Raw genomic sequence first — 72089 nt, forward strand, 5'->3', positions numbered from 1 at the left:
CTTTATCTTTATTTTATAAAAATATAAGTTTTATTTAATTTATATAAATATATTTTTAAAACAGAAAAATAAACACAGCAAAACAAAAAAAAAATATAATAAAAACTCTCGGCTTGCTACTGTAGCAGCCCGTATCCTGGCCCAAATCCTCAACTCATGCGATCGCATGTGCCCGAAGGCAATATCTCATGCGATCGCATGAGATCACCTGACACGCCACTGTTGCCCTAAAACAGCATTAAATACGGAGTAATTATTATAATTATTATTTAATTTAAAACCCTAATTACGTTTTCTTATTTAATTAGTTATTAGTTTTTATTATTATTTTGTATTTTTAGTTTAATTAGTTTAATTAATTTATAAAATTAATAGTTTTATTAAATAAATAATATAAAAATAATATTTTTATAAAAATTGTACTTTTTACAACTTTTAGTATATTTTTATATTTTATCCCTTTTTATTTGTTTTAGCGTAATATTTGTATATTTTTTTTTCGCTCGTTTTTAGTTTTAAGACATAGTTTTTGCCATAGTTTTTTTTTTATTTCTAGAATTTTAGGCTTTGCCGTAAAATCCCTTAAGTGCTTTTTCTTTAGACTAAGATTTAAGTGTTTTAGAATTTTGCGACGCCTTTTTAAGTTTTAGTACCTTTTTAAGTTATTGCCATTTGGGATATAGTTTTTCTTGTAAGCTTTAATATTTTTAGACGAAACTTTTAATTCTTAGTTTTTAGTTTTTTTTTTTAGTTTCAACGCGCTACTTTCTTATTTTTATTTTTCTACGCCTTTTACCTATGTATCAATTATCACTCCAATTAGTAATCTCAATTTTTAATTTTAATTTTAAGTTAGTGATAGTAATAAGGTTGGGTTAGTCGAGTGTTTTTAAAGTTTTATAAGTCACTCTTTTTCTTTCTTATTTTTTGACGCCTTTTATTTTTCAACCCTTTTCTTTTTCGACATTTTCCGTCGCGCTCTTTTTCTTTCTTATTTCTCGCCATTCTAGTTTTAGGACATAGATTTTTGTTCTACTTCTTATCTAAATTTCTTAAAATTACGAAAATTTATTTTAAGTGGTTAAATTGATAGACATCAAAATTTTCTGGTTCGTAGTAATAGTTGGATTTGTACGTGGACCGGGTTATTGAAGCCAAACAGTACTCAATTATATTGAGACCAAACGAATCCTGCCCCTCTGCTGCATCTTTTGGCTATTCGAAACGTGGGCAAAATCAGAAAAGTCTATTAATTGGATAACTTATATAATTTTTCTTTCCTTTTAAAAACTAATAGGATATTCAGTGAATGCACCGAGCAAGACGTTCACCACCTTTTGTACATTCACCACCTGTAACCAGATCAAGACATCTAGTAAATATTGTCGCCGTTGATTTTTCTTTAGAATCATTATCCAGTCGACCAAGTACTCCAATTCAAATTTCCGATAATCCATTTTTTGAACCTGACCTCACAATTGAGAATCCGGAGAATATTCAGGGACAATTCATAGATCATGAACCATTAATTTTTCCTCCGGAACTACCAATCATTCAAACAGAGATTGTTGAGGAACGAACCATTAAATCAGAATTCTCTAGTGATTCAGATTCAACAAATTCAATTATGGAGAATCTGGAACCTTTAAGTATGGAAGACCGAATGTGAGCTAAACGCACTGGCCAAGGTCACGCAATTACTCATCCAGACATTAATGTGCCAGATTATGAAATCAACGGAAAAATTCTACACATGGTGACTAATCAATGCCAATTTAGTGGTATATATATATATATATATATATATATATATATATATATATATATATATATATATAACATCTTCGTACCTTTAATAGGATCAGCACACTATTTAAAATCCGAGAAGTTGAGGATGAACAGATATATCTCATGTTATTTCCCAGGACTTTAAAGGGAGAAGCCAGAGATTGGTTGGAATCGTTACCTGAAGGGGCGATTGATACATGGGACGTTTTAGTTGATGTGCGCCAAAAATACTTGATGTGCGCAGAGGCATATATGAAATAGTGTATATTTTACTAGGAAATACTATTAAATACGATACAATTTTACACAAGATATTTATTTATTTAAAGAATGGATATACTTAAAACCTTGCTACAACACTTATAGGCAGTGTACCTAATCGTACAGTAGTGTAGTTTTTAGTAAGTCCGGTTCGTTCCACAGGGAAAAATCTTTAACCAAAGCTTAACGCTATATTAGTTTTAATTTATAAAAATACAATTATATAAATAAGTAATATTATTATTATAAAAGGGGTTTTTACCGTTTAATGACCGGTTTGTCGATTTTTAAAACTTTAGTCGCAGTTAAAACCTAATGTAAAATATTAAATAAATAAAAGACTTAATTTAAAGCGTAAAATAAATAATGATAATGAAATTGCGATAAATAAAAGTGCGATAAAATAAACTTGCGATAATTAAAGAGTACGATAATTAAAAGTGCAATTAAATACAATAACAATAAATAAAAGTGCGATAATTAGTAGTGCAATTAAATATAAAATAAAGGAAATTAAATATGAAATAAAATAATTATGCTTATTTAAACTTCCGTAATCATGATGTTTGACGTGTTAATTTTAGTTTTATGCCCATGGGTTAATTGTCCTTTATCCTGGATTATTCAATATGTCCGTCTGGTTTTTGTCCATAACAGTCCATCAGTCATAAATACAAAGTGCGAGTATCCTCGTCAAATTATCCTTATACCCGAAGTCAAATATTCCAACTAATTGGGGACTTAAACTGTAACAAGGTTTTAATACTTTGTTTAATAATTACACCAGGTTATCGACTGCGTGTAACCCAAGGTTTTAATACTTTGTTATCAATTATGCCAAGTGTCCTTGTACATAATTTCACCCTTGTTTTAATAAGTGATAATGCTAAAAACGAACATATATTTCATAGCATTATTCCTCAAGAAAGACAAGCTTTTAGTTGCAATTGTTCTATTTACAAGTGATATTCGTTTAAATAATAAAAGGTGAAGACAAAAGACAGATTCGACGAATTGAAGATGCAAACGACCAAAAAGCTCAAAAGAACAAAAGACAATCAAAGAGGTTCCAATTATTAATAAGAAACGTCTCGAAATTACAAGAGTACAAGATTCAAAACGCAAAGTACAAAATATAAAATTGTACGCAAGGACGTTCGAAAATCCGGAACCGGGACCAGAGTCAACTCTTAACGCTCAACGCAACGGACTAAAAATTACAAGTTAACTATGTATATAAATATAATATAATATATAATTAATTATATTAATTATATATATATTATATTTATAAATAAAAACCGTCGGCAGAGAAAGACTCCAAGGGACTGAGCTGTAATTTCATTCTCCGCGACTCGCGGAGTTTGAAGGCAAAAATGCCGCGAGTCGCGGAGCCCCAAAAGTCGACTTTTCCTATAAAAGCAACCGAATTCTGATCGCAAAACATAATCTTTTTCTTCTTCTCTCATATATACGTAAAATATATATATATAATTTATATTTTAATTTTAATTTTAATTATAATTCTAATAATAAGGGTATGTTAGCGAATGTTGTAAGGGTGTAAGTCGAAATTCTGTCCGTGTAACGCTACACTATTTTTAAATCATTGTAAGTTATGTTCAACCTTTTTACATTAATGTCTCGTAGCTAAGTTATTATTATGCTTATTTAAAATGAAGTAATCATGATGTTGGGCTAATTACTAAAATTGGGTAATTGGGCTTTGTACCATAATTGGGGTTTGGACAAAAGAACGACACTTGTGGAAATTAGACTATGGGATATTAATGGGTTTTATATTTGTTTAACTAAATGATAGTTTGTTAATGTTAATATAAAGATTTACAATTGGGCGTCCCTATAAATTACCATATACACTCGATCGGACATGATGGGCGGGGTATTTATATGTACGAATAATCGTTCATTTAACCGGACACGGGAATGGATTAATAGCCACTAGAATAATTAAAACAAGGGTGAAATTACATTCAAGGGTAATTGGTGTAATTGCTAACAAAGTAGTAAAACCTTGGTTTACACGCAGTTGATAACCTGGTGTATTCATTAAACAAAGTATTAAAACCTTGTTACAATTCGAATCCCCAATTAGTTGGAATATTTAACTTCGGGTATGAGAATAATTTGACGAGGACACTCGCACTTTATATTTATGACTGATGGACTGTTATGGACAAAAACCAGATGGACATATTAAATAATCCAGGACAAAGGACAATTAACCCATGAGCATAAAACTAAAATCAACACGTCAAACATCATGATTACGGAAGTTTAAATAAGCATAATTCTTTTATTTCATATTTAATTTCCTTTATTTTATATTTAATTGCACTTCTAATTATCGCACTTTTATTTATTATTATTTAATCACACTTTTAATTATCGTACTTTTTAATTATCGCAATTTTATTTTATCGCACTTTTATTGCAATTTCATTATCGTTATTTATTTTACGCTTTAAATTAAGTCTTTTATTTATTTAATATTTTACATTAGGTTTTAACTGCGACTAAAGTTTTAAAATCGACAAACCGTTCATTAAACGGTAAAAACCCCCCCTTTATAATAATAATATTACTTATATATATGTTTGTATTTTTATAAAAGTAAACTAATATAGCGTTGAGCTTTGTTTAAAAAAGATTCCCTGTGGAACGAACCGGACTTACTAAAAACTACACTACTGTACGATTAGGTACACTGCCTATAAGTGTTGTAGCAAGGTTTAAGTATATCCGTTCTCTAAATAAATAAATATCTTGTGTAAAAATGTATCGTATTTAATAGTATTTCCTGCAAAAATTTAATAGTATTTTGTATACACCCCCTACGACATCAAGTATTTTTGGCGCCGCTGCCGGGGAACTCTCTTAAAAGCCGGAAGCGCAACGCTAATATAAAAAAAAAAAAGTTTTAAATATTCGAAAATATAAAAAGAAAAACAAAAATATAAATATTTTTAGGAGTTTGATAAATATTTAAGTTTTATAAAGTTTCTTTGTTTTTATTTTATAAAAACATAAGTTTTATTTAAGTATTTTGTTTTTATTTAAAAACATAAGAAAAAAAATATATATATATAAATCTATTTTTTTTATTGTTATAAAGTATTTTATTTTTATCTTAGTTATTAAAGATAAGTTTTATTTAGATTACATAAATATTTTAATAAGATAATATAAACAGAAAAATTAAAAAAAAAAAACGCGTAAATTTTAAACTGTTTCAGATCTGAATTTCTGAACCCCGCGACTCGCGGGGTTTGAAGCTTTAAATACCGCAAGTCGCGGAGGGGACCTGACACACGGACATGAAGCCCTAATCCTGCATTTATTACGGATTATTATTAATTATTATTATTATTAACCCTAATTATTATTATTATTATTATTAAGTTTATTTTTAATTTAAGTTTTATTTAATTTATATTTTAGTTAAATTAGTTTAATTAAATTGTAAAATTAATAGTTTTATTAAATAAATAATATAAAAATAATATTTTTATAAAAATTGTAATTTTTACAACTTTTTGTATATTTTTATATTTTGTCCCTTTTTAATCATTGTAGCGTAATATTTGTATTTTTCGCTCATATTTAATTTTAAACTTAGTTTTTGCCATAGTCATTTTTACTCCAAGATTTTTAGGCTTTGCCGTAGAATTCCTTAAGTGCTTTTTCTTTAGACTAAGATTTAGGTACTTTAGAATTTTGCGACGCCTTTTTAAGTTTTAGTTTCTTTTTAAGTTATTTCCATTTGGGATTTAGTTTTTCCTGTAAGCTTTAATATTTTTAGACGACTTTTACCTATGTGTCAATTATCATTCCAATTAGTAATTTCAATTTGCGATTATAATTTTAAGTTAGTTGTAGTAATAAGGTTAGGTTAGTCAAGTATTTTTAAGTTTTATAAGTTTCTTTTATTTTTCCGTCACCTTTTATTTTTCAACCATTTTTCTTTTTCGACCTTTTTCGACGAACTCTTTTTCTTTCTTATTTCTCGCTATTCTTGTTTTTAGGACATAGATTTTTATTCTACTTCTTATCTAAATTTCTTAAAATTACGAAAATTTATTTTAAGTGGTTAAATTAATAGACATCAAAATTTTCTGGTTCGTAGTAATAGTTGGATTTGTATGTGGACCGGGTTATTTGAGCCAAACAGTCCTCAATTATATTGAGAACAAACGAATCCTGCCCCTCTGCTGCATCTTTTGGCTATTCGAAACGTGGGCAAAATCAGAAAAGTCTATTGATTGGATAACTTATTATAATTTTTCTTTCCTTTATAAAACTAATAGGATATTCAGTGAATGCACCGAGCAAGACGTTCAACACCTTTTGTACGTTCACCACCTGTAACTAGATCAAGACATTTAGCAAATATAACCGCCGTTGATTTTTCTTTAGAATCGTCATCCAGTCGACCAAGTACTTCAGTTCAAATTTTCGATAATCCATTTTTTGAACCCGACCTCACAATTGAGAATCCGGAGAATATTCAGGAACGGTTCGTAGATCCTGAACCATTAAACTTTCCTCCGGAGCCACCAATCATTCAAACAGAGATTGTTGAGGAACGAACCATTAAATCAGAATCATCTAGTGATACCGATTCAACAAATTCAATTATGGAGAATCTGGAACCTTTAAGTATGGAAGACCGAATGAGAGCTAAACGCACTGGCCAAGGTCACGCAATTACTCATCCAGACATTAATGCGCCAGATTATGAAATCAAAGGACAAATTCTACACATGGTAACTAATCAATGTCAATTTAGTGGTGCGCCGAAGGAAGATCCAAATGAACATCTACGTACCTTTAATAGGATCTGCACACTATTTAAAATCCGAGAAGTGGAGGATGAACAGATATATCTCATGTTATTTCCCTGGACTTTAAAGGGAGAAGCCAAAGATTGGTTAGAATCGTTACCTGAAGGGGCGATTGATACATGGGACGTTTTAGTTGACAAATTTCTTAAACAATTCTTTCCTGCATCTAAAGCCGTAAGACTTCAAGCAGAAATTGTTACGTTCACACAGAAGCCAAATGAAACTCTATATGAGGCATGGACAAGATATGGAAAGTTGTTAAGAGGATGTCCGCAACATGGTTTAGACACCTGTCAAATAGTACAAATATTCTACCAAGGACATCACTACAAGGAAAGACATAGATATAGCAGCTGGTGGTTCTATTATGAAGAAAACCGAAACTGATGCTTACAAAATTATTGATAACACTGCTTCCCACTCACATGAGTGGCACCAAGAAAAAGATATCATTAGATCATCTAAAGCAGCTCGAGCCGATTCTAGCCATGACTTAGATTCTATTTCCGCAAAGATAGATGCTGTGGAGAGACGAATGGAAAAGATGACTAAAGATATTCACTCAATACGAATTAGTTGTGAGCAGTGTGGAGGACCACATTTGACAAAAGATTGTCTCAGTATTGAATTAACAATGGAACAAAGAGAGAATATTTCATACATAAACTAAAAGCCTGGAAATAATTATCAGAATAATTATCAACCGCCAAGACCGATTTACAATCAAAACCAGAATTATAACAGAAATATTCCATACAACAACCAACAAGGTCCTAGCAATCAACAAGTATCCAATAATACTTATAATCAGCAAAGACCTAATTTTCAAAACAAACCACCACAACAAACCGATGATAAAAAGCCGAATTTAGAAGATATGATGACGAAGCTAGTTGAAACTCAAACACAGTTTTTCACATCTCAAAAACAAACCAATGAACAAAATGCTCAAGCATTTAGAAATCAACAAGCTTCTATTCAAAATCTGGAACAAGAAGTAAGTAACCTAGCAAGGTTAATAGGTGAAAGAAAACTGGGAAGTCTACCTAGTGATACAAATGCTAACCCCCGGAATGAAACAGCTAAAGCTATTACCACAAGAAGTGGTACAACACTTAAACCACCGGAAATACCTGTAACTTCTGATGAAACTATTCCTACTCCACAAGAACCACAACCTGATCAAGATAAGGAAAAAGAACCGGTAGTTGAAAAGGTTAACGAAGATAACACAGTTAAGGATAAACCTTATGTTAAACCATATCAACCACCACTTCCTTATCCGAGTAAAATGAAGAAAGAAAAACTTGAAGCCGAGCAATCCAAATTCTTGGATATGTTTAAACAGATAAATGTAAATCTTCCTTTCATTGATGTGATTTCAGGAATGCCTAGATATGCTAAATTCTTGAAAGATCTAATCTCAAATAGAAAGAAAATGGAAGAACTCTCGGCTGTTACTATGAATGCTAATTGTTCAGCAGTGCTGTTGAATAAGATACCAGAAAAACTATCTGATCCAGGAAGTTTCACAATTCCATGTTTTCTGGGTAGTCTTAGTTCAATAGAAGCATTGGCAGACTTAGGTGCTTGTATAAATCTAATGCCGTATTCACTATACGCTAAACTAGACCTTGGAGAATTGAAACCAACCAGAATAAGCATACAACTAGCAGATAGATCAATAAAATATCCTAGAGGGATAATGGAGAACATGCTAGTTAAAGTTGGTACTTTAGTATTTCCAGTAGATTTTGTTGTTCTGGACATGGAAGAAGATTCTCAAGTTCCTCTCATATTAGGAAGACCATTCTTAAACACGGCTAAAGCAATGATAGACGTGTTCGGTAAGAAATTGACCCTAAGTATAGAGGATGAGAGTGTTACCTTTTCAGTTAATAGAGCAATGCAACAACCACAATCTACAGATGATACATGTTATTATATTCAAACTATAGATGCACATGTAGAATTATTAGAAGAATTTCCAGAATTACAAGGAACAGGAGAATGTTCTTTAGGAGAAGGTAATGAACCAATTGATGAAGCTGAAATGTTAGCTACACTTATAGCTAATGGATATGAACCAACAACAGAAGAAATTCAAATGCTAAAAGAAGAAGACAGATATCGATACAAATCATCGATAGAAGAACCTCCGAAATTAGAGTTAAAGCCACTTCCAAACCATTTGGAATACGCTTATTTACATGGTGAATCTGAATTACCTGTAATAATATCGTCTTCTCTTACTAAAAATAAAAAATCACAACTCATTTCTGTGTTGAAAGCTCATAAACCAGCCATTGCATGGAAGATTCATGAAATTAAAGGAATAAGTCCTTCGTATTGCACACATAAAATCCTTATAGAAGAAGGTCATAAAACGTATGTGCAACGCCAACGAAGACTAAATCCTAATAAGCAAGATGTAGTTAAGAAAGAGATTATTAAACTGCTAGATGCAGGTTTGATATATCCAATTTCTGATAGTCCATGGGTAAGCCCAGTTCAATGCGTACCTAAGAAGGGTGGCATGACTGTCATCACAAATGAGAAAAATGAGCTTATTCCTACTAGGACTGTAACAGGATGGCGTGTGTGTATTGATTATAGAAAATTAAATGACGCCACCAGAAAAGATCACTTTCCCTTACCTTTCATAGATCAAATGTTGGAAAGATTAGCCGGAAATAGTTACTATTGTTTTCTAGATGGATTTTCCGGATATTTTCAAATTCCAATAGCACCCGAAGATCAAGAGAAAACCACATTCACGTGCCCTTATGGTACTTTTGCTTACAAACGCATGCCATTTGGACTTTGTAACGCCCCTGCAACCTTTCAAAGGTGTATGATGGCGATTTTTCACGACATGATAGAAGAATGCATGGAAGTATTCATGGATGACTTTTCAGTCTTCGGTGATACATTTGAATCATGTCTAGTTAATCTGGAAAGAATGCTTCTTAGATGCGAACAATAAAATCTAGTACTTAATTGGGAGAAATGCCATTTCATGGTTAAAGAAGGCATCGTTCTTGGACATAAAATTTCAAAAGAAGGAATTGAAGTGGATAGAGCTAAAGTAGATGTAATTGCTAAACTTCCACATCCCACAAATGTTAGAGGAGTTAGGAGTTTTCTAGGGCATGCCGGTTTTTACCGACATTTCATAAAAGATTTTTCTAAAATTGCCACTCCTATGAATAAACTCCTAGAAAAGGATGCGCCATTCATCTTTTCAGATGAGTGTATCAAATCTTTTAATATTCTTAAAGAAAAACTCACTAATGCGCCGATCATGATAACACCAAATTGGAATCTACCATTTGAACTAATGTGCGATGCAAGTGATTTTGCAATGGGAGCCGTTTTAGGACAAAGGATTGAAAAACGATTTCAACCTATATATTATGCTAGTAAGACGTTACAAGGAGCGCAAACAAACTATACAACTACTGAAAAAGAACTCCTTGCTATTGTCTTTGCTTTTGACAAATTTCGATCATATCTCGTTCTAGCAAAAACGGTGGTCTATACCGACCATTCTGCTCTTAGATACCTATTTTCAAAACAAGATGCTAAACCAAGATTAATCCGTTGGATCTTACTCTTACAAGAGTTTGATATTGAAATCCGAGATAAAAGAGGAGCAGAAAATCTCGCCGCTGATCATCTTTCTCGTCTTGAAAATCCTGAGTTAGAAGTTCTAAATGAATCGGCCATACAAGACAACTTTCCTGATGAATATCTATTGAAGATAGATTATAATGAAATCCCATGGTTTGCAGACTATGCAAACTACTTAGTTTGTGGATTCCTTGAAAAAGGATTATCGTACCAAAGACGAAAGAAATTCTTCAGTGATATAAAACACTATTTCTGGGAAGATCCACATCTGTTTAAAAGTTGTCCCGATGGAATAATACGCCGATGTGTATTTGGAGATGAAGCTAGTAAAATATTAAACCATTGTCACACAGGACCAACAGGAGGGCATTATGGGCCTCAACTAACAGCAAGAAAAGTTTATGAAGCTGGATTCTATTGGCCTACAATTTACAAAGACGCACATCTTCTTTGCAAATCCTGTGATGCATGTCAAAGGGCCGGAAAAATAAGTCAACGTGATGAAATGCCACAAAATGTCATCCAAGTATGTGAAGTATTTGACATTTGGGGTATTGACTTTATGGTTCCATTTCCGAAATCTCATAATAATCTATATATACTCGTAGCCATTGATTATGTATCTAAATGGGCGGAAGCACAAGCTCTCCCGACTAACGATGCACGAGTTGTAGTCAACTTTTTAAAACGTCTTTTTGCAAGGTTTGGAACACCGAAAGCTTTAATAAGTGATCGGGGTACTCATTTCTGTAATAATCACCTTGAGAAAGTTCTTAAAAGATATGGAGTAACTCATAAAATCTCCACCGCATATCATCCACAAATAAGTGGACAAGTTGAAAACACCAATCGAGCTTTAAAACGTATTCTAGAGAAAACCATAGGATCAAATCCGAAGGAATGGTCCATTAAATTGGAGGATGCACTCTGGGCTTTTAGAACAGCCTACAAAACTCCAACTGGAACCACACCTTTTAGACTTGTTTATGGAAAAGCATGTCATCTTCCAGTAGAAATTGAACACAAAGCATTTTGGGCTTTGAAGACATGTAATCTTGATTTACATGAAGCCGGACGTCTACGATTAAGTCAACTAAACGAATTAGAAGAATTAAGACATGAAGCATACGAAAATTCGTTAATCTATAGAGAAAGAACGAAGAAATGGCATGATAAAAGAATCAGAAGTTCAAAAGAATTTAAAGAAGGAGACAGAGTTCTTCTTTTCAATTCACGATTCAAGCTATTTCCTGGAAAATTAAAATCAAGATGGTCTGGACCATTCATAGTCAAAAGAGTTTTCCCATACGGAACGATAGAATTAATAAATTCAAATGGGATTGAATTTAAAGTTAATGGTCACAGAGTTAAACATTACATACATGGTCCGATGGAAGTCGACAACGAAGTTAATCACAATTTCGACACCACAGCTAACTAAGTGTGGGGAGAATCAAGTCTTTAAAGGATAATATGTATTTTTGTTAGAGTTAGATTGTCTGTTTTCGTGTAGTTCTCGAAAATGGAACCCGAATGGTCTTTCCCTAGCAGACCCTAAAGAACTAGTCTTCTCCCCCCATTCTGAACTTTTATTTTTTTTAGGTTTTTAGGAAATGAAGACTGCCTGTGAACTAAACCATGGTCTAATGCTACACGCTTTGATCACTAAACGTAATAATGACATACTACCGAGTGAAATAGTATCAGTAATCAGAGAAAGAATGGACGGAGTTAGAAAAAAATCCAGATGCGAAGATAATAAGTTACAATTTGGTAAAGGAAAATCAAAATCCGCAGCAAAAAGAAGAGCACGACACCTAGAAAGATGTCACAAATGCGGAAAATGGTCACATGGAGGTAAATGTTCAAATAATCAAACCTATTCAAATACCGAATTTGTTACTTTATGCAGAGACGGACCGTTCATATGTTTAGAAGAAAAGACACTGAATGCTCGAGGTTACGCCTATGTAGCCATGGAAAACCAATTACACCGACTATCTTATGAATGGGATAGATCATATAACTAAGAAATCTATCTCACAGGTATGTCTGTACAGTTTTTATTTTTATTTTTATTTTTAACCTTTTGATAATAAACGCTAATTTGTTCGCTAAAAAGTATTAAATTGGTATTGAATAAAATTAGGTTTGGCGACCGAAATTATTGATATCATTCAAAAATTTATTACATCACTGCGAAATTTAACGTTTATTCTTAAGGTATAAATATCTTTAATCAGTCAACCCAAAATATTTCAAAAATTCGTCATGAGTTAAATTAGGTTTTGGAACCGAAATTACTTTACCGAAAAGAGGGGCGCATATTTTTGATAATATTTGATTGATTAAAGTGGGATAAAAAGACAAAAAGATTTTAAATTTTATTTTTACCATGTTTTTAAAATTAATATTTAAATCTTAAATTAATATTGTAAACTTTGTAAAAACAATATATTTAAAATTGTAAATATTTGAAAAATTAATATAAGTTTGGTGTGAATTTATAATATGAATTTAAATATTAAGTTTGGTGTGAATTTTTAACATATAAATTTTTAATTTTATGCATTTTAAATTTTAAGTTTAGTGTGAATTTTTAATATTAATTTTGAATTTCATATTTAAGTTGTGTGAATTTAAAAACAAAAATTTACTTTATCTCATTAAGTTAAAAATATGATTTTTAAAATTCGTCGTAAGTTGAAGACTAGGTCTTTGAACCGAAATTGCTTTACCCAAGGGAGGGACGAGAAATTTTATTATCATTATTTTTAATCTTATTGAATTAAAGTATGCCAAAAACATTAAAAAACCAAAAATCTTAGCTTTTAAAACAATCGCTACAAAAAGACAAATTTTAAATTTTGTCGAGGGACGGACTAGGACATCGATCCGAAACGACCTCGTCCTAAATAACAAGGGAAACAAAATTTTAAAAATTAAGTACTTAATTGTTTTATAAGTTAATGATTATAAAAAAAAAAAAAAATTATCAAACTCCGCGACTCGCGGAGTTTGAAGGGTTATTCACCGCGAGTCGCGGAGATATCGGATATCAGAAAAAAAATAAAGAGCTGCAACAGCTCAGTTTCACACACCACAAACAAAAAAAAAACAGCTGCGAATACCCACGAAAAAACCCGAAAAATACACCCCAAAATCACAATTTTTAACCGTTAATCATCAAATCTTTTGCTAAAATCATGTTGAGAAGGATGCTATCTAAGAATTACTCAAGAAAAACGGTAAATTTCTACACCTAAACACCATTTAATCCGAAATTTGGTGTTCTTGAGTCATTTTTTTTCCAATTTGATTTTGATGCTTTTTAGTGTAATTAGGCTTAAATTGTTTATGTATTATGCTTGTATAACCTAGATTGATGCTGTTTAACATGATTAGAAGCCTTAAACTTCAAATTTTGAGTAATCTAGGGTTTGTGTTCTTGAGCAAATTTGGGGCTTTTTGATATAAACAGGTTATGGCCGATTTTTGTCATGAATTATTGCTAAAATAAGTAGTGTAACATGTTTAGGTAGTTAAATGATCCAAACTTTGAGCCTAAATATGATTTTGAGAATTAAAGTGGACTTTTTCAAGTCTAAAATTCATGAACTTGATTTTTGAAAGATAATGCCATTTGAGACTTGTTTAATTGCTAGTAATGATTATTTTGACATGTTATTTGAGTTGAATGCTTATGAACTTGGCGAACATTTTCGTATATGCTTATTTGCAAAAGTGTAGATTTGATAAAAATGTGAAAATGAGCTTAAGTTTGATATAAATTGATCATGTCATTGTAATTATTTTGATTGATGATTTTGCTGACACTAATGCATATTTGGATGCACAAAAATTGTGTTTGATGTGTTTTGCAAACTGAAAGGGGTGAATCTTCATCCCAAGCCCGCAATGCTCCTGCTGAGAATATGGAACAACAGGAGGTGGATAACTACTACAAGCAGGATATACCTCATCCAGTCATGACCTTTTCTGATATGCACTTGGAAGAGTTGCACCCGAACCTGAGATTTGACAGACTTTGGATAGATTATCCAAAATATTAAAGGGGTTTGCATACTCTTCATTCTAAGATTGTTGAGGTACCGAGGGTCATAGAATGGGGACCCTTAGAAGCTGTAGAATTGGCCGGGCCAATTAGGGAATTACTTGTACAGAGGTATGGTAATTCTACTTTTAATGACTGGGTACGTTTATTCGCCATGCGTAGACATGTATATAAAGTATGGTGTGAAGAATTGTTATGTAGTATAGAGTTGAATGATCGGGTAGCTAGTTTAACCGATCGTTCTTTTATTAGATTTTTGTTAGGCGGTTCGATGCGCCACATGTCTTTACTGGACATGGCTCAGGCTTTACGTATATATACGCCTGAGGAGTTAGCATCCGCTGATTGTAGAGGGTTGATACTAAACGGTAGAAAGATAGATGAAAATTTTGATACACACGGTGTGTGGAGTCAAATGACAAGCCATCACCGTTTCAAAGGGGGAAATTACTCTTATTTGGATATAGATAGAGCTGAATTAAGAGTGATACATAGGTTTTTAGCTAATTCGATTACACAAAGGGGTAAGAACAAGGAAAAAGTAAATGAACAGGATTTGTTTTACCATATGTGTATTCGAGACCCACAAAGCGCTGTAAGTATACCATATTGTGTGGGTTATTATTTATCAGCTATGGTTCGGGGGATGCGATCGCATAGCATAATAGGAGGTGGTATTTTTATTACTTTGATTGGTGAATATCTCTGTGTGGATATAAGTCGGGGGGGATTATTAGTAGAAGAACCAGAACCCCGCGATACTATAGGTTTAAATGTATACCATGGTGCGAAAGTTTTGAAGAGGGGAAATAACGCCGCAGTACGATACCATGGTAGACATCCACAGGTGGAGAGAAACCAACAGCAAGGTAATGTAGGAGGGGGGAATGAGATGCAAGAAATGCAAAGATTTATAGCTTCTCAGGAATACGAAAATGCTAGACAGAGAGCATTTGAAGATTGGCAAGTTCATCAGAACCAAATCATAGCTCATTGCCAACATATAGGTAGAAACTATATTCCTACACCGAAACCCATATTCCCTCCCTGGTCTATAGAGATGCAGCCACCATATCCTACGTATAACCCTGCCGAAGCATTCTATAGCACCTATGGTTATGCCTGGAACCCCTATTGGTACCAGTATCATCCCTAGTATACTTAGTTTTATTTATTTTGTAATTTGTAATTATTGATACGTTTAATACTTTTGTTAATATTGTAATCATTTTTATAATTATCTAACTTTTATTCTTAGATTTTAATAATTTTTGAATGTGGGGTAATATACCAAACTTCAAAAATATATATATATATGTTTGCAGTTTATCTTATGTACACAACAGGGTAAAACAGCGCATTTTCAAAGACTGGCATTAAGTTCAGCAAAAGCAACTAATTTTGACGACAAGATGCAAAATATATGTGAAATAACAACAAGACGGAATGAACAAATGATGTGCACCATTTATCATTCAGCAAACAAACGCCAATATATTTGGAAAATTTGGTAAAAATTTAATCATTTTCACACAAATCACCCTCAATAATTTAAATTGTTACTGATTTCTTGCAAATGAGGGCATTGCAAGATCTTAAGTGTGGGAAGGGGTTAAATTCTTTCGGATTTTAAAATTTTTATCTTAAACACTTAGTTACCATTAAAAATACTAGTAAAGCAGTAGTTGTATTAGAATCTAGTGCTCTCTGATAAAAAAGAACAGCCCTAGTCTTATATACTGATTACCCAATTCTAGTAAAATTTTTCAAAATTTTCAATTAAATGAACTCAAAATCATGTTTATACATATTTATGAACGATAAAACTAGGTGTTAACACCGAAATTATTGTTACCTCGGAAAGGACATAAATTGAGAAACAAACTAAAATGTTAAAATTGATTTAAAATGGAATAGAGGACGATAAAAAGGAAAATAAAAGCCAAGTGTGGGAAAATTTACCAAGTTATCTTAAAGATATTTCACATATATCTGTAACAAATAACTGAAAATACTTTTGCTTTGGACTAAACTAAACTGTTTTACCAAATGAAAGAAAAGAAAAGATGGATCTACACGATGAATCAATTCCATCATTAAAAGGAAGTAAAGTCTTCCGAAAAAGAAACGCGCTTCTTGATTTAGGTCATGAAGTTGTCGTCCAGACCAGCTGTAGGTTGACGAAAAATCTAGAAAAGTCATCTCTAAAACCAGCAGGAAATCCACGGACCTCAGTATCAAACAGGGTCGCCAAGTGGTCAGATTTATCCTAACCATGAGAAGGATTTATCTCGTACAATGGGGGGGGGCACCGTGTAAATTAGCTTGATAAGACTAATGAATCAGATCCCCAGAAAGGATAATCTCCTTAAAGATCAAAAATCAGCTTTTAAGCCTGATATTACTCAATCCTTGAGATTGACCTTAAAGATTGAGAATTCAAACTCATGGAATTCAATGATATCTAAACTCGAGCTTGAACGAGAAAATATTTTGATCAAAATTACAAACCGATTTGTTTTCTGAAAACCCTATTTTCAATGCGTTCATTACCATTGAACGTAAAATCCTAGGAATTCACCTAGGAATTCATTAGGTCACCTGAACCAAATCGGGTGTCAACCGTAAGAACGGTGGTTGCATAGCATGGTCAAAGACAGGACCTTGTACCAGACCGAAAAATCATAAGGGTGAGCTTTACTATTGCTCCTACCAAGGATAGTAATTGCGTCCGACACGTTATAGACCATAATTAAAAGCATGTCAGGGGATATTGCCTTAACAGTTGCTTGTTCATCGCTTTCCTTTACAACCGGACGGTAGTTTACCGAAAGGTAACATACGGGACAAGTAAACTGGACGTGTTGCTTTCCAAATACAAGGTTAGCAAGTGGGTGACACAAAACTGCAAGTTTTGAGCTAAAATTTTCAAATCTGAAACCCACCAAACCCACAAAAATATTTTGCAAACACCGGTAAAGGGTTATCCCGGAAAACTTATCTAGGGTAAAAACTAGATTTAATTTTCAAAAGATCAAATGTTTTCATAAAGATCCAATTTCCTTAATGGATCTAAATTTTTATAGTCATGTGGGACTGTAAACCATATCGTTACTACCATTGTTTATACCGCCATATAGAAATCACTGATGTACAAAGTGTGAAGAATAAAGAAGTGATTCTAGTATTTTAAGACGATATTGCTTGAGGACAAGCAACGCTCAAGTGTGGGAATATTTGATAATGCTAAAAACGAACATATATTTCATAGCATTATTCCTCAAGAAAGACAAGCTTTTAGTTGCAATTGTTCTATTTACAAGTGATATTCGTTTAAATAATAAAAGGTGAAGACAAAAGACAGATTCGACGAATTGAAAATGCAAACGACCAAAAAGCTCAAAAGAACAAAAGACAATCAAAGAGGTTCCAATTATTAATAAGAAACGTCTCGAAATTACAAGAGTACAAGATTCAAAACGCAAAGTACAAAATATAAAATTGTACGCAAGGACGTTCGAAAATCCGGAACCGGGACCAGAGTCAACTCTTAACGCTCGACGCAACGGACTAAAAATTACAAGTTAACTATGTATATAAATATAATATAATATATAATTAATTATATTAATTATATATATATTATATTTATAAATAAAAACCGTCGGCAGAGAAAGACTCCAAGGGACTGAGCTGTAATTTCATTCTCCGCGACTCGCGGAGTTTGAAGGCAAAATGCCGCGAGTCGCGGAGCCCCAAAAGTCGACTTTTCCTATAAAAGCAACCGAATTCTGATCGCAAAACATAATCTTTTTCTTCTTCTCTCATATATACGTAAAATATATATATATATAATTTATATTTTAATTTTAATTTTAATTATAATTCTAATAATAAGGGTATGTTAGCGAATGTTGTAAGGGTGTAAGTCGAAATTCTGTCCGTGTAACGCTACGCTATTTTTAAATCATTGTAAGTTATGTTTAACCTTTTTACATTAATGTCTCGTAGCTAAGTTATTATTATGCTTATTTAAAACGAAGTAATCATGATGTTGGGCTAATTACTAAAATTGGGTAATTGGGCTTTGTACCATAATTGGGGTTTGGACAAAAGAACGACACTTGTGGAAATTAGACTATGGGCTATTAATGGGTTTTATATTTGTTTAACTAAATGATAGTTTGTTAATTTTAATATAAAGATTTACAATTGGGCGTCCCTATAAATTACCATATACACTCGATCGGACACGATGGGCGGGGTATTTATATGTACGAATAATCGTTCATTTAACCGGACACGGGAATGGATTAATAGCCACTAGAATAATTAAAACAAGGGTGAAATTACATTCAAGGGTAATTGGTGTAATTGCTAACAAAGTAGTAAAACCTTGGTTTACACGCAGTTGATAACCTGGTGTATTCATTAAACAAAGTATTAAAATCTTGTTACAATTCGAATCCCCAATTAGTTAGAATATTTAACTTCGGGTATGAGAATAATTTGACGAGGACACTCGCACTTTATATTTATGACTGATGGACTGTTATGGACAAAAACCAGACGGACATATTAAATAATCCAGGACAAAGGACAATTAACCCATGAGCATAAAACTAAAATCAACACGTCAAACATCATGATTACGGAAGTTTAAATAAGCATAATTCTTTTATTTCATATTTAATTTCCTTTATTTTATATTTAATTGCACTTCTAATTATCGCACTTTTATTTATTGTTATTTAATCGCACTTTTAATTATCGTACTTTTTAATTATCGCAATTTTATTTTATCGCACTTTTATTGCAATTTCATTATCGTTATTTATTTTACGCTTTAAATTAAGTCTTTTATTTATTTAATATTTTACATTAGGTTTTAACTGCGACTAAAGTTTTAAAATCGACAAACCGGTCATTAAACGGTAAAAACCCCCCCTTTATAATAATAATATTACTTATATATATGTTTGTATTTTTATAAAAGTAAACTAATATAGCGTTGAGCTTTGTTTAAAAAAGATTCCCTGTGGAACGAACCGGACTTACTAAAAACTACACTACTGTACGATTAGGTACACTGCCTATAAGTGTTGTAGCAAGGTTTAAGTATATCCGTTCTCTAAATAAATAAATATCTTGTGTAAAAATGTATCATATTTAATAGTATTTCCTGCAAAAATTTAATACTATTTTATATACACCCCCTACGACATCAATAAGTCCATAGACTATTAATCCATTCCCGTGTCCGGTTAAATGAACGATTATTCGTACATATAAATATCCCGCCCATCGTGTCCGATCGAGTGTATATGGTTATTTATAGGGACGTCCAATTGTAAATATTTATATTAAAATTAACAAACTATCATTTAGTTAAACAAATATAAAGCCCACTAATAGCCCATAGTCTAATTTCCACAAGTGTCGTTCTTTTGTCCAAACCCCAATTATGGTACAAAGCCCAATTACCCAATTTTAGTATTTTTAGCCCAACATCATGATTACTTCGGTATTAAATAAGCATAATAATAACTTAGCTATGAGACATTAAATTAAAAAGGTTGAACATAACTTACAATGATTAAAAATAGCGTAGCATTACACGGACAGAATTTCGGCTTACACCCTTACAACATTCGCTAACATACCCTTATTATTAGAAATTAAAATTATAATATAAATATATAAATATATCGTATGTGAGATAGAGAGATGGATTGATGGATATTAAATGATGCTTAAATGATGCACCAAACACTCGATTTTATAGGCCTGTGAGCTGGGAAAAGATGCTCATGCGATCGCATGGGCTTTGCCCTTCAAGGCCATGCGATCGCATGGCCAGTTGGGGAGGCTCAAAAGTCTTTGTTTTTTTATGCCGACGGTTTTTAAATATAATATAATATATATATTAATTTTAAGAATTAGTTATATATTATATTATATTCATGTGCATAGTTGACTTGTAATTTTTAGTCCGTTGCGTTGAGCGTTGAGAGTTGACTCTGGTCCCGGTTCTGGATTTTCGAACGTCCTTGCGTACAATTTAATATCTTGTACTTTGCGTTTTGAATCTTGTACTCTTGTAATTTTGAGACGTTTCTTATCAATAATTGGAACCTCTTTGATTGTACTTTGTACTTTTGAGCTTTTTGGTCGTTTGCGTCTTCAATTCGTCGAATCTATCTTTTGTCTTCACTTTTTATTTTTTAAACGAATATCACTTGTAAATCGAACAATTGCAACTAAAAGCTTGTCTTTCTTGAGGAATAATGCTATGAAATATATGTTCATTTTTAACATTATCAAATATTCCCACACTTGATCGTTGCTTGTCCTCAAGCAATATAGTCTTGAAATACTAGAATCAGTTCTTTATTCTTCACACTTTGTACATCAGTGATTTCTATACGGCGGTATAAACAATGGTAGTAACGATGTGGTTTACAGTCCCACATGACTTATAAAAATTTAGATCCTTAAAGAAATAGGATCTTTATGAAAACATTTGATCTTTTAAAAATTTCATTCTAGCTTTTACCTAGATAAGTTTTCCGGAATAACCCTTCATGTTTGCAAATTCTTTTTGTGGGTTTAATGGGTTTCAGATTTGAAAATTTTAGCTCAAAACTTGCGGTTTTGTGTCACCCACTTGCTAACCTTTTACTGGGAAAGCAACACGTCCAGTATACTTGCCCCGTATATTACCTTTCGGTAAACTACCGTCCGGTTGTAAAGGAAAGCGTTGAACAAGCAACTGTTAAGGCAATGTCCCCTGACATGCTTTTAATTATGGTCTATAACGTGTCGGACGCAATTACTATCCTTTGTAGGAGCAATAGTAAAGCTCACCCTTATAATTTTTCGGTCTGGCACAAGATCCTATCTTTGACCATGCTATGCAACCACCGTTCTTACGGTTGACACCGATTTGGTTCAGGTGACCAATGGGTTTTTAGAAAACAAATCGGTTTGAAATTTTGATCAAAATATTTTCTCGTTCAAGCTTGAGTTTAGATATCATTAAATTCCATGAGTTTGTAATTCTCAATCTTTAAGGTCAATCTCAAGGATTGAGTAATATCAGGCTTAAAAGCTGATTTTTAATCTTTAAGGAGATTATCCTTTCTGGGGGTCTCATTAATTAGTCTTATCAAGCTAATTTGCACGGCGCCCTCCCCATTTTACGAGATAGATCCTCTCATGGATAGGATAAGTCTGACCACTTGGCGACCCTGTTTTATGCTGAGGTCCGTGGATTTCCTGCTGATTTTAGTGATGACTTTTCTAGATTTTTCGTCAACCTACAGCTGGTCTGGACGACAACTTCATGACCTAAATCAAGAAGCGCGTGTCTTTTTCGGAAGACTTTACTTCCTTTTAACGATGGAATTGATTCATCGTGTAGATCCATCTTTCTTATAGTAAATCGGGTAAAACTGTTTAGTTTAGTCTAAAGCAAAAGTATCCTTATTTATTTGTTACAGAAATATGTGACATATGTTTAAAATAACTTGGTAATTTTCCCACACTTGGCTTTTATTTTCCTTTTTATTGTCCTCTATTCCATTTTAAATGAATTCTAACATTTTGGTTTGTTTCTAAATTTATGTCCTTTCCGAGGTAACAATAATTTCGGTGTTAACACCTAGTTTTATCGTTCATAAGTATGTATAAACATGATTTTGAGTTCATTTAATTGAAAATTTTGAAAAATTTTACTAGAATTGGGTAGTCAGTATATAAGACTAGGGCTGTTCTTTATTATCAGAGAGCACTAGATTCTAATACAACTACTGCTTTACTAGTATTTCTAATGGTAACCAAGTGTATAAAGTAAAAATTTTAAAATCTGAAAGAATTTAACCCCTTCCCACACTTAAGATCTTGCAATGCCCTCATTTACATGAAATCAGTAACAATTTAAATTATTGAGGGTGATTAGCGTAGAAATGATTAAATTTTACCAAAGTTTCCAAACATATTGGCGTTTGTTTGCTGAATGATAAATGGTGCACATCATTTGTCCATTCCGTCTTGTTGTTACATCACATTTGTTTTTTGTTTTGTCGTCAAAAGTACTAGCTTTTGCTGAACTTAATGTCAGTCTTTGAAAATGCGCTGTTTTACCCTGTTTTGTACAATCGACAATATACATACATACAAATATAAACATGCATGGAAATTTGAAATGGGACTTAATATCCCACTTTCAAATCCTAAATGTAAAATATTAGTACACAATAATAATAAAAATGATAAAAATTACACAAATATATCCAATAACATAAGTTTAAACATTAAAAAGTCAAAAGATAAAAACATAAAAATCATAAAAATAACCAATGGAACTAAATCAGTCTGGATAGGGGTTCCAGTTCATCTCATCAGGTGGGTTCCATTGTTGGTTATAGGTGTCCTGATAGGCTTGGTTATAGTCATACCGATTAAAGAGTGGTCGGATGTCGGGGCTGTGTGGCGGAAAATGAGCAGGTCTAGTAGGCACATAATTATTTGGTACCTGATATGATAGCTGGCTCATGATTTGGTGGTGATGAACTAACCAGCTATCGTGTTGGCGTCGCCTATAATCCTCGTATACTTGCTCGGAGTTCCACTACTCATACATACTATGTCTGGCCGCGCTCGTCATTGATTCCTCATCTATACGAATTTGCACGTCAAGAATAGCATCTCGAATGACATCCCTAATGTCTTCCACTTCCTCCATTTCTTCGTCTGAACCCCTTTCTACCTGTGGATGATTAGCTTCATAGGGCACTGCCTGGTTGCGTCTACTTTTCAATACCTTAGCACCCACATAAACTTTCAATCCTAAAGGCTCAACCTGTTCTCTACAAACCTGTAATGGACCCCCTTGGTTCCTATCAACACCTAAATACTCTCCAATGAGAGTAACAAAAATACCTCCTCTTATTATACTCCCTTCCTGCATTCCTTCTACCATTTTAGATAAATAAACACCAACACAGTAAGGGATATTAACAAAGCTTCTCAGGTCCCGAATACACTTTAGGTAGAATAAATCATGTAAGGTCAGTTTCTCCTTATTGTGACCTCTTTGTGTAATCGAGTTAGCCAAAAATCTATGAATCACACGAAGCTCGGCTTTGTTAATATGTAAGTAGGAGTGTTTCCCTCCTAGTGTAAAAACATTATAGTTTGACATACGCCTCCAAACGGTGTCAGCGTCAAAGTTCCTATCTACCCTTTCACCCCGATAAATCAAACTCATAAATTGGGTAGTAGCAATTCACTAGGAGTTTACATCTGTAATGCCCTGGCCATGTCCATCATGGACATCCTGTACATCCTACCGCCAAGGATAAATCTAAGAAAACTTCTATCATCTAACCTATCTACATCTACATTTAAAGCTATAGTACTCATCAACTCAACACACCCTTCCTTATATACAGGTCTGCGAATGGTGAAAAGACGTATCCAATCTGTAAAAGAAGAACTGCCATACCTTTGTACCAAATGCTGTCTAACACGGTCAGCTAGATGGACCGTTTCCAAAGGATTCCAATCAATTACCCTTGGCACCTCTAACTCTTTTGTTACTAATTTGAACTTATTACTTTGATATGCCGGGTAATCTCTTCATCGTCTGTCGAATCTCAAATTAGGATGCAATGTGTGTTCCGGAATTGTTGGGTATTCGACAGGTGGATGTGGGGGAAATACTATGAATTCATTAGGTAACTGTAGCGAATCATAATAGGGTATCTGCTGTTCAGGCTGATGTTGTGGTTCTTGTTGTGGTTGTTGTTCAGGTTCATATTGCATTTCTGGTTCTGGTTCTGGAGCTGGAGCAGGCTGTCTAGATAATGATGCTCCTGAACCTCCCGTATCGGCTTTCTGCAAAACACATTAAACACAAAATTTGTGCATCCAAGTATGCATTAGTGTTACAAAATAATAACTTAAAACAATCACAATAACATGTTAAATCAAAATTAAACTTATACACATTTTCACAATTTTTCACAATTCTACACTTTTCCAAATAAGCACATATGAAAATGTAGACAAAGTTCATAAGCATTTAACTCAAATAACATATCAAAATAGTCATTACTAACAATTAAACAAGTCTCAATTGGTAATTATATCAAATTAATCAAGTTCATGAATTTTCGCCGAAAAAATCCACTTCAATCTCCAAAAATCATGTTTAGGATCAATGTTTGGATCATTTAACTACCTAAACATGTTACACTACTCAATTTAGCAATAATTCATGACAAAAATCGGCCATAACCTGTTTATATCAAAAAGCCCCAAATTTTTCAAGAACACAAACCCTAGATTCCTAAAAATTTTGAAGTTTTTGGCTTCAAATCATGTTAAATAGCATCAATCTAGGTTATACATGCATAAAATACTAACAATTAAACACTAATTACACTAGAAATCAACAAAATTGCATTAGGTAAAATATTGGTAATTATCACAAAAACTAGGAATCTATAGAGTCTAGGGGTATAATTTTTACCTTTTTGCTGAAGAATGCGAATCTAGGCATGATTAGAGCAAGAAAAATGACGAATTACGGTGGAAAAATGATAAAATTTGATGAGATTTTGAGAGAGTTTCGTATATGTGGGTGTGTTGTGGTGAAGAAGACAGACTCGCTGTCTGTTTTGTATCAGGCCTGGAATCCAGCCTCATGTGATCACATGAGGTTGGTGTGTAAACCCCATGCGATCGCATGGGGTGCCGGCTACAGTGTTTTGCTCTTTTTTTTTTTTTTTTTTTTTTTTTTATAAAACCTTATGCTTTAATAAACATATAATTAATATAATTTTAAAATTTTGTTTTCCTTTTATGATGAGGGCGTTTCGGATCGTTGTCCTAGTCCATCCTTCGACAAAATTTTAAATTTTGTCATTCTTTAAGCGTCGTTTTAAAAGCAAAGATTTTTGGGTTTTTTTTTTGGCATACTTTAATTCAATAAGATTAAAAATAATGATAATAAAATTTCTCGTCCCTCCCCCGGGTAAAGCAATTTCGGTTCAAAGACCTAGTCTTCAACTCACGACGAATTTAAAAATCATATTTTTAACTTAGCGAAATAAAGTAAATTTTTGTTTTTTTTTTAAATTCATACCAAACTTAAATTTAAAATGCATAAAATTAAAAATTCATATTTTAAAAATTCACACCAAACTTAAATTATATTTTTGTTTTTATACATACAAACTTATATTAAAAATATTAATTTTTCAAATATTTTCAATTTTAAATATATTAATTTTAAAAATTGCACAATATTAATTTAATATTAATTTTAAAAATATGGTAAAAATAAAATTAAAAATCTTTTTGGCTTTTATCCCACTTTAATCAATCAAATATTATCAAAAATATGCGCCCCTCTTTTCGTTAAAGTAATTTCGGTTCCATGACCTAATTTAACTCATGATGAATTTTTGAAATATTTTGTGTTGATCGATTAAAGATATTTATACCTTAAGAATAAAAGTTAAATTTCGCAGTGATGTAATAAATTTTTTTATGATATCAATAATTTCGGTCGCAAGACCTAATTTTATTGAATACCAATTTAATACTTTATAGCGAACAAATTAGCGTTTATTATCAAAAGGTTAAAAATAAAAATAAAAATAAAAATGAAAACTGTACAAACTTACCTGTGAAATATATTTCTTAGTGATATGCTCTAGCCCACTCATAAGATAGTCGGACTAATTAGTTTTCCATGGCTACATAGGCGTAACCTCGAGCATTTAATGTTTTTTCTTCTAAACATATGAACGGTCCATCTCTGCATAAAGTAACAAATTCGGTGTTTGAATAGGTTTGATTATTTGAACATTTACCTTCGTGTGACCATTTTCCGCATTTTTGACATTTTTCAAGGTGTCGTGCTCTTCTTTTCGCTGCGGATTTTGATTTTCCTTTACCAAATTGTAACTTATTATCTTCGCATCTGGATTCTTTTCTTACTCCGTCCAATTTACCTCTGATTAATGATACTATTTCACTTGGAAGTGTGTCATTATTACGTTTAGTGATCAATGCGTGTAGCATTAGACCATGGTTTAGTTCACAGGAAGTCTTCATTTGGTAAAAACCTAAAAAAAAATAAAAATTCAGAATGGGGGGAGAAGACTAGTTCTTTAGGGTCTGCTAGGGAAAGACCATTCGGGTTCCATTTTCGAGAACTACACGAAAACAGAAAATCTAACTCTAATAGAAATACATATTATCCTTTAAAGACTTGATTCTCCCCACACTTAGTTAGCTGTGGTATCGAAATTGTGATTAACTTCGTTGTCAACTTCCATAGGACTATCTATGTAATGTTTAACTCTGTGACCATTAACTTTAAATTCAATCCCATTTGAATTTATTAATTCTACTGTTCCGTATGGGAAAACTCTTTTGACTATGAATGGTCCAGACCATCTTGATTTCAATTTTCCAGGAAATAGCTTGAATCGTGAATTGAAAAGAAGAACTCTGTCTCCTTTTTTAAATTCTTTTGAACTTCTGATTCTTTTATCATGCCATTTCTTCGTTCTTTCTTTATAGATCAACGAATTTTCGTATGCTTCATGTCTTAATTCTTCTAATTCGTTTAATTGACTTAACCGTAGACGTCCAGCTTCATGTAAATCAAGATTACATGTCTTCAAAGCCCAAAATGCTTTGTGTTCAATTTCTACTGGAAGATGACATGCTTTTCCGTAAAGGAGTCTGAAAGGTGTGGTTCTAATTGGAGTTTTGTAGGCTGTTCTAAAAGCCCAGAGTGCATCCTCCAATTTTATGGACCATTCCTTCGGATTTGATCCTACGGTTTTCTCTAAAATACGTTTTAAAGCTCGGTTGGTATTTTCAACTTGTCCAATTGTCTGTGGATGATAAGCGGTGGAGATTTTATGAGTTACTCCATATCTTTTGAGAACTTTCTCAAGTTGATTATTACAAAAATGAGTTCCCCGATCACTTATTAAAGCTTTCGGTGTTCCAAACCTTGCAAAAAGACGTTTTAAAAAGTTGACTACAACTCGTGCATCGTTAGTTGGGAGAGCTTGTGCTTCCGCCCATTTAGATACATAATCAATGGCAACGAGAATGTAGAGATTATTATGAGATTTTGGAAATGGACCCATAAAGTCAATACCCCAAATGTCAAATACTTCACATACTTGAATGACTTTTTGTGGCATTTCATCACGTTGACTTATTTTTCCGGCCCTTTGACAAGCATCACAGGATTTGCAAAGAAGGTGTGCGTCTTTGTAAATTGTAGGCCAATAGAATCCAACATCATAAACTTTTCTTGCTGTTAGTTGAGGCCCATAATGCCCTCCTGTTGGTCCTATGTGACAATGGTTTAAGATTTTACTAGCTTCATCTCCGAATACACATCGGCGTATTATTCCATCGGGACAACTTTTAAACAAATGTGGATCTTCCCAGAAATAGTGTTTTATATCACTAAAGAATTTCTTTCGTTTTTGGTACGATAATCCTTTTTCAAGGAATCCACATACTAAGTAGTTTGCATAGTCTGCAAACCATGGTATTTCATTATAATCTATCTTCAATAGATATTCATCAGGAAAGTTGTCTTGTATGGCCGATTCATTTAGAACTTCTAATTCGGGATTTTCAAGACGAGAAAGATGATCAGCGGCGAGATTTTCTGCTCCCTTTTTATCTCGGATTTCAATATCGAACTCTTGTAATAGTATTTCTCCAACGGATTAATCTTGGTTTGGCATCTTGTTTTGAAAATAGGTATCTAAGAGCAGAATGGTCTGTATAGACCACCGTTTTTGCTAGAACGAGATATGAACGAAATTTGTCAAAAGCAAAGACAATAGCAAGGAGTTCTTTTTCAGTAGTTGTGTAATTCGTTTGTGCTCCTTGTAACGTCTTACTAGCATAATATATAGGTTGAAATCGTTTTTCAATCCTTTGTCCTAAAACGGCTCCCATTGCAAAATCACTTGCATCGCACATAATTTCAAACGGTAGATTCCAATTTGGCGTTATAATGATCGGCGCATTAGTGAGTTTCTCTTTAAGAATATTAAAAGATTTGATACATTCATCTGAAAAGATAAATGGAGCATCCTTTTCTAGGAGTTTATTCATAGGAGTGGCAATTTTAGAAAAATCTTTTATGAAACGTCGGTAAAAACCGGCATGCCCTAGAAAACTCCTAACTCCTCTAACATTGGTGGGATGTGAAAGTTTAGCAATTACATCTACTTTAGCTCTATCCACTTCAATTCCTTCCTTTGAAATTTTATGACCAAGAACGATGCCTTCTTTAACCATGAAATGACATTTCTCCCAATTAAGTACTAGATTTGATTGTTCGCATCTAATAAGCATTCGTTCAAGATTAACTAAACATGATTCAAATGTATCACTGAAGACGGAAAAGTCATCCATGAAAACTTTCATGCATTCTTCTATCATGTCATGAAAAATCGCCATCATGCACCTTTGAAAGGTTGCAGGGGCATTGCAAAGTCCAAATGGCATGCGTTTGACTTCGGGTGCTATTGGAATTTGAAAATATCCGGAAAAACCATCTAGAAAACAATAGTAACTATTTTCGGCTAATCTTTCCAACATTTGATCAATAAAAGGTAAGGGAAAGTGATCTTTTCTGGTGACGTCATTTAATTTTCTATAATCAATACATACACGCCATCCTGTTACAGTCCTTGTAGGAATAAGCTCATTCTTCTCATTTGTGATGACAGTCATGCCACCTTTCTTAGGTACGCATTGAACTGGGCTTACCCATGGACTATCAGAAATTGGATAAATTAAACCTGCATCTAGCAGTTTAATAATTTCTTTCTTAACAACATCTTGCATATTAGGATTTAGTCTTCTTTGGTGTTGCACATACGTTTTATGACCTTCTTCCATAAGGATTTTATGTGTGCAATACGAAGGACTTATTCCTTTTATATCATGAATCTTCCATGCAATGGCTGGTTTATGAGCTTTCAACAAAGAAATGAGTTGAGATTTCTCATTTTCAGTAAGAGAAGACGATATTATTACAGGTAATTCAGATTCACCATATAAATAAGCGTATTCCAAAGGATTTGGAAGTGGCTTTATCTCTAATGTCGGAGGTTCTTCTATCGATGATTTATATCGATATCTGTCTTCTTCTGTTAGCATTTGAATTTCTTCTGTTGTTGGTTCATATCCATTAGCCATAAGTGTAGCTAACATTTCAGTTTCATCAATTGGTTCAGTACCTTCTCCTAAAGAACATTCTCCTGTTCCTTGTAATTCTGGAAATTCTTCTAACAATTCTGCATGTGATTCTATAGTTTGAATATAATAACGTGTATCATCTGCAGATTGCGGTTGTTGCATTGCTCTATCAACTGAAAAGGTAACACTCTCGTCCTCTATACTTAGGGTCAATTTCTTACCAAACACGTCTATCATTGCTTTAGCCGTGTTTAAGAATGGTCTTCCTAATATGAGAGGAACTTGAGAATCTTCTTCCAGGTCCAGAACAACAAAATCTACTGGAAATACTAAAGTATCAACTTTAACTAGCATGTCTCCATTATCCCTCTAGGATATTTTACTCATCGATCGGCTAGTTGTATGCTTATTCGTGTGGGTTTCAATTCTCCAAGGCCTAGTTTAGTGTATAGTGAATATGGCATTAAATTTATACTAGCACCTAAATCTGCCAATGCTTCTATTGAACTAAGACTACCCAGAAAACATGGAATTGTGAAACTTCCTGGATCAGATAGTTTTTCTGGTATCTTATTCAACAGCACTGCTGAACAATTAGTATTCATAGTAACAGCCGAGAGTTCTTCAATTTTCTTTCTATTTGAGATTAGATCTTTCAGAAATTTAGCATATCTAGGCATTCCTGAAATTACATCAATGAAAGGAAGATTTACATTTATTTGTTTAAACATATCCAAGAATTTGGATTGCTCGGCTTCAAGTTTCTCTTTTTTCATTTTACTCGGGTAAGTAAGTGGTGGTTGTTATGGTTTAACATAAGGTTTAGCCTTAACTGTGTTATCTTCATTAACCTTTTCAACTACCGGTTCTTTTTTCTTATCTTGTTCAGGTTATGGTTCTCGTTGAGTAGGAATAGATTCATAATAAATTACAGGTATTTCAGGTGGTTTAAGTGTTGTATCACTTCTTGTGGTAATGGCTTTAGCTGTTTCATTCCGAGGGTTAGCATTATTATCACTAGGTACACTTCCCGGTTTTCTTTCACCTATTAACCTTGCTAGGTTACTTACTTCTTGTTCCAAATTTTGAATAGAAGCTTGTTGATTTCTAAAACCACCTGAAATACCTGTAAAATGGAATAGAGGACAATAAAAAGGAAAATAAAAGCCAAGTGTCAAAAATACTTGATGTGCGCAGAGGTGTATATGAAATAGTGTATATTTTACTAGGAAATACTATTAAATACGATACAATTTTACACAAGATATTTATTTATTTAAAGAATGGATATACTTAAACCTTGCTACAACACTTATAGGCAGTATACCTAATCGTACAGTAGTGTAGTTTTTAGTAAGTCCGGTTCGTTCCACAGGGAAAAATCTTTAACCAAAGCTTAACGCTATATTAGTTTTAATTTATAAAAATACAATTATATAAATAAGTAATATTATTATTATAAATGGGTGGTTTTTACAGTTTAATGACCGGTTTGTCAATTTTTAAAATTTTAGTCGCAGTTAAAACCTAATGTAAAATATTAAATAAATAAAAGACTTAATTTAAAGCGTAAAATAAATAATGATAATGAAATTGCGATAAATAAAAGTGCGATAAAATAAACTTACGATAATTAAAAAGTACAATAATTAAAAGTGCAATTAAATACAATAACAATAAATAAAAGTGCGATAATTAGAAGTGCAATTAAATATAAAATAAAGGAAATTAAATATGAAATAAAATAATTATGCTTATTTAAACTTCCGTAATCATGATGTTTGACGTGTTAATTTTAGTTTTATGCCCATGGGTTAATTGTCCTTTGTCCTGGATTATTCAATATGTCCGTCTGGTTTTTGTCCATAACAGTCCATCAGTCATAAATATAAAGTGCGAGTATCCTCGTCAAATTATCCTTATACCTGAAGTCAAATATTCCAACTAATTGGGGACTTAAACTGTAACAAGGTTTAATACTTTGTTTAATAATTACACCAGGTTATCGACTGCGTGTAACCCAAGGTTTTAATACTTTGTTATCAATTATGCCAAGTGTCCTTGTACATAATTTCACCCTTGTTTTAATAAGTCCATAGACTATTAATCCATTCCCGTGTCCGGTTAAATGAACGATTATTCGTACATATAAATATCCTGCCCATCGTGTCCGATCGAGTGTATATGGTTATTTATAGGGACGTCCAATTGTAAATCATTATATTAAAATTAACAAACTATCATTTAGTTAAACAAATATAAAGCCCACTAATAGCCCATAGTCTAATTTCCACAAGTGTCGTTCTTTTGTCCAAACCCCAATTATGGTACAAAGCCCAATTACCCAATTTTAGTATTTTTAGCCCAACATCATGATTACTTCGGTATTAAATAAGCATAATAATAACTTAGCTACGAGACATTAAATTAAAAAGGTTGAACATAACTTACAATGATTAAAAATAGCGTAGCGTTACACGGACAGAATTTCGACTTACACCCTTACAACATTCGCTAACATACCCTTATTATTAGAAATTAAAATTAAAATTAAAATTTTAATATAATATATATATATATATATATATATATATATATATATATATATATATATATATATATATATATATATATATATATATATATCGTATGTGAGATAGAGAGATGGATTGATGGATATTAAATGATGCACCAAACACTCGATTTTATAGGCCCGTGAGCTGGGAAAAGATGCTCATGCGATCGCATGGGCTTTGCCCTTCAAGGCCATGCGATCGCATGGCCAGCTGGGGAGGCTCAAAAGTCATTGTTTTTTTAAGCCGACGGTTTTTAAATATAATATAATGAAAGGACCCATTCATATACATTATAAACGATTCACAATAGTTGATTACATCGCGAGGTATTTTGACCTCTATATGATACATTTTACAAACATTGCATTCGTTTTTAAAAGACAAACTTTCTTTACAACGAAAGTTGACGGCATGCACACCATTTCATAATACATCCAACTATAATTGACATAATAATAATCTTGATGAACTCAATGACTCAAATGCAACGTCTTTCAAAATACGCCATGAATGACTCCAAGTAATATCCTTAAAATTAGCTAATGCACAGCGGAAGATTTCTTTAATACCTGAGAATAAACATGCTTTAAAGTGTCAACCAAAAGGTTGGTGAGTTCATAGGTTTATCATAACAATCATTTCAATATATTAATAGACCACAAGATTTCCGTTTATAAATATATGTACACTCGCAAGTGTATAAGAGTATTCTATAAATTGTAGGCACCCGGTAACAAGCCTTAACGTTCATGTTTTACCCTCTGAAGTACACCAGATCAGGTGTGTTTAAAATAACCTCGAAGTACTAAAGCATCCCATAGTCAGGATGGGGTTTGTCAGGCCCAATAGATCTATCTTTAGGATTCGCGCCTACCGTACATAGACAAGTAGTTTAATGTTACCAAGCTAAGGGTATATTTCTGGTTTAAACCCACATAGAATTAGTTTTAGTACTTGTGCCTATTTCGTAAAACATTTATAAAAAACAGCACATGTATTCTCAGTCCCAAAAATATATATAAAAGGGAGCAAATGAAACTCACAATACTGTATTTCGTAGCAATTATGTATATAACGGTACTGAACAAGTGCAGGGTTTGTCTCGGATTCACGAACGTATCAATATTGTGATTCAATATTGCAGGAAAGTACGTAGACGCAACAAAAATGATAAACGTTAGGTTGACCTCACGAGCAATACCCTCGATCAATACCCATAACCTCCATAGCTATATCCCATAATTTCCTTAGCTCTATCCCGTTTGAAAACTTATTTTGAAATCGTCTGAGTATAACTCCATCGTAGTATTTTATGTATACTAATAATATCTTGAAATAATACAAAGAAAATATATATATGTAATTCGATTGAGAGAGTTTAGAGAAATATATTTTCAAGTTTCTATGAAATAATGAAACCTATTCAATTCTATTTATAATAGATTTTTGAATTATTAAAGTGAATTATTAAAGTATGAATTATTAAAGTGAATTATTAAAGTATGAATTATTAAAGTGAATTATTAAAGTGAATTATTAAAGTATGAATTATTAAAGTGAATTATTAAAGTTAATTATTAAAGTATGAATTATTAAAGTGAATTATTAAAGTATGAATTATTAAAGTAAATTATTAAAGTATGAATTATTAAAGTGAATTATTAAAGTATGAATTATTAAAGTGAATTATTAAAGTGAATTATTAAAGTATGAATTATTAAAGTAAATTATTAAAAGTATGAATTATTAAAGTGAATTATTAAAGTATGAATTATTAAAGTTAAAGTAAAGTAAAAGTAAAGTAAAGGTAAAGTTAAAGTATAGTAAAAGTATAAAACTATATACGTATAATACGCGTATAAATATATATAATATTAATTTAAATCATTATATATATTTAATAAAATAAAATATAAATATCATTATCTTTATCATACTGGTTAAGTAATGAGTTGTCAAAAGTGGTTCTATATATTTATAAAAGATATATACGTTTTAATAATAAAGTTCTTTCTAAACTGAAAACGTTTTTTTTTTGTACTTTTGAAACTAATTCAAATAAATATGATAATTTTGTTTTCCAAAACTAAATATATTTAAGAATCATTTTGTTAAAAGGTTAAAATAATTGAAATCATTATATCATAAAACATTATAGAAAAGTAGAATTATATATATATATTCATAATAGGTTTCAAGTTTTTAAATTACAGTCTATTGGTGAAGCATGGGATAAAGTCTAAAGGTTAAATAAACATATGAAATCATCTTAATGAAAAATGTTGAGTTACTTAACTTGTCGATATCCAACATCTAAGTTATTTACACTCCACGTTCTTATTTTCATATTAAATAAAATGAAAGTTAACATAGTTATCTTATCAAGGTCACGAGGAAAATATTATAAAACTTGCCTTGGAAATTAAACAGGAATTTCCACTAACCCTTGTCTAGTTCCCGTTAATTGACACATTTGTTCTTATTTATAAATCACTTAACATTTTCCGAATGTTGTCAAAAAGAATAGATTTCTTAAATCACAGTGGACCTCATAACATAGGCCCGTAATCATATCATAATGTATCTGATAATTCAATCATTTGATATTATCTCTTAATTCTGTCGATAAATATATCGAAACAAATACGTTCATGTAAAGTATAATATATCTAATACTTTGTTAATGTTTTCAGTTAATATTATATATTATATATACATATCTATATACTCATAATTGTTCGTGAATCATCGAACACGGTCAAAGGGTAATTGATTACATGAATGTAGTTCCAAAATTTTTGAGATTCAACATTACAAATTCTGCTTATCGTGTCAGAAACATATAAAGGTTAAGTTTAAATTTGGTCGGAAATTTTCGGGTCGTCACAGTACCTACCCGTTAAAGAAATTTCGTCCCGAAATTTGATCGATGTCGTCATGGCTAACAATAAGAATGTTATTATGACGCATATAAGTTGATTCATAGGGTTTTATCATGATTGAGAAATATGGATAAAATAATTCGATTACTCGAAACGTATGAGTGAAGCTATCGTAAAAGAGTGAAATGAGAAAATAGGGATTCATCTTATCTTTTGATGTCATCACGGTTGATCTCCGAATTAAAGAAAATCTTTGTAATCTATATAGGATTTGATTCTTCGGTGATTAAGGAAATTATGATCCTCTTCGATTTAATGCGATGATTCATCTCAATTTTTCTATCGGATATTTCACTATAAATCCACCTCCTTCGTTTCCTTTTAATTCACACCTTCTATTCTTTCTCCCTCAATTCTTACTTTAAAATTATTCGTCAATATGCTTCATCCAGTGCTGATTCTCGATATACTCCTCACTTTCATATCTGTCGTTATTCTTTTTCATCTACCTCCAGAAGAATCTATTTACTTCTACTATACTCTTGGTTTTATAGTGTTTTTAGTTCTCCCGTATCTTTATATTGCTATATGCATCGATATATACGTTTATAGTTTCTGGGTTGTTGTTGGGTTTTATATCTTCCCTTATATTTCGATGTCCCTGCTTCTGTCTTCTATAATCATTGTCATCCCCAATTAATGCTCTCTTTAATTTGCTGCGATTTATACCCCAATTTCTATTTCGGAGTTTTGTCCTTTCGTTTCTTCTTCTTGTGATTAAGCACCGCTTGTAATGGTCCAGAATTCGCATATATGAATTTCAGAATGAACATTGTAAATGTTCTAAGAAGAAAATTGTAATGGCACGATCTTGACTTGTCAAATTACTAGAATACCTCAAAAAAGGCCGAATCATCAAGAAATATTTTCTTGATATTTTAGAGGTTAAAGAGAATACAAGAGTCGTGTAACATAGCACATGATGACGTTATGATCTGTGAATCATCACGTTCCATTTAGAAACTCAGTATGACTTACTATAATATAATCACGTTGATCAAGTGTCATTATATTATACTAGTTCATGCTTCAGTTCCCAACACTACTTCAAAAATATTCCTATTTTAAATTTGAAAGTTTCAGAATTTAGAAACGAAAATAGTTTCTTTTATGATCTAAAACAGATAGAACGAAGAGGTAAATGATTTCAGATAAGAATAATTATGGAAATATCTTCAGAAATATGGAGGATATTTATAATGAAAGATACGATGATATCTTAAAATTTCTAATATCACAGGATGATCAAGAATATGGTCCGTAAGGGTTTAGAGTCAGGAGCAAGGTATTCGATAATGTCTTCAGCAGACACGGAATCATTTGGATTCTTTGAAGGTAGATTTCGTTCTTGTGATTTATCCACAGCCTTCTTCATGGTTTGCTCAATCCATATTTTTCAGTACCAAATCTTCTCTTTTTCTGAGCTTTGCCAACACACTACTCTTTATCATCAAACTTTTTACTGTTAAGGTCGTTTATAGTTTTTGCTGCTTCATCAGTATTTCGAGAACTAGTTCGCAGTTTAGAGTATTTTTCAGAAACTTCACATTCAAAGTATATAAGTCCAGAAGATAGACACATATAATTGTTGGCGTAGACATGCTGCGAGATTTCAAAATACTGATTGCTAATTTTCGATGATTCGTATGGCAATTCTCGTTACAAGATGCAGATGAGTAAATGATGGGGTTTTGATAAATATAAAGATTTTTCGGAAAGTCAAAGATCAATGAAGTTATTAATAAGTTTACTGCTAATGTAGCGAGATATGAAACGTTCCCCGGTAATAATGATGAAGGGGTAATCATTATAATAAGGCTTATTCGAATGAAAAATTGAAGTTGGTTTGCTGGAGCTGTGACAAAACCGTCTATTTTTAGAAGGGATTGAAAAGTTATTTTAGCTAGTAAATGCCAAAAGGTCTGACATGGATACATGTTAAATTATGACTTTGGTTTCAAGAGTTTTTCAGGTACGTAACTATGGATAACATGTGGTTGGATCATCATCTCGATTGTTCATTATTTGAAGTGTCTTCAGGTATTTTGAAGGGCTTGAACACAGATTATAATCGTTAATATACATACGATGTTCTAACACAGTTTTGAAGTTAAAGTATAGCTTTGAAAGATGTAAGAATCTAAGAGTGATGATACCGGTTATAACTTGAATTGAATTCGGCGATTTCAAAATCAGAATATGTAATTAGATTTTTGAATGAGTATGGTTGTTTTGATTTCTATAAAAGAATGTATATTGTTGTGAAAGTAGGGAGTATAATGGATGATTTGCTGAATCAGATTCGAAGAATGTAACATATTAATTGTGAATTTATATATCTCTCGGGTATTACCTACCCGTTAAAAAAAATGTCACAATTAATATTTTGTACAAAAGAATTTTATTATAGTCTTTATGGAAATATATGTGTATATTTCTTCAGATGTAATATAGATTTAATGAGTTGATATTAAATTAAACTCACTTGATTTATGGTTAAGGCTAGGATAGATAATTTCTAAACTTTAGAAATTACATAATCGTCGTAGAATGTTTTCCCAATGAAGTTATGAATCAATACTTCATCGTTGTGGTATTCCTTAGTATCTACAGGGCGTATGACGTCGATGCTCATGGGACAGATTGTGTAGTTGAGGTTTGCGATGCGGTTGTTGTTGTTGGTGGTAATGGTACTGTTGATGTTGTTGATGGTAGTACTGGTTATGTTGCTACTGCTGCTGCTAATGTTTGTAACCTTTGCACCATATTCTCTAAAGCCACTACCCGAGCGCGAAGCTCGTTGACTTCTTCTATTACACCGGGGTGATTGTCGGTTCGGACGAGCGAATAAATAAGATCTAGAATTTGGTGTAGTATATAATCATGACGAGATACTCTGGAAATGAGAGAGAAAATGGTGTTTCGGATAGGTTCGCCGGTAAGTGCTTCAGGTTCATTGCCAAGAGGGCAAGGTGGTGGATGGAAAGGATCGCCTTCTTCTTGTCTCCAATGATTAAGGAGGCTACGAACCCATCCCCAATTCATCCAGAATAGATGATGGCTGATTGGTGGATCCATTCTAGTCACACTGCTTTCGGAGCTTGAGTGAGATTCCATTTCGGAATCCGAGGAACTTGAACTGATGACGAATTCCATTTTGTACGATTTGATAAAGGATTTTTTGATACGAAATGATTTTCCGGCTATCGGGTGGTATTCTAACTACATAGAATATCTATATATATAGATCAAAAGATTTCATAGATTACGGAGGAATTTATGAAATATGTCAGGCAAAGTTTACGGTAATAGATACGATAAGATATGATTTAGCAGATACGCTAAGATATGAATTTTGTCTATACACTATTCATGCAATCAATGCAGCAAGACGTGTCTAGACTAAGAATGATAAGCAGGTAATTTCCTAAGGATGGTAAGTAGATGATTTCCGACTAAAAATGATAAACAAAACTTTTGACATGCAGACACGGTCGAAGTCCAGACTCACTAGTGCATCTTAACAACTATCAGTTAGACACACTAATGCAAGACCTAGTTAGCTAAGACCACCGCTCTGATACTAACTGAAAGGACCCGTTCATATACATTATAAACGATTCACAATAGTTGATTACATCGCGAGGTATTTTGACCTCTATATGATACATTTTACAAACATTGCATTCGTTTTTAAAAGACAAACTTTCTTTACAACGAAAGTTGACGGCATGCACACCATTTCATAATACATCCAACTATAATTGACATAATAATAATCTTGATGAACTCAATGACTCGAATGCAACGTCTTTCAAAATACGCCATGAATGACTCCAAGTAATATCCTTAAAATGTGCTAATGCACAGCGAAAAATTTCTTTAATACCTGAGAATAAACATGCTTTAAAGTGTCAACCAAAAGGTTGGTGAGTTCATAGGTTTATCATAACAATCATTTCAATATATTAATAGACCACAAGATTTCCGTTTACAAATATATGTACACTCGCAAGTGTATAAGAGTATTCTATAAATTGTAGGCACCCGGTAACAAGCCTTAACGTTCATGTTTTACCCTCTGAAGTACACCAGATCAGGTGTGTTTAAAATAACCTCGAAGTACTAAAGCATCCCATAGTCAGGATGGGGTTTGTCAGGCCCAATAGATCTATCTTTAGGATTCGCGCCTACCGTACATAGACAAGTAGTTTAATGTTACCAAGCTAAGGGTATATTTCTGGTTTAAACCCACATAGAATTAGTTTTAGTACTTGTGCCTATTTCGTAAAACATTTATAAAAAACAGCGCATGTATTCTCAGTCCCAAAAATATATATAAAAGGGAGCAAATGAAACTCACAATACTGTATTTCGTAGCAATTATGTATATGACGGTACTGAACAAGTGCAGGGTTTGTCTCGGATTCACAAACGTATCAATATTGTGATTCAATATTGCAGGAAAGTACGTAGACACAACGAAAATGATAAACGTTAGGTTGACCTCACGAGCAATACCCTCGATCAATACCCATAACCTCCATAGCTATAACCCATAATTTTCTTAGCTCTATCCCGTTTGAAAACTTATTTTGAAATCGTCTGAGTATAACTCCATCGTAGTATTTTATGTATACTAATAATATCTTGAAATAATACAAAGAAAATATATATATGTAATTCGATTGAGAGAGTTTAGAGAAATATATTTTCAAGTTTCTATGAAATAATGAAACCTATTCAATTCTATTTATAATAGATTTTTGAATTATTAAAGTGAATTATTAAAGTATGAATTATTAAAGTGAATTATTAAAGTATGAATTATTAAAGTGAATTATTAAAGTATGAATTATTAAAGTGAATTATTAAAGTGAATTATTAAAGTATGAATTATTAAAGTGAATTATTAAAGTATAAATTATTAAAGTGAATTATTAAAGTATGAATTATTAAAGTGAATTATTAAAGTATGAATTATTAAAGTAAATTATTAAAGTATGAATTATTAAAGTAAATTATTAAAGTGAATTATTAAAGTGAATTATTAAAGTATGAATTATTAAAGTGAATTATTAAAGTGAATTATTAAAGTATGAATTATTAAAGTGAATTATTAAAGTATGAATTATTAAAGTGAATTATTAAAGTATGAATTATTAAAGTTAAAGTAAAGTAAAAGTAAAGTAAAGGTAAAGTTAAAGTATAGTAAAAGTATAAAACTATATACGTATAATACGCGTATAAATATATATAATATTAATTTAAATCGTTATATATATTTAATAAAATAAAATATAAATATCGTTATCTTTATCATACTGGTTAAGTAATGAGTTGTCAAAAGTGGTTCTATATATTTATAAAAGATATATACGTTTTAATAATACAGTTCTTTTTAAACTGAAAACGTTTTTTTTTTTTTTGTACTTTTGAAACTAATTCAAATAAATATGATAATTTTGTTTTCCAAAACTAAATATATTTAAGAATCATTTTGTTAAAAGGTTAAAATAATAGAAATCGTTATATCATAAAACATTTTAGAAAAGTAGAATTATATATATATTCATAATAGGTTTCAAGTTTTTAAATTACAGTCTATTGGTGAAGCATGGGATAAAGTCCTAAGGTTAAATAAACATATGAAATCATCTTAATGAAAAATGTCGAGTTACTTAACTTGTCGATATCCAACATCTAAGTTATTTACACTCCACGTTCTTATTTTCATATTAAATAAAATGAAAGTTAACATAGTTATCTTATCAAGGTCACGAGGAAAATATTATAAAACATGCCTTGGAAATTAAACAGGAATTTCCACTAACCCTTGTCTAGTTTCCGTTAATTGACACATTTGTTCTTATTTATAAATCACTTAACATTTTCCGAATGTTGTCAAAAAGAATAGATTTCTTAAATCACAGTGGACCTCATAACATAGGCCCGTAATCATATCATAATGTATCTGATAATTCAATCATTTGATATTATCTCTTAATTCTGTCGATAAATATATCGAAACAAATACGTTCATGTAAAGTATCATATATCTAATACTTTGTTAATGTTTTCAGTTAATATTATATATTATATATACATATCTATATACTCATAATTGTTCGTGAATCGTCGAACACGGTCAAAGGGTAATTGATTACATGAATGTAGTTCCAAAATTTTTGAGATTCAACATTACAAATTCTGTTTATCGTGTCAGAAACATATAAAGGTTAAGTTTAAATTTGGTCAGAAATTTTCGGGTCGTCACATATAATATATATATATATATTAATTTTAAGAATTAATTATATATTATATTATATTCATGTGCATAGTTGACTTGTAATTTTAGTCCGTTGCGTCGAGCGTTGAGAGTTGACTCTGGTCCCGGTTCCGGATTTTCGAACGTCCTTGCGTACAATTTAATATCTTGTACTTTGCGTTTTGAATCTTGTACTCTTATAATTTTGAGACGTTTCTTATCAATAATTAGAACCTCTTTGATTGTACTTTGTACTTTTGAGCTTTTTGGTCGCTTGCGTCTTCAATTCGTCGAATCTGTCTTTTGTCTTCACTTTTTATTTTTTAAACGAATATCACTTGTAAATAGAACAATTGCAACTAAAAGCTTGTCTTTCTTGAGGAATAATGCTATAAAATATATATTCGTTTTTAACATTATCAAATATTGTATATTTTACTAGGAAATACTATTAAATACGATACAATTTTACACAAGATACTATTATTCTAAAATAATTTTTGACACTTGGCTTTTATTCTAAAGTAATTATGCTTATTGAAAAGTAGACGCAACCAGGCAGTGCCCTATGAAGGTAATCATCCACAGGTAGAAAGGGGTTCAGACAAAGAAAAGGAGGAAGCAGAAGACATCAGGGATGTCATTCGAGATGCTATTCTTGACGTGCACGTTCGTATAGATGAGGAATCAATGACGAACGCCGCCAGACATAGTATGTATGAGCAGTGGAACTCCGAGCGAGTATACAAGGATTATAGGCGATGCCAACACGATAGCTGGTTAGTTCATCATCACCAAATCATGAGCCAGCTATCATATCAGGTACCAAATAATTATGTGCCTACTAGACCTGCTCATTTTCCGCCACACAACCCCGACATCCGACCACCCTTTAATCGGTATGACTATAACCAAGCCTATCAGGACACCTATAACCAACAATGGAACCCACCTGACGAGATGAACTGGAACCCCTATCCAGATTGATTTAGTTTCATTGGTTATTTTTATGATTTTTATGTTTTTATCTTTTGACTTTTTCATGTTTAAACTTATGTTATTGGATATATTTGTGTAATTTTTATCATTTTTATTATTATTGTGTACTAATATTTTACATTTAGGATTTGAAAGTAGGATATTAAATCCCATTTCAAATTGCCATGCATGTTTATATTTGTATGTATGTATATTGTCGATTGTACAAAACAGGGTAAAACAGCGCATTTTCAAAGACTGGCATTAAGTTCAGCAAAAGCTAGTACTTTTGACGACAAAACGAAAAACAAATGTGATGTAACAACAAGACGGAATGAACAAATGATGTGCACCATTTATCATTCAGCAAACAAACGGCAATATATTTGGAAACTTTGGTAAAATTTAATCATTTCTACTCTAATCACCCTCAATAATTTAAATTGTTACTGATTTCTTGCAAATGAGGGCATTGCAAGATCTTAAGTGTGGGAAGGGGTTAAATTCTATCGGATTTTAAAATTTTTACTTTATACACTTGGTTACCATTAGAAATACTAGTAAAGCAGTAGTTGTATTAGAATCTAGTGCTCTCTGATAATAAAGAATAGCCCTAGTCTTATATACTGACTACCCAATTCTAGTAAAATTTTTCAAAATTTTCAATTAAATGAACTCAAAATCATGTTTATACATATTTATGAACGATAAAACTAGGTGTTAACACTGAAATTATTGTTACCTCGGAAAGGACATAAATTGAGAAACAAACCAAAATGTTAGAATTCATTTAAAATGGAATAGAGGACAATAAAAAGGAAAATAAAAGCCAAGTGTGGGAAAATTACCAAGTTATTTTAAACATATGTCACATATTTCTGTAACAAATAATTAAAGATACTTTTGCTTTGGACTAAACTAAACAGTTTTACCCGATTTAATATAAGAAAGATGGATCTACACGATGAATCAATTATATCGTTAAAAGGAAGTAAAGTCTTCCGAAAAAGACACGTGCTTCTTGATTTAGGTCATGAAGTTTTCGTCCAGACCAGCTGTAGGTTGACGAAAAATCTAGAAAAGTCATCACTAAAATCAGCAGGAAATCCACGGACCTCAGCATAAAACAGGGTCGCCAAGTGGTCAGACTTATCCTATCCATGAGAGGATCTATCTCGTAAAATGGGGAGGGCGCCGTTCAAATTAGCTTGATAAGACTAATGAATCAGACCCCCAGAAAGGATAATCTCCTTAAAGATTAAAAATCAGCTTTTAAGCCTGATATTACTCAATCCTTGATATTGACCTTAAAGATTGAGAATTACAAACTCATGGAATTCAATGATATCTAAACTCGAGCTTGAACGAGAAAATATTTTGATCAAAATTTCAAACCGATTTGTTTTCTAAAAACCCATTTTCAATGCGTTCATTACCATTGAACGTAAAATCCTAGGAATTCACCTAGAATTCATTAGGTCACCTGAACCAAATCGGGTGTCAATCGTAAGAACGGTGGTTGCATAGCATGGTCAAAGACAGGACCTTGTGCCAGACCGAAAAATTATATGGGTGAGCTTTACTATTGCTCCTACAAAGGATAGTAATTGCGTCCGACACGTTATAGACCATAATTAAAAGCATGTCAGGGGACATTGCCTTAACAGTTGCTTGTTCAACGCTTTCCTTTACAACCGGACGGTAGTTTACCGAAAGGTAATATACGGGGCAAGTATACTGGACGTGTTGCTTTCCTAATACAAGGTTAGCAAGTGGATGACACAAAACCGCAAGTTTTGAGCTAAAATTTTCAAATCTGAAACCCACTAAACCCACAAAAAGAATTTGCAAACACCGGTGAAGGGTTATTCCGGAAAACTTATCTACGGTAAAAGCTAGAATGAAATTTTCAAAAGATCAAATGTTTTCATAAAGATCCTATTTCTTTAAGGATCTAAATTTTTATAAGTCATGTTGGACTATAAACCACATCGTTACTACCATTGTTTATACCGCCGTATAGAAATCACTGATGTACAAAGTGTGAAGAATAAAGAAGTGATTCTAGTATTTCAAGACTATATTGCTTGAGGACAAGCAACGCTCAAGTGTGGGAATATTTGATAATGTTAAAAACGAACATATATTTCATTGCATTATTCCTCAAGAAAGACAAGCTTTTAGTTGCAATTGTTCTATTTAGAAGTGATATTCGTTTAAAAAATAAAAAGTGAAGACAAAAGACAGATTCGACGAATTGAAGACGCAAACGACCAAAAAGCTCAAAAGTACAAAGTACAATCAAAGAGGTTCCAATTATTGATAAGAAACATCTCAAAATTACAAGAGTACAAGATTCAAAACGCAAAGTACAAGATATTAAACTGTACGCAAGGACGTTCGAAAATCCGGAACCGGGACCAGAGTCAACTCTCAACGCTCGACGCAACGGACTAAAAATTACAAGTCAACTATGCACATGAATATAATATAATATATAATTAATTCTTAAAATTAATATATATATATATATATATTATATTATATTTAAAAACCGCCGGCATAAAAAAACAAAGACTTTTGAGCCTCCCCAGCTGGCCATGCGATCGCATGGCCTTGAAGGGCAAATCCCATGCGATCGCATGAGCATCTTTTCCCAGCTCACAGGCCTATAAAATCGAGTGTTTGGTGCATTATTTAATATCCATCAATCCATCTCTCTATCTCACATACGATATATATATATATATATATATATATATTTATATTATAATTTTAATTTTAATTTTAATTTCTAATAATCAGGGTATGTTAGCGAATGTTGTAAGGGTGTAAGTTGAAATTCTGTCCATGTAACGCTACGCTATTTTTAATCATTGTAAGTTATGTTCAACCTTTTAAATTTAATGTCTCATAGCTAAGTTATTATTATGCTTATTTAATACCGAAGTAATCATGATGTTGGTCTAAAAATACTAAAATTGGGTAATTGGGCTTTGTACCATAATTGGGGTTTGGACAAAAGAACGACACTTGTGGAAATTAGACTATGGGCTAGTAGTGGGCTTTATATTTGTTTAACTAAATGATAGTTTGTTAATTTTAATATAAAGATTTACAATTTGACGTCCCTATAAATAACCATATACACTCGATCGGACACGATGGGCGGGATATTTATATGTACAAATAATCGTTCATTTAACCGGACAAGGGAATGGATTAAAAGTCTATGGACTTATTAAAACAAGGGTGAAATTATGTACAAGGACACTTGGCATAATTGATAACAAAGTATTAAAACCTTGGGTTACACGCAGTCGATAACCTGGTGTAATTATTAAACAAAGTATTAAAACCTTGTTACAGTTTAAGTCCCCAATTAGTTGAAATATTTGACTTCGGGTATAAGGATAATTTGACGAGGATACTCGCACTTTATATTTATGACTGATGGACTGTTATGGACAAAAACCAGACGGACATATTGAATAATCCAGGACAAAGGACAATTAACCCATGGGCATAAAACTAAAATTAACACGTCAAACATCATGATTACGGAAGTTTAAATAAGCATAATTATTTTATTTCATATTTAATTTCCTTTATTTTATATTTAATTGCACTTCTAATTATCGCACTTTTATTTATTGTTATTGTATTTAATTGCACTTTTAATTATCGTACTCTTTAATTATCGCAAGTTTATTTTATCGCACTTTTATTTATCGCAATTTCATTATCATTATTTATTTTACGCTTTAAATTAAGTCTTTTATTTATTTAATATTTTACATTAGGTTTTAACTGCGACTAAAGTTTTAAAAATCGACAAACCGGTCATTAAACGGTAAAAACCCCCCTTTTATAATAATAATATTACTTATTTATATAATTGTATTTTTATAAATTAAAACTAATATAGCGTTAAGCTTTGGTTAAAGATTTTTCCCTGTGGAACGAACCGGACTTACTAAAAACTACACTACTGTACGATTAGGTACACTGCCTATAAGTGTTGTAGCAAGGTTTAAGTATATCCATTCTTTAAATAAATAAATATCTTGTGTAAAATTGTATCGTATTTAATAGTATTTCCTAGTAAAATATACACTATTTCATATACGCCTCTGCGCACATCAGTACTTTTAAGTTATCAAGTTATAATATATATACACATATATTCATGTACACATCTTTACTTACAATTTAACTATTCTTCAATTAATTGTTCGTGAATCGTTGGGAATTGTCAGAGGGTAACTGAATACATGAACACAGTTTCAAAAATTCTTGAGACTCAACATTACAGACTTTGCTTATCATGTCGAAATCATATAAAGATTAAGTTTAAATTTGGTCAAAATTTTCCGGGTCGTCACACCATTTTGGGTGATTCAAAAGGCGTTTTTCACCAATTTTGAAGGAGCTTATGATCATAGTTGAAGATTTGGTTAGCTAATACAATTTGTACTCTCTTTTTCTTTGATTTTAGTGATATTACCATGAATTCTATGTTTATCTTTTGTTTTGTTGATTCTATTTTGAACATGAGCAACTAAACTCCTTTGTGTTTGCTCAGATGTAGTAGTTTATGATGTTGGATTGTTCTTTACCTCAAGGATTTTAATGTTTGATGGTTTTGTTTATTATGTTTGATCTTAAACTCATTGTTTTGCATGTTTTGTTCTTTAATTTAATTATATACATTACCTGTGACGACCCGGAAAATTTCTACTAATTTTGAACCAAACTCACGATACGATTTCATAAGTTTGACATGATAAGCAAAGTCCGTTATGTTGCGTCTCAAAATTTTTTGAACTATTTTTGTACATTCATTTGACTTCGATCATTTCCGACGATTCACGAACAATTAATTGTAAAGAGATGTGTGTGTGTGTGTATATATATATATATATAATAATTGAAATATAATTTAAAATATTATAAGAGTTAATTAATTATGTAAAATAAAATAATATATAAAAATAATATATCTATATATGTGAATGAAGTATATTGAATATATAGGGTTTTGAATATAACAATTAAATGATCGTAATACTTGTTTGTCATCTCACTTGTTATTAAACAAGTTTAATATGAACCTAAAGGAACTTATGTGATTTTAAAATAAACGGTGATCCGAAAATGAGTTATATAAATTTTAGGCTTATTAAAAATATATCTAGAAGCTAATTAATAAATTTCAACACTTTTTATATTTTACCCAGGATTGGGCATGGACAGCGAGTTAATTTTTGTTTAATAATTTATGATCAAATTTTATACAATAATGACTAAAATAAATAAATATAGTTAATTTAAAAACATGGGATTTTTCCCAACACTTTTATCCGCCACTAATTAACAACGGAGTGCGATATAATAGTCCGTGAAAACTGTCAGCACAATATAACAAAACTATGGCTGCTAAGTATATTCTTTCACACGTTTTAATTCTAAATGATATTATAATATTATTATTAATAATTGAATATTACTGTGTTTGGTTTATTCTTATAATTTAAATCATATGATGATGATTATATATATTGGCATACATATTAGAAGCTTGATCAACTAAAACCATCCACCACCTTTGTGAAACAAGTCACCCATCACCATTTCTGGTTCACCAACACCTTTGGCCACCGATTTTAACCGTCGACCACCATCATCAAGTCACCCATGACCACCATTCTCCACCATTATACAACCACCGTCACTAAAACCCACTTAAATCATCACCATCACTTGAACCGATTACCAACTAGTTCGAACATCCCTACTTAATCGAAATCAACTTTATCACCATAACCACCGTCCACAACCATCTTAAATCTTTTCTGTTCTGTTTACATCACCACCTTGACCCGACCACCACCACTGTTAACCACCACTTTGGTTTTCTATTTTATGTTTCGTCTACATCACAATCGATCACCACATGACCACCGTCTAAAACCCGAGGAATAAAACCACAACTACTACTACTACTAAACTCCATAGTTGTAGTGACCCGTCCTAATCCATCTGGACGAAGTCACCAACATCTGGTTCCATTGCGATGATCGACTCCAAATAATGTCTTTAAAATGAGTAAATGCACAGCGGAAGATTTCTTTCATACCTGAGAATAAACATGCTTTAAAGTGTCAACCAAAAGGTTGGTGAGTTCATAAGTTTATCATAAAATAATAAAATTCATCATTTTGATAGACCACAAGATTTAAATCTTGCATGGTACAAATGGGCCCAAATCCTATACCCACCTGTAATGTACATGCGATATCTTTTAAATACAGTACATCTTTCTCGTGTACGAAATCATCTTTCATAAATCTTAGTAACCGTACACATATCTTGTGTACAAAAATAACATACACATAATCTGTGTATAAAATCATTCTCTCGATACATAACATTCACTTTTCATTTCTTTCATAGCTTGGCTTGGTAACCGACCTTAACATATAATGCGCAAAATAATATCCCCAAAACAGAACATTTTGTCTGTATAATAATCATATAAACTTCGAAATACTAAACACCACGCCCACTAGCCCTTCCGTCTAGTGAACATTCTGGGTGGGGGTGTTAAACCCGGTAGCTACCTTTAGGATTCGCGTGAATTAGGGCCATACCCGATTCTAATTCTTAGGTTACCAAGCAATAATAATCAGGGGAAAAATATATTCATCAATTGGTGGCAATTATCACGTCCACATAATTCAATGGTGGCAATTATCATGTCCACAAAATTCAATGGTGGCAATTATCATGTCCACATAATTCAATGGTGGCAATTATCATGTCCACATAATTCATTCGAGGAATGTTTTTGCTTGTGTCTATTTCATCAAACATTTATAAAAGCATTTCATCAATTCGCAGTTCAAAATATATTTCAAAAGCATTTAATAAAGCAGTTGTAAAAACAGCGCATGTATTCTCAGTTCCAAAAATGTAAAGAGTAAAAGGGAATCAAATGAACTCACCATACTGTATTTTGTAGTAAAAATACATAGGACGACATTGAACAAGTATAGGGTTGGCCTCGGATTCATGAACCTATATCATTTATATATATATATATATATATATATATATATATATATATATATATATATATATATATATATATATATATATATATATATATATATATATATATATATATATATATATATATTAACACATATAATTGTATTCGAATAAATTTATATATTATTATTAATGATATAATTGTTATATTTAATAATTTCTAGGTTTTATTAATTAATTAAGTATATTTATTTTATATATACTTTTTAAAATATTAATATAGTTATGTTATATGTATTAAATATTTTTTTATATAATTAATATTTATTTATAATATTAATAATAGGAATAGTATTAATAATAATGATACTTATAATGGTAATATTAATAATAATATTTATATTGATAATAAAAATGATAATAATAATAATAAAGTATATATAAAAATTTTAATAATGATAGTAATAATAATAAAAATGATAATAATAATAATAAAATGTATTATTTTCATAATAATAATAATAATAATAATAATAATAATAATAATAATAATAATAATAATAATAATAATAATAATAATGATAATAACAATAATAAAAATATTAATAAAATTTTTAGAATACAACCTTTGAAGAAAACAAGCTCCTAAAAATAAAACGCCACTGCTCGAACTCGAACTCGAAACCTCTCGCTCAAACACCAACACTCTAAACCATCTAGCTGCTTATTGTTCTCTGTTTTAATAAGGAGTTTTAATTCTTTTAACCCATTCAAATATCCAAACCCAAAAGTAATTCGATTCAGCTGCCATTTTCTTTGTGGGTTTTGTTTGAGTGATTTTTATATAGCAAGAAACATGAAACTTTTAACATTGTAGCATCATCAACATTCACCATCTATCATCCTTATTCCATCACCTAACCGTAATCATAATCGTCATCATAATCTAATCATTTTCTCTTAATCACCTCGTCATCATCATTTATCACTATCATCACCATAATTCATTCATATAACATCATCTATCATCTCATCATCATCAAAAATCATCTCGTGACCTTTCATTACCGAAGCATCATCATTAATATATCATCATTTAATGTTAATCATAACAGACGAATTCAGTAACCTAATACTACTTTGATTCATAAATATGTATCGCCTATCATCTTATCATCATCGTTGATATCATTGTGCATCACAGAATCCTCCATAATATCCTCATCATAAACAATTATCACACTCACCATCATCATGGCCCATCAAACAAAAAGAAGTATATATACTTCTTAAGATAATTTGGACGTTAAATCAGTGGGCCGATTAACCTATCATTGGCTTTAGTTATTGTATGAACTTTAATAATTTGAACCTTTCCATTGTAACCTACTAATGAGAAAAAAATATAAGTGGGGTATTCCTTGATTCAAGGTAGTCGACAAAGAGAAAAAAAAATATAAGACTGTTTTGTGTTCCAATAATTGCTCGACCAAGGCCAGCTGTACAGTAGACTAGTTCGATGGCCACCTTCTCTTTTTTTTTTATCAAGTGGTATTATTTATGTTGGCCATTTAAGAAAGAACAAATACCCACTAACACTATACCATATAGATATATATACTGCAGTGGCAGTTTTGGTTTCGAGATCAAAAGAAATAGAAATAAGTACTAGTATGGTTGTAAAAAGTAATACGAGAGTAGTGAAGGTGGTCATTATGATGATGGGTTATCGGAGAAGAAGAATAAATATACAGGTGGTGATTTGGTGTCTGATCGAGTCAGTAAGCAGGGAGTCGTCTGTAGAGACCCGTCCTAATCCATCCGAACGAAGTCCATATCGATTATAAATGATTCACAACAGTTGATTACATCGTGAGGTACTTGACCTCTATATGATACATTTTACAAACATTGCATTCGTTTTTGAAAAGACAATCTTTTGTTACATCTAAAGTTGACGACATGCATACCATTTTGTAATATATCTAACTATGAAAGACTTAATAATAATCTTGATGAACTCAACGACTCGAATGCAACGTCTTTTAAAATATGTCATGAATGACTCCAAGTAATATCTCTAAAATGAGCAAATGCACAGCGGAAGATTTCTTTTGTACCTGAGAATAAACATGCTTTCAAGTGTCAACCAAAAGGTTGGTGAGTTCATTAGTTTAACATAAATAATCATTTTATAATTTTAATAGACCACAAGATTTCATATTTCCATTTCTCATAAACATACGTCCCATGCATAGAGACAAAAATATCATTCATATGGATTGAACACCTGGTAACCGACATATAAGAATATCCCCATCATTCCGGGATCTTCCTTCGTTCATGATATAAATTTCGAAGTACTAAAGCATCCGATACTTTGGATGGGGCTTGTTGGGCCCGATAGATCTATCTTTAGAGTTCGCGTCAATTAGGGTGTCTGTTCCCTAATTCTTAGATTACCAGACTTAATAGAAAGGGCATATTCGATTTCGATAATTCAACCATAGAATGTAGTTTCGATCACTTGTGTCTATTTCGTAAAGCATTTATAAAAGCAGCGCATGTATTCTCAGTCCCAAAAATATATATTGCAAAAGTATTTAAAAAGAGAGCAAATGAAACTCACGCATATAAATATTGTAAAACAGTTATTAAAACAGTGCATGTATTCTCAACCCAAAATGTAATGAGTAAAAAAGGGAGTAAATGAAACTCACGCATATAAATATTGCAAAACGGTTAATAAGGCATTTGCATGTATTCTCAGCCCAAAAATGTAATGAGTAAAAAGGGAGCAAATGAAACTCACGTATATAAATATTGTAAAATAATTGATAAAGCATTTTGCATGTATTCTCAGTCCAAAAAATATATATAAAAAGAAAATAATGAAACTCACCATACTGTATTTTGTAGTAAAAATACATATGATGTCATTGAACAAGTATAGGGTTGGACTCGGATTCACGAACCTATATCATTTGTATATTTATCAATATACATAGTTATAATCAATTAAATATATATATTAACTTATTAGTTATATATCTTTTTTTTTAATAATAATATATATGTTTCGTATATTCATTTTGTACATAAAATATTAAATTTTGTTATGTTATATGTATTAGATATATTTTTATATAAATATGATTTGTTTGTTAGTACTAAAATAATATGTTAAGTGATAACCATAATAATAATAATATTAATAATAATGATAATAGTGTTAATAATCTTATATGATAATATTAACGATAGTTTTTATAATAAATCTCATAGTATTGGTAATAATAGTAGTGTTTAATAGAATGAAAAGTTTAACAATAATAATAATAATAATAATAATAATAATAATAAAAATAATAAGTTTGATAATTTAACATAATACTTAATAATAATAACTATTATAGCAATCTTATTACTAATGATAATCTAATAATTTTTTTGTTAATAATAATAATAATAATAATAATAATAATAATAATAATAATAATAATAATAATAATAATAATAATAATAATAATAATAATAATAATAATAATAATAATAATAATAATAATAATAATAATAATATTAATAATAGTAATAATGGCTACCTCAAAGCTAAAAAAAAATGCCATTGCTGGAACTCGAACCCAAGACCTCACGCTTAACCATAACACTCCCTAACCGTCCATCCATCCATGTTTTTCTTGAATTAAAGCAATCCAAAATATATATAAAACCTGTTTATCTCGGCCCAATTTGGACACAATTCAACTTTCGGCCCAACTACATAAGATCCACTAATATTTTCGGCCTAACTACCTAGCAGATCACAGCCCAACAGCATTTATTGATAATTGATAAAAAAAATGGTAGTAGCCTGGGTTCGAACCCATGACCTCTCTGATAATAACACACCCTTCAAACCATGGCTCCACTTGTGCTTTTTCTGAAACTAAACCTCTACTACAAATATATATCTATCTATCCGTTTCTACTTCATCTTCTACAAATCAATCTCACTACTTAACATCATCATCGATTCACTACTCATCATCATCGTTAATCAACACGTCATCGTATATCATATCAATATTTATGATCACACTTCAATCCTAGTCAACCTAGCATTCTTTCTGTTTCTAATTCATTACGGTACAAACAAAAAAATATAAATATAAGTCTCGGCCCACAGAACTAAATGGACGTCCCAAATGAATTTGTGATTTGTTAAATGTCTTCATGATTTAAGAGTTGAAAGTGGAGTTTGATTAAAATAGAAAGCTTTACCTAATCACAGGAAAACAACACACATCCCTTTTATCTTTGTGTTTTTGGTCGGCCATCCAGAAAAAAAAGAACAACATCCAATAGTTGTTTTACATTGCTATCATTGTTTGCAAACATCAAATTCAAGTTTATAGTTATCGTGAATTAGGAAGTAGATTAGCAGCAACGATAGGAGTCAGCGAGTGGGGTCTTCGAACAGTTTAGCAAGAACCGAATAGTAACGAATACTTCTTGGTCATGTTGTGGAGTTTCAGGTGATGATGGTTTTGATAACCAAATAGAATCAGTAGTTGGAAGTGGTGAGGTGATCGAAGGTGTAATCTTACAGTAGAGAAAGGAAATAAAATAACACAAGCTTGCTATCCCACTATCTCTTTTAATAATGTAAGTGGGGTTTATATTAGGAAAATGTCAACTCCAACTTTACAGCGAGATTTCATGATGGCTCGATTGTTAATAGTTGTCTATAATATTTAGTATTTTTAAAGTAGAAAGGCGATTAGTGGGAATAATATGGAGTGGTTAAAAAAGATGTTGAGTTTTCAAATATTTAAGCAGAAAACAATTGTTTAGTGTAGTTGGTCGACGCAATATCCTCTAGCCAGACAGGATCAATAAAAAAAGTAAAGATAAAAGTAATAAAAACAAATCCAATTGAAAATGGTAGTTAACTTAATTTGTCTGTAACTAATTGGAAGGAATCTGGTAGCGATATTTGAAGACCAAAAACAGCATAAGAATCGACTGGATAGGTACTGGTAACCATTTCATTCGATTTTTATCTTTATATATAATTTATTCAATAAATACAAATATTTAATAAATATATTAATTATAATAATAATTATATTAATAATAATAATAATCAAAATCATAATATTATTTATAAAGTAATAATAATAATAATTATGATAATAATACTACTAAAGGATCATAATCTTATTAAAATTTTATATTTAACATTGATTAATATTGCTAATAATGATATTAATAATAATGAAAGTATTAACAATATAGTTTGTCATTAATATTATATCTTAGTTTGTTGTTACATTATATAGATTATATATATAAATGTGCATACATTACTAATGTTATATATATACTATATGTTATATATCTATATCTATATACTATATTATTTCATATTATAAATTTCAATTCATAACATTTATATTATTTATATATATATATATATATATATATATATATATATATATATATATATATATATATATATATATATATATATATTTTACAATATACATATTATAATAGTTATGCATAGTTATCAAATATACACTTTTATCTTTATATAGATTTATATATTTTTTTACATACATACTTACACACAATGATTCGTGAATCATCGAGATTAATCAAAGGTCAAATGAATCCATATATATAGCTCAAAGAATTTTAAAGACTCGGTTTAACAGACTTTGCTTATTGTATCGAAATCATGTAAAGATTAAGTTTAAATTTGGTCAGAAATTTCCGGGTCGTCACATCGTCAAGATGATATTTTATGATCATCGATGATGGTGTTTGGGTCACGTTCAGAGTAAGAAAAAAAATATAGAAGGCGAGCTTTAGCAGCAACTAAGGTAGCTAATGATTTTATTTTTCTTGTGTTGACTGAATCACAATAGCAGAGAGTAACAGTTGTTGCGATTTATATAATGATGGGTTCCATTGGTGTAGTAATAAAATAAAGATGATGGGGTTTAGTTCGGGTTTTTACCTTGAACAGACAAACAGAATAATAAGTGTAGCAGCATAACGGTAATTGCAGGAGTTTGTTGAAGATGGTGAGGGGTTCAATGGTGGTTTTTGTTCATGTTGACTATAGCAGCAACAGTAAGTCCGATTAGCAGTGGATATGGAGCAAGCTAGTGATGATATAATGAAGCAGAAACAGTTTTATTTATATTTACATCCTGCGCCGACACTTCTTCTTTTTCTTTAGGTGGTCGACAAAAGATCACAGGAATACAGTAGATATGAGAAAAATATAACTTGATGGTGATAGATAACAAAATTAGAAGCATTTATTTGTTTGTAATGGTGAATACAATCGGTATTAGTGGAAAGAAGCATAGAAAGAAAAAAATAATAAAGTGAAAGGGACTCATAACAGAAAAATCACGTGTTTATGAATCTGATATTAACATTATTATAATTATAATAATAATAAGAGTATTATTAATACAATAATTATTTTTTAATATTACAAATTATTAATAATTATATTACATATATAATAACATATATTGAATATGTAACCTTTATACATTTTATATATAACTATATACATGTAATATTATTTATGTATAGAAATTATATATATATATATATATATATATATATATATATATATATATATATATATATATATATATATATATCAACTTAATTATTCTGGATATTATTTTACAATTTAATTCTAATGTTTAAAGTGTATTTTATTAATTCAAAATGTTATGTAAACTTATGTTTACGTTTATATATATATATATATATATATATATATATATATATATATATATATATATATATATATATATTTATATATATTTATTTACATGCAATGGTTCGTGAATCGTCGGAAATAGTAGCAGGGTAATTGAATACATGAACACAGTTCAAAGTTTTGAGATTCAACATTACAGACTTTGCTTATCATTTCGAAACATATAAAGATTAAGTTTAAATTTGGTCAGAAATTTTCGGGTCGTCACAGTACTTACCCGTTAAAGAAATTACGTCCCAAAATTTGAGTGTGGTTGTCATGGTTAACAATAAATATGTTTGCATGACGAATATGAATTGATAAAAATAAAATTTTATTACTATTGAGTAATACAGATAAAACAATCCGATTATTCGATGCGTACGAGTGAAGCTGTCACAAAAGATAGAGATTTAACTTTTGACATAGTTACGGCGGATTTTCAGAATTCAAGGAATTTAAAGAAAATCTTAAAAATTTAAAAGATTTGATTCTTCAGCGAAAAAGGAAATGAAGATCTCTATAAATAAATACGGTGATCTGCCTCGATTACTCTGTCTGATATTTCCATTATAAATTAAGCTCTTCCGTTCCATTACTCTCACTATTCCTATACTTTCTTTCTTAGTTCATACATCCAAAAGATTGTGAAAAATGCTTAATCCCGTTCTAATCCTTGATATTTTCCTAATTATCATTCCTGTCATCCTTCTTTTCAATCTTTCACCAGAAGAATCTGTTTACTTCTATTATTACCTTAGGATGATACTATTCTTAATTATACCGTGTCTTTATATTGCAATTCGTATTAATATCCATGGTTTGTAACCTCCGTGTTGTTATTGGGCTTTATATTTTCTCTTATATTTTGGATCTCTTTGCCATTTTATTCTCCTCTCGACTCCTAGTAAAGTGAGCAACGGTCCAGAATTTGTAGATATGAATTTCAGAATGAACAGAGTTAACGTTCTAAGATAGAAATTGTAATAGCACGATCTTGGTTAATTAAATTACCAGAATTCAGGAGAAACGATAGAACTATCAAGAAATTATGTTCTTGATATGTTTGAGGATTAAGTAGAATGTAAGAGTCTTGTAACATGGTACATGATGACATTATGAACTGTGAATCATCACATTTCATTAGAAACTTAGTATGACTTACTGTAATATAATCACGTTGGCCAAGCGCATTATATTATACTAACTCATGCTTCAATTTCCAACACTTCTCAAGAATTCATTCATAATTTATACTCAGATGTTACAGAATTTTGAAAACTAAAACAGTTTTCAATGTGTTGTAATACAGGTAGCACGAAGAGGTAGATAATTTCAGACAAGAATATTTATGAAAATATTCTCAGAAATATCGAAGATATTTATGATGATATTTTGGAATTTTAAAGTTCGAAGGTTGATAAAGAAAATTTTTCTCAAGATTTTTAACATGACTTCGGAGCAAGGTATTCGTTGAAGGTTTCATCGGATCTGAAGTTACCTGGATTCTTTGTATATATGGTATGGTCCTTGTATTTTACCTTGGCCTCCTTCAAGGTTAGCTCAATCCGTTTTTCAGTACCAAATTTTCTATCAAGCGTTCCTAACACTCCATTCTTTATCATCAAACTCTTAGCCATTTAGACCATCTACACTTTTGTTATTTCCTCTGCATTTAATACTACCATATCTGAGTCATCGGTTATCAATCTGAGGTGTTTTTAAAAGAATTGTATTTTTAGATGATTAAACGCTAATTGTAATCGTCAAGATACAAAGGATGTTTAAGATGAAATCAGGTGGCAAACTTATATATCAACGTTATAATAAGTGTGATGACCCGGGAATTTACGACTAAATTTAAACTTAATCTTTATATGATTTCGATACGATAAGCAAAGTCTGTAATGTTAAGTCTCAAAAACTTTGAACTGTGTTCATGTATACATTTGACCTTGTGACTATTTTCGACGATTCACGAACATATGTTGTAAGTATATATATATATATATATATATATATATATATATATATATATATATATATATATATATATATATATATATATATATATATATATATGTATATATAAATATAAAAATAAGTACATATAATGATTTATATAATATAATTATATAAATAATATAAAAATAATATATATAAATAATATATAAATAATATGTATATATATTATATAAAAATAATATAATTAAGTTATTACTAAAATGAATATATATATATATATATATATATATATATATATATATATATATATATATATATATATATATATATATATATTTATATAGGATTTCAGTACATGATTATTATATGTACAATGTATATGCATTAAAATGTATAAGAAATTAATACTCAATATAAGTTATATTTATGTTGTATAATCAATAAAAATGTAATACCAATATATTAAATCTAATTATAAATATAAGTTGTTATAATTATTACTTTCAATATTAATACCAAATTCAATACTAATACCAATACTAAGTGATATTAATATTATTATTTTAAATATATAATCTATAAGTATAATTTTGATATATATAAATTGTTATAGTTACTCATATTATTTTTATCATTAATAATATTATTTTAATTAGTATTATTATTATTATCATTAATAATATTATTAACATCAATTTTATAGATATTTTTATCATTATTAACATAATTACTAAAAATATTCATTTTCATTATTTCTATTACTTTTATCATTTTCCTTATTAGTAGTATTATTTTATGATTAGTATTATTAACATTATTATTATTAATTCTATTATTATTATTATTATTATTATTATTATTAGTATTTATATTATTATTAATATAATTATAATTATTAATTATTAATATTATTTATATAATTTATAATTTATATAGATCATAATACTGATTTAAAAAAAGGTTGAATCTGTTTCCAGTAGCAATCAGAGTATACTGAGATTCGATTTACTTGTCTAAATGTCGATCTAAGTCTTCTAATACAAACAATATTGGTTATCAGTCATTATCACTTTCTATTATTTTTTCTTATTTTTTTTGTACGATCGAATAAAAACATATCGACCAGTGGCTATATCAAACGAATTATTCTATGAATTTGGATTAACACCTTCAATTCTTTATTATCTTTATCAAGTTCAAACACTTTCAGACTCTATCAAATCGAGTTTTTAAAGAAAACCTCAAGAACCGCCGGTACCCTCTGTTTCATTTTTTTTTTTACCAAAACATGAAATCATATCACTTGTTAAAATATGAATTTGCAGATGTGTTAGGAAACATTTAGGTAAACTATCTCTAAAATTTCAAGTTCCAATTTCTTTTAACAAATCCTAATTATGGAGTCAAACTTTAAATTTTAAAAGTCAACCCTTATGTTCATCCTTAAATTCGAATCCTAGTTGATGATTCTGGATCAATTGATGATGCCCGAAGTTTCTAACAATGATTTACTACCTATCTTATTTAGTAACCATAGCCTAAAATGGTCCAAAACTCAAAATCATTTTTTTTATGAAACCGTCGAACAGCAGAAGCTGTTATGCTGCTATATTTTTTTTTGTTTGTTCAATTGGGATACCAGTTACAAACATTTAGGTTCGTTATAAAATCTTAAAACCAATTCGTACAGCAAATGAGTTCATCCCTGATCGATTTGTTACATGAAGAAGAAATAGTTTATGTCGGGATAAATAAATACGGGTGCTAAAAATAATAGAAAAGCAGGCTGGTGCAGATGGTTATAGGGTGTGGTGCGTGAACGGGAGGTCTCGGGTTCGAGCCTCGTTCGGTGTATTTTTTTGAGGGTATACCTTTTCTTCTATTTCCATAATTATTATTATTATTATTATTATTATTATTATTATTATTATTATTATTATTATTATTATTATTATTATTATTATTATTATTATTATTATTATTATTACTATTACTATTATTATTGTTAGATTAAAACTTTGTTAGGATTATAATTACTTTGTGACTTAATTGAATTATTGATATAATTATTATTATTATCTTTATTGATATATAATTATTATTAAGCACTATGAATACAATTGTTATTAATATAACTTAAATTTTGATTACATACAAATATATTTATATGTATAAATATGTATGAAAATGAAAATGAATATGGATATGATTACAAATATGTTTAAGTATGAATTGATAAAATATAATAATAAGTATGAATTAGTTTATAGTATGATATAAAAGTAAGTATAATTACAAGTATTGATAAAAGATAAAATTATGAAATTAGAAAAGGGATAAGATATAAACATAAACATGATAATGACTATGATATAATTCGTTTTATTATTAGTTTTTATATTAATTATTATTATTATTATTAGTATTATTATCATGGTAGTTATTAAAATGAGAATTAGTAATATTATTATTATTTATAAAATCATTATTTTTATAGTTATTATTATTAGTAATATATTATTATTATAATCAAAAACAACTTTCATTACTATTATTGATATTATTTTACCAAATAGCAATTTTGTATATAAAATGTACTTTTAGTAATATTACATATATGTATTTAATAATCATAATAACATTTTTTTTTATATAAATATTCATATATAACAACTTAAGTATTTTAATATAATACTAACTAAATATATATTAATATAACTATATAGATATTAATCATTATGAATATATATACAAAATTAAATATATAATGTATAAATTAAGATATAATAAATAAATTTGTTCGGTTACGATTATGTGTATTAATAAATATACAAATGATATAGGTTCGTGAATCCGAGGCCAACCCTGCATTGTTCAATATAGTAATATATATTTTTACTACAAAATACATTAAGTGAGTTTCATTTGCCTTTTTACCCTTTATATTTTTGGGCTGAGAATACATGCGCAATATTTATAAGTGTTTTACAAAATAGACACAAGTACGTGAAACTACATTCTAGGGTTGAATTATCAAAATCGAATATGCCCTTTTTTATTAAGTCTGGTAATCTAAGAATTAGGGAACAGACACCCTAATTGACGCGAATCCTAAAGATAGATCTATTAGGCCTAACAAACCCCATCCAAAGTACCGGATGCTTTAGTACTTTGAAATTTATATCATGTCCCAAGGAGGATCCCGGAATGATGGGGATATTCTTATATGCATCTTGTTAATGTCGGTTACCAGGTGTTCATCATATGAATGATTATTTTTATCTCTATGTATGGGATGTGTATTGAAATATGAAAATCTTGTGGTCTATTAAAATGATGGAAATGATTATTTATGTTAAACTAATGAACTCACCAACCTTTTGGTTGACACTTGAAAGCATGTTTATTCTCAGGTATGAAAGAAATCTTCCGCTGTGCATTTCCTCATCTTAGAGATATTACTTGGAGTCATTCATGACATATTTCAAAAGACGTTGCATTCGAGTCATTGAGTTCATCAAGATTTTTATTAAGTCAATTATAGTTAGATATATTATGAAATAGTATACATGCCGTCAACTATCGATGAAATGAAAGTTTATCTTTTCAAAAATGAATGTAATGTTTGTAAAATGTAGCATATAGAGGTCAAGTACCTCGCGATGTAATCAACTGTTGTGAATTGTTTATAATCGATATGGACTTCGTCTGGATGGATTAGGACGGGTCTCTACAGTTGGTATCAGAGCGGTGGTCTTAGCGAACCAGGTCTTGCATTAGTGTGTCTAACTGATAGTCATTAGGATGCATTAGTGAGTCTGGACTTTGACCGTGTCTGCATGTCAAAAGTTTTGCTTATCATTTTTGTCGGAAATCATCTGCTTATTATCCTTAGGAAATTACCTGCTCATTATTCTTAGTCTAGACACGATTTAATGCATTGACTGCATGAATAGTGTATAGACAAAATTCATATCTTAGCATATCTACTAATCCATATTTTAGCGTATCTGTCACTGTAGACTTTATCTGACATGTTTCCTTAATTTTCTCCGTAATTTACGGGATCTTTAGAAGTATGTATAGATATTCTATATATAATTAGAATATCATTCGATATTCGAAAATCATTTCATATCAAAACCCTTTAACTGATCATGAGAGATGGATTCTACACCTAGCTTGGATTCCATTAGTTCCAGAAGCGATTTCGAGAAGTATATCGAAGCAGACTCCGAAGTCAATGAACCAGAAGTGCCTCAACCATTTAGTTATTTTTCTTTTTGGAGAAGATGGGGGTGGGTCTGAGACTTACTCACTCGATGGAGAAATTGAAAGGACCCGTCCTTATCCCCCCGGACGAAGTCTTCATCATTTGGTCCCATTACGATGATCGACTCCAAGTAATGTCCTTAAAATGAGCAAATGCACAGCGGAAGACCTAATTCGTACCTGAGAATAAACATGCTTAAAAGTGTCAACCAAAAGGTTGATGAGTTCATAGGTTTATCATAACAATCTTTTTAATATCTTAATAGACCACAAGATTTCATAATCATAAACATAATACACTCGTAAGTGTATGTAAAGCATTCTAAGTGGTTGAGCACTTGGTAACCATACTTAACATTTAATCAACGTCGCATATTCCCTTTATTATGAAATCTCCCTACACTGTACCAAGTGTAGTAACGAAACGAAGTACTGTGCAACCATTGAATACTGGTCGTCCAGTCTGGTTGGGGTTGTCAGGCACGATAGATCTATCAACAGGATTCGCGTTTACAATACCACATGTAAATGGTAGTTACCAAGCTACAGGGAAGTATGCCAGTGGTACAACTCAACGTAGAATATATTTTTTTAAGTGCTTGTGTCTATTTCGTAAAGCATTTATAAAAACAGCGCATGTATTCTCAGCCCAAAAATATATATTGCAAAAGCAATTAAAAAGGGAGCAAATGAAACTCACTTTATTGTATTTTGTAGTAAAAATACATATGACGACATTTAACAAGTGTAGGGTTGGCCTCGGATTCACGAACCTATATCAGTAATATATATCAAATAATAATAAGAACTTATTTTAGTACAATCTATATTTTAATTGTTATGTATATATATATGATTATATTAAGATATTTTTATATGTAACTTAAATAATAATAATATTTTAGTTTTAAAAAAAATATTAGAATGTAATATAGTTTTTTAAAAACGTTATTTGTTTGCTAATATAATAATTATAATAATACTAAAATAATGATAATTGTAATAAAAATTGAAATAATGGTAATTCTAATAATAATGATAAACTTAATAAAAATAATAGTTTTAATAAAAATATTAAATTTAACAATAAATGGTAATTTTAATGATAATGATAATTTTATTACTAATTTTAATAAAAATAATAATAAAATATTACTTTTAATAAAAATGATAATTCTCATAATTTTAATTATAATGATAATAATAAATATAATAAATACTACCTTTAAATGATCAAATAAGCTTCCTAAAAAAATTTGCCACTACCCAAGCTCGAACCTGAGACCTCTCGTTCAACACACAACCCCCTTAACCATCAGACCATTTGCGTTTTTCTAATTTGTTAGTGAATCGAAACCTTATAACCCATCTCTTCGTTGTATATCCATAACCTAGCCCAACTTACATTAGCCCAACCGAAATAAGATCTCAGCCCAATTAGTTTATAGTGGCCCAAGATTTAGAAATTAGTTCGGTCCTGGTAATCACGCAGCAAATTAAGTCGACAAACCCTACAGGACTAAAAAGATTTCGGTGTTTGATTTCTTTTTTTTTATCCGAACTTTACACCTAATTCACACTAACCTTTTCATCATTATTCTCATATCATTATCACTGTCATTATCTTTTCAATCCCCATTATTTTCATTCATCATATATCATATTCTATATATATAATGATACTCTACTTTAGTGGACAACCTCGCCAATAATTCTATTGATCATCATTTTCGCTGTTTTAAAAGTATCAGAAGTAATCGCAGTAGTAACGTTACAACACAGTTGATGGTATTCGATGGTATTGATCTGTGAGGTCTATTTGTGATTTGAATGGAAACAAAAAAAAAAATATAAGTAACAGTTACAGCGATTTGCAGTACATATTCAATGAGTTTGGGTCTGTTGGGCATCGAATAACAATAATGATAGATAGTAGTTGCTGTAGGGATTCGGTGGTGGTGGTTTACAATCACTATGAGGAGAGAGAGAGAGAGAGAGAGGTCAAGAGAGATGGAAAATATGAGAGAGATATAGAGATAGTTGTGTTTGTTCAGGAAGAAGTTAGGAAACAGACGAGCAGATGTAGTAGCGAGTTGTGTGGCAATTAAATAGTAATTGGCAGCAGTAGCGTAACGGTAAGGGAGGTACTGGATGGCTAGGTTATGGGGTGACGGTTTACATTATTAAGGGTGGTGTTATGGATTATTATTCGTGGAGGAAACAGGAAAGAAAAAAAAAATATATATATATATATATATATATTCGGCTTGAGAATTGGTTCGAAACAAAAGTAAGATGGAATCGAAAACAGGTACGTTTATGTTGTTGTTTTAGTTTTTGAATACAAATAATTAGTGGCATTTGTTGATAAGGATTCAATGATGGTGTTGGTCGAGTAAGGTGGTGATTATGGTGATGAAGGATGGTGACTCTTGGTGTTGTTCAATGGAGATGGTGGTGGTTAAATGGGTTGAAGAATAAAGTGACGATGGTTGTTATAGAGGTTCATTATGATGATGATCACGATGGGTGGTGACGGGTTTTAACAAGAGAGAGAGAGAGAGGATATATGGGGTGATATAGTTGTGAGAATAGCCGGAAGTGATGGTAGCCGTGAGGTTGTTGACTAGTTGTAGTAGTAATCAAGAGTGGTTCGGGTTGGATTGGTAAACGAAGAATGAAACAGGAAGAAGGTGGTTGATTGACATGGTTAACCGGTTTGAAGGTGTTTTGAGGTTGAAGATGAAGAGAGGGAGTGAGGAAGAGATGTGGTGATATGGTTTTATTGGTGATCCTAAACAGCAAACGAGAAGGTAACGGTGGTGTTGAGGGTTTTAGGTCGGAGAGATTATCTAATATAATTGAAATATATATAGTGAGATATAATATCTCATAAATTATTTAAACAGTATTCCTCAATCATAATCCAATTATCACGGATTGTAATTGATAACAGAAATATGTACTATATTATATAATAATAAATAAATAATATAATAAATAATATATGATAATAAAACGTGTTCCTAAGATAAACACTATTTTATAATTGGTTAATATATGCCGACAATTAAATTCGTAGTACTATCGTGTCCATTGCTAAATAGTTAATATATATAAGTGCTCCTAAAAATCCCGAATTTTTAGTTTAATTATATTTTATTCTTTCACTCATTACCTGTTCGAAACCCGATAAAAAAGGTTCAAAAATTATTTATTTTCTGTTCCGATTTATATGTACGGAGTACGAATATTTAAACTTTAAAAGGCAAAAATACTTTTAACAAATCTAAAATCTTCGTAATCGATTTACAGTTCAACTTTTATTTAAATCATTCATGAACATGTATTTATATCTATATTAAAACTAACGAAACATCAACCGAGTGTTACCGACGTTCGCCAATTAAGCTCAAAATCATTCATTTTCCATTTACTCTCTCTCTATATATAATCAGTTTTAACTAACAAGTTTTATCACATAAATATATATTATATATTTTTAAACAAATATATTTAATATTATTTTATATATATTCCCAAGTAATATTTATATACACATTTATATACACACACATATATATGTATCTATTTACAAATAGTTGTTCGTGAATCGTCGAGAACAGTCGAAGGTCAATTGAATAAATGAAATAGTTCAAAATTTTTGAGATCTAACCTAACAAACTTTGCTTATCGTGTTGAAAATACAATATCCTATTGAGAGTTTGGTTTAAAATTAGTCGAAATTTTCCGGGTCGTGACAGTACCTACCCGTTAAAGAAAATTCGTCCCCGAAATTTGAGTGAGGTCGTTATGGCTGACAATAAAAATGTTTTCATGACGAATATGAGTTGATAAATAGAGTTTTATCATTATTGCTTAATATAGATAAAACGGTTCGATTATGTGAAGCGTACGAATGAAGCTTATCACAAAAGAGTGAAATGAAATGATTAGAGGTTCGTCTTAACTTCTAACATAGTCAAGGGTGATTTTTAGAATTCAAGGAATTTAAAGAAATCTTCTAATCGGAAAGGAAATGTAATCGTACGATTTATTAGCAGATTATCGAAGTTACGGAAGAACAGAGATATCAAGGAAATATTTTCTGGATATGTTTAGAGGTTAAATAGAATGAAAGAGTTGTGTAACATGACACATGATGATGGTACTGAGAATCATCACGTTTCATTAGAAACTCAGCATGACTTACTGTAATATAATCACGTTGGCCAAGCGTATTATATTATACTAACTCATGCTTCAGTTCCCAACACTTCTCCACAATTCATTCATAATTTATACTTAGACTTTAGAGAAGTTTCCAATATAATGGAATACAGAAATACAAAGAGGTAGATAATTTCGAACAAGAATATTTATGAAAATATCTTCAGAAATATCGAAGATATTTATGATGATATTTTGGAATTTCTAAGTTCGATGGTTAATGAAGAAAGATTTTTCGCAAGATTTTAACATGACTTCGGAGGATATTCTTTAAAGATTTCATCGGATCCAGAATTACCTGGATTCTTTGAATATAGGGTTTGGTCCTTGTATTTATCCTTGGTCTTCTTTATGGTTTGCTCAATCCGTTTTTAGTACCACATTTTCTATCGAGCGTTCCTAACACTTCCTTCTTTATCATCAACTTTTGGCCATTAAGACCATCTACAACATGCTGCTTCGTCAGCATTTTCAAAGTTAACGGCTCTGGGTCATCGGTTATCAAACCGAGGTGGTTTCAGGAGAATTGTGTTTTTAGATGATTAAACGCTGATGGTAATATGGTGAAATATAAAAGGTTCTCCGGTAACAATAAAAGAGTACGCATATATTCCGAGGTTATAATAAGGTTGTTTTGAACGAAAAGTCGAAATCAACTTGCTGGAGCTGTGACAAAATTTGGCAAATTTGGAAAGGAATTGCAAAGTTATTTTGGGTAATAATAACGCCAAAGGAACTAACACAGGTATGTGTTAAACATTTACTCAGGTTCCGAAAGTTTTCAAGTGCGTAACTATATGCATCAATCTCTTCTTACGTAGATGAAATGCGGTTGGTTCATCCTCTCGATTGAGGTGTTTTCAAGAATTACGAAAGGTTTGGACGCAGATTATAATCGTCAAGATACAAAAGAGGTTTAAGATGAAATCAAGTGGCAAACATGAAGAATTATTTAGTTTCATATATTATAATCGATATTTTAATTCATTTTAATTGTTCAAAGTTAGTAGTCCAATAGTCCAATAGTCCAATAGTTCATATATAGTTTAATATATAACATTCGAATTAATTAATACGTATCGTGACCCGTGTACCGGTCTCAGTATTGATCACAACTCAAACTATATATATATTTTGGAATCAACCTCAACCCTGTATAGCTAACTCCGTCATTTGCATATAGAGTGTCTATGGTTGTTCCAAGATAGATATATAGATGGGTCAATATGATATGTCAAAACCTTGTATACGTGTCCCGTTATTTAAAGTGCGTAAAATAAATAACATAAAATAAATGACGATAAATTAAATGCGTAAAGTAAATAAGAGAATTTAAATGACGATAAATAAAATTACAATAATTAAATTGCGATAAATAAAATGTAATCAGTTAGCTAGGAACAGTTAGCTAGGAACAGTTAGCGTGGATTCTTAACAATATTTCAATTAGTTAGTTCGTTTGTTTCTAACAAATTTTACTTTGTCCGATGTTTTCTTCATTATGCCACTTGTTGGATTTTGATAGGTCAAAATCCAAATATGAAATTGAACGAAAATGGATTCTGTGGTGAACGGATACGTATATCTATGGATACAAGTAGGATAGTGACTGACTGTTGAATCAGAGTCGAAGAATGTACCGTGTAACTGATTAATTTGAAATCTAAATATTCCTCGGGTATTACCTACCCGTTAAAATATTTTCACCATTAACAGTTTGTACAAAAGAATTTTAATTACAATCTTTATGAAAATATACTTGCATATATAGTTTCTTCAGATGTAATCATAGATTTAATGAGTCAATAAAATATTAAACTCATTTGATTTATCGTTAATACTAGATTACATAATCTCTAAAACTTTAGAAATTACATAATCGCCATGTCGAGCGAAGATAATCGATGTAGAACGATATGTAGAATGAAGATAAAGTAGATAAAACGTTGCGTAGAACGATGATTATGCTCGAGGTACAAAATGGGATATTGAGGCGTGTGATGTTGAAAGTTGGATTGTTGGTATTGTTATTGACGGTGATGCTGCTGGTGCTCGTAAGTTTTGCACCATATTTTCCAAAATTATAACTCGAGCGCGAAGTTCGTTGACTTCTTCTATTATTCCGGGATGGTTGTCGGTAGGAATGGGCGAATGAATAAGGTTCAGAATTTTAGATAAAAGATAATCGTGACGAGCTACCCTGGAGATGAGGCTAAAGATGGTGTTTCAGATAGGTTTGCCGGTAAGTGTTTCAGATTTTTCACCAAGAGGTGAATTCGGTTATTGGAAAGGATCGCCTTCTTCTCGTCTCCATTAATTAAGTCGACTACGAAACCCATCAGATGAATTGGGGATGGCTGATTGATTGATTCATTCTGGTGACGCTGCTTTCGGAACTGGAGTGAAACTCCATATCGGAATAGCTGTCGGAATCGGAGGAATTTGAACTGGTTGAGGGATTCATCTCGTACGATTAGATGAAGGATTTTCGATAAGAAATAGTTTATAGGATGTAGATTAGTACCCTGCAATACATATTTTACATATGCATATATAATACTAAAATCCCTTAAGTTACGGAGAAATCTACGGAAGCTGTCAGACAAAGGTAACAATAACATATATGCTAAGATATGAATTTATCTATACATTGTCTATGCAATAGAGGAAATAAGACATGTCTAGACTAAGAATGATAAGCAGATGATTTTCGACTAGAAATGATAAGCAAAACTTTTGACATGCAGACACGGTCGAAATCCAGACTCACTAATGCATCTAAACAACTATCAGTTACACACACTAATGCAAGACCTGGTTCACTTAGACCACCGATCTGATACCAACTGAAAGGACCCGTCCTTATCCCCCCGGACGAAGTCTTCATCATTTGGTCCCATTACAATGATCGACTCCAAGTAATGTCCTTAAAATGAGTAAATGCACAGCGGAAGACCTAATTCGTACCTGAGAATAAACATGCTTAAAAGTGTCAACCAAAAGGTTGGTGAGTTCATAGGTTTATCATAACAACCTTTTTAATATCTTAATAGAGCACAAGATTTCATAATCATAAACATAATACACTCGTAAGTGTATGTAAAGCATTCCAAGTGGTTGAGCACTTGGTAACCATACTTAACATTTAATCAACGTCGCATATTCCCTTTATTATGAAATCTTCCTACACTGTACAAAGTGTAGTAACGAAACGAAGTACTGTGCAACCGTTGAATACTGGTCGTCCAGTCCAGTTGGGGTTGTCAGGCCCGATAGATCTATCAACAGGATTCGAGTTTACAATACCACATGTAAATGGTAGTTACCAAGCTATAGGGAAGTATGCCAGTGGTACAACTCAACGTAGAATATATTTTTTTAAGTACTTGTGTCTATTTCGTAAAGCATTTATAAAAACAGCGCATGTATTCTCAGCCCAAAAATATATATTGCAAAAGCAATTAAAAAGGGAGCAAATGAAACTCACTTTATTGTATTTTGTAGTAAAAATACATATGACGACATTTAACAAGTGTAGGGTTGGCCTCGGATTCACGAACCTATATCAGTAATATATATCAAATAATAATAAGAACTTATTTTAGTACAATCTATATTTTAATTGTTATGTATATATATATATGATTATATTAAGATATTTTTATATGTAACTTAAATAATAATAATATTTTAGTTTTAAAAAAAATATTAGTATGTAATATAGTTTTATAAAAACGTTATTTGTTTGCTAATATAATAATTATAATAATACTAAAATAATGATAATTGTAATAAAAATTGAAATAATGGTAATTCTAATAATAATGATAAACTTAATAAAAATAATAGTTTTAATAAAAATATTAAATTTAACAATAAATGGTAATTTTAATGATAATGATAATTTTATTACTAATTTTAATAAATATAATAATAAAATATTACTTTTAATAAAAATGATAATTCTCATAATTTTAATTATAATGATAATAATAAATATAATAAATACTACCTTTAAATGATCAAATAAGCTTCCTAAAAAAATTTGCCACTACCCAAGCTCGAACCTGAGACCTCTCGTTCAACACACAACCCCCTTAACCATCAGACCATTTGCGTTTTTCTTATTTGTTAGTGAATCGAAACCTTATAACCCATCTCTTCGTTGTATATCCATACCCTAGCCCAACTTACATTAGCCCAATCGAAATAAGATCTCAGCCCAATTAGTTTATAGTGGCCCAAGATTTAGAAATTAGTTCGGTCCTGGTAATCACGCAGCAAATTAAGCCGACAAACCCTACAGGACTAAAAAGATTTCGGTGTTTGATTTCTTTTTTTTTATCCGAACTTTACACCTAATTCACACTAACCTTTTCATCATTATTCCCATATCATTATCACTGTCATTATCTTTTCAATCCCCATTATTTTCATTCATCGTATATCATATTCTATATATATAATGATACTCTTCTTTAGTGGACAACCTCGCCAATAATTCTATTGATCATCATTTTCGCTGTTTTAAAAGTATCAGAAGTAAACGCAGTAGTAACGTTACAACACAGTTGATGGTATTCGATGGTATTGATCTGTGAGGTCTATTTGTAATTTGAATGGAAAAAAAAAAGTAACAGTTACAGCAATTTGCAGTACATATTCAATGAGTTTGGGTCTGTTGGGCATCGAATAACAATAATGATAGATAGTAGTTGCTGTAGGGATTCGGTGGTGGTGGTTTACAATCACTAAGAGGAGAGAGAGAGAGGTCAAGAGAGATGGAAAATATGAGAGAGATATAGAGATAGTTGTGTTTGTTCAGGAGGAAGTTAGGAAACAGACGAGCAGCTGTAGTAGCGAGTTGTGTGGCAATTAAATAGTAATTGGCAGCAGTAGCGTAACGGTAAGGGAGGTACTGGATGGCTAGGTTATGGGGTGACGGTTTACATTATTAAGGGTGGTATTATGGATTGTTATTCGTGGAGGAAACAGGAAAGAAAAAATATATATATATATATATATATATATATATATTCGGCTTGAGAATTGGTTCGAAACAAAAGTTAGATGGAATCGAAAACAGGTACGTTTATGTTGTTGTTTTGGTTTTTGAATACAAA

Source organism: Rutidosis leptorrhynchoides, chromosome 8 (assembly GCF_046630445.1).
Source record: "Rutidosis leptorrhynchoides isolate AG116_Rl617_1_P2 chromosome 8, CSIRO_AGI_Rlap_v1, whole genome shotgun sequence".
Classification (NCBI taxonomy): Eukaryota; Viridiplantae; Streptophyta; class Magnoliopsida; order Asterales; family Asteraceae; genus Rutidosis; species Rutidosis leptorrhynchoides.